We start from the raw sequence: 72,089 nt of genomic DNA on the forward strand, positions 1-72,089 counted from the left end.
AGTACATGATAAAAACCCATCTCACATCCCTAAGGAAAATACGGCTTTGCAAATAAGTGATGTTGGAACAACTGGAGAGTCATGTGGGAAAAGATAAAATGGTAACCCTTTTCGTGCCCTTCCCTTTGAGAGGCTGTGAGCTCACAATAGCAGGAATTGTGTATTAATCCTGGTGATCTCCGTAGTAAACACACAATAAATGCATGCTTATTGCACAGTGTTTAGGAGTCTAGCTTTTGAATCACTTTTTGGGGTTCAAATTCTGGTTTTACCACTGTGGCCCTTGGCAAGATATTGTACACCAGTAATCTTCAGATTTTCCATCAATAGTGAACAGGGGGAGAGAGCGAGAGAGAGAACTTGTCTTTTGGGGTTGTGTTAAAATAAAGCATGTAAAGCATGTAGCACGATTCCTGGAGTTCTGTATGTGCTCAACAAATGTTGGTTACTGTCATGAACACAGGGCCAGAAAAAAACAATGGCTTTGACATTTTAGTTTTATTTTCTTTATTGTTAGCATGATCATTATTAGTTATTGTTTCTGAAAAGAATGAAATGTTAAAAAGAACTTTCCAACTTTACCATGACCTTCAGCTTCTTTGAGCCTTGGTTTCCTCACTTACTGAATAGGAATGATAACATGCAGCTTACAGGTCTTGACAAGAGTTAGAAGAGGATGTGTATTTAAAAATCAACTCTCTACAATTTTAAAAAATCAGGGTTTGGAGCATAGAAGATATTTCATTGTTGGTACCCTTCTCCTTTCCCTCCCTCGACATTTCTCAATAGCAAACTTAGTGTCATGAACAAGCTCAAAAAAGCAATTGCCTGCTCTCTGCCGATCCAGGTTTGAGAGCCAGTCCTGCTCTGGGTCGGAGAAAATTCCAGGAATCCTCTACCTGTGCAGCAGCTGGGCATCTCATCAATGTGGGTCTAGTCCCTGTCTGACCACAGTCCACACCTCCAGGAGGTGATGGCTGTCTTTGCCTGTTTGTCTGGATTTCTGCCTCAAAACTCCCATTGCTCACATCTGTCCATACAGGAGTCCTGCTCAGTTCTGCCCAGTTCTCCTTGGGCTCTAAGTTCGCCTTCTAAACTTTATCGCTCATGCTCACCCCTGTGCCCTGCCTCTGTCCCACTGCAGCCCTGCAAAGCCTGACAGCCCAGCTGCACCCCTCCCAGCCTCTGGATTCCTGCCCCCAAGGCCTGGCTCTGCGAAGGGCCCAACTTCCATCCTTGCAGTTCCTTTGAAGACTGGTTTTCTCTAAAGGCTGGACAAGGAGATTTGAGAATCTCTGTTAAACAATCCAAGAAAAAATATTCCTATAGAAGAATGCTCTAGGAAGTTTGCACTGTGATTCCCAGACAGAGCATCTTGCTGTATAGCCAGGCTTAACATCGGAGCAGCAGAGATGAGCAAAGACTAAATAAAACAATAGGCTCAGGCCAAAAGGTCAGAGTCCTCAACCATTAGCACCCACATTACCAGCCCAGGGCAGAGATTGCTCCGCTGAAAGTCACTTAAAAATGCACTTCAAGTCACAGAGATGTTCTGCTTTTAGGAAAGCAGTTGAGTCCCCAGGTCCTCCAGGAGATCAAAGGACACTCTTTGTCCTTTAATGAATAAGCTGTTAAAGAATAAGAGGAACAATTGGATTCTGAAGTGAGAGAACAATTAGGCACCAGCATCATTTCCAGCAGGTTGCACACTGAACCATACTTAGAAACTGGAGAAAACCCAGCAGCACACATATGATTTAAGGAGACGGAGCACAGTTTGTTACTAAGAATGTAAAATACAGCTGGTTTTCCATTGCTCAGCCCAGAGTTCCCCTGGACTTGTTCCCTGATTGGAATCTTTAAAGGAGCGCTGGTACTGAAACCAAGCAGGACCCTTTGGGGCCCTCCTGGGTACAAATCCTTTCCACGTTCCCCATTTCTTGTTTGTAGGAAAAAGACTTCAGCCTCCTAGACCTTCCCTGAGTACCAAAGGGCAGGTTCAAACAGTTGCTAATCAGGGAAGTGAGGGAATCCAGAAAGAAAGGAAGAGCAATAAAGAAAGAGTGCAGCCATGGGGCAGGGTCCTGGTTCCTCCTCAAGGAATAGACATAAGCAATATCTTTGAGCTCTTCTGCAACAACTAAGATCCCCACCCAGGTGGAGGATGGAAAGTTCAGGCTGAGCACAAGATTCCTGGAGCACCGCCCTGTTACCTCACCACCAACCAATCAGAAGAAAGTCACACACCCTGCAGCCCTCACCCCAGATTTTGTCTACAAAAACTTATCCCTGAAAACCACTGGGGATTTCTTTTTTTTTTTTTAAGCACAAGCCACCCATTCTCCTTGCTTGGTTCTGCTGTAAACCTTTCTCGGCTCCAAACTCCAACATTTCAGTTTGTTTGGCCTCACTGTGCATCAGGCACATGCATTTAGTAACGGTGTGACTAGGAGACATTTTGCCCTCCCCAGAGTGTACCTCACCCCAACCATTACTGGATGTTCTTGAATGGCTTACACAGTTCTGCCACAAGATACTGGGTATTGGCATCAAATGGTCATCATCAGTCCAGGCCTAGTTCACCTAAACTTGAAGCAATTTTGAGTCTACTAGTGCAGTTGCAGGGAGAGGGAAGGATAGAACGTGAGGATTACAAGTAAAGCTGTTAGGGAACCCTTGGCCGAAACTGCCTGCCTTGACCAGGCAGGATGATAACCACTTGCGTGAGTTGCCTCAAAACAAGAGGTCCCAATAAGGAACACGGTGCTGCCACCAGAAACTAACCAGGAGAATTCGGGAGGGGCCTAAAGGAGGCAGGAGACGCTAGTCCATATGTCTTACCAACCTCCCGGAGTCCTTCGTGCTAGAATCCATCTTGGCTGAGAGATGCGTGCACCACCAGGAAGGACCCTAAGTCAGACCAAATGTGGGCCAAGCAAGATGGTTGGCCAGAGACAACCCAGAAACTAACCCCATCACCATAAACCCCTAGACTGTGAGCCATATGGCAGAACACTTCTGGGTTCCCTTACCCTGCTGCTCTTGCCTGGGCCCCCCTTCTCAATAAAGTCTCTTGCTTTGTCAGCATGTGTGTCTCCTCGGACAATTCATTTCCGAGGGTTAGACTAGAGCTCATTCTCAGGCCCTGGAAGGGGTCCCCCTTCCTGCAACAAAGCCAGAGGAGATAGAGGCTAGAAAGTAGGGAAGCTGTAGGTAAAGAGGGAAGAGAAGCCACCAGGATTAAAGGAGATAGTTCATACGTGGTTGCTGAAAGCTCGGGGTGACTCCTACAATTGAGATAATTGCTAAGAATGTTACGTCCAGCTTCACAGTTTACACTTTAATTCCTGCCACACCTCTGGGTGAGAGGTTCTGCCCATTCACACGTGGTCTGAGGTTTTCCAGATCTCTTTGTCTTTGGCTGTGATGAAACTGGACACAGGTCCTCAGGAGAATCTACTGACCTAAGTCCTCCAAGGTGGAAGGAAAGGATAGAATTACAAGCCTGGGAAAGAAGCCTTGGAAGTCCATCTTTCTGAAGTCCTCAGCAAAGCATTTTGTGTAAAGAGATGCCAAATAGATGCTGGTCCTGGAATTTTTGGAGGTGGGTGGGAATTTTCTGGATCACCAGCTACAACAGCACTAATGATTACTTACTGTATACTCGCAGGGAGGCTGGCACATCACCCGGTACCAGGTGCCTGCACCCTACACCCTTCCTTGCCCCTGAGCTGAGCAGAAAACAGGGGTTATCTTCAAACTAGAGGCAGAAACTAATAAAAGCTTCACGTAACATGTTCACCTTTATACCATTAAAGAGAGAAAGACGGGAAGGAAGAAGAAAGGAGAGGGAAGGGAAGAGGAGAAAGGTATCCCAATAAATACCCTAAGCCTACAACAGACCATTTCGAGCAGAGGTCCCCAACACCTGGGCCACTGACTGGTACCAGTCCGCAGCCTGTTAGGAATGGGGCTGCATAGCAGGAGGGGAGTGGCAGGTGAGCCAGTGAGGCTTCATCTGCCGCTTCCCATCCCTCCCCGTCGCTCGCATTACCCCTTGAACCATGACCCCCCATCTGTGGAAAAATTGTGTTCCAGCCCCTGGTGCCAAAAAGGTTGTGGAGCTTCCCAAACTCCCGCCTCCATCTCTCGATCATTTTCACTGCCCTTACCTTCAAGATCTGTTACTCTCCCAGATAAGGACTTTACTTTTCAGAAACTGAACATAACAAAAATAGATTAATTAGGCTGCAGTTATTCCCATAACAAAAGGATCCCTGGCTTCATAAAAGATTTGACTATGGGGTTCATTTAAATAGAGCAATTTCCTTCTATTTTTCAAATATGATTAGATTTACAGGCAAACTCTCTCAGGCAAAATGAAATCCAACTATAATGGGATTTTTCCAATATCTCTGTTGAATTACAAGTTGCCAGAATTTATAAACTTCAGTGCTTCAGGGTTCAAATCACAGTGGCCCAGCGTTCATACATAACGTGAAAAGATGGAGAGAGAACTGGACAGAGAGGCCCGGTGGCAGTCCTGGCAGCAACTCACGTGGCCTTGGGCCCATCACATCTCTACTGTATGCAGCAGTTTCCTTACGTGTTATATGACAAGGTAGGGCTAGATTTCTTCTCTGAATTTTTCAAGGTCCAGGAATCAGTGAATTATTATTCAAGTTCCTGTTTGTGATTCCCCCTCCCTTGGATTAATTCAGAAGAACTGGATGCACTTAAGGATGCATTTCCACTCAACAGAATTTACCTGCCAGGCTCTGAGTGCAAGTGAGACAGACATAAATGCAGTACGGAGACCACTTCCTGAAAGCTGACAGAGCATAAAGGAATATGGAAGGCAGGCTATAGGCAAAAGCAGAGAAAAGGTATCTCTACCTGGGTCATAGCAGAGTGCACCAGAAAACATCTAAGCTAATTCTTGAATCGAGGCAGACAAGGCAGAGCATGGTGGAAGGTTTCTAATGGAAACCTTAAACACAGTGTTAGCTCTGCCCAAGCGTTAATTAGTGATCCATCCTAGCTTAACTCTTCAGCTTCCCAAACACACCAGCAAATCTTCTGATGAATCTTAAGGGAAAAATTTTCCCCATAGGTTTCTACCATCCCGGGGAGAGAGGTTGGAGAAATTTTCCCATTCCAATAGCAATTATGATAAACTTTCTCTTAAACTGTGTGAATTTCTAATCAAGGTCTAGGAAGCTGGATTCATTCATTTTAATGGATTGCTGGAACAGTCTGAACAAGAGATCTTGCTAATAAGGCCTTACCTGAGTAAGATGCCATGCATCCTTCTGAGCGGGGGGGGGAAAAAATCCTTGGGAAACAAACAAAAAAATGCTTGGCATGTTAAGGCCAAATTCAGAGGAAAAATCACTCTGGAATCTCTGGTTTTCTCAAGTCACAATTTACAATCTACATTTCAAGGTCAATTGAACCACTTGATGGCCAATTTGGGGACAAGGAAAGAGATACATGAGGAACTATAAATGGGCATAAGGGTTCCTGACACCAACCAGATTCGCACAGCCACACTCGACCGAGTCTGTAATGATCTCAGGTCATTCCAAAAAGTGCAGGTCAAAGGGGCTCTCTGAGCACAGGGACTGTTGATTTAACACCAGCCTGGTGACATCCGTTCTGCTCACTCTGTGGGTGGACTTTCCACGTGGGGACATGGCTCTAATAAGCTGTGAGGGGGGAATCGGGATTTAAAACATTTGTGGAAACCTGACCCTTCTCTGACAGCCTGGGGATCCATTTTCCATTCTGAAACATCCATCCTGTTTTAGAGACAACACCCTAGGTATTCAGATGGATCATGATTGGTGGAGGCATGAAAGGGACCATCATCCATGGAGATGGGGGAGTCATTCACGGAATCATCTGCGGGAAAGGATTAGGGGAAGGTGCCTGAGGAACCAGAGGAGAGAATTGGTCTCTGTCCATGTTCAAACGTAATGCTTATCACTGTGAATGGTTAAGGGAAGCCACAACTTTTTTGAATGTAGGGAGAAAAAATCTATCTCCAAGTTTACACTAAGCGCCTCCATAGGTATTCAAATATGAATTTATTTGGCTAAATTCATTTGGGTGCCATCACTTGAAGAGGGGTAGCCAAAATGTGTGAAAGGAGTCAAAAAGTACAAACTTCCAGTTATAAATAAACAAGTCATGGGGATGTAATATACAGCATGGGGACTAGAGTTAATACTGTATTGTGTATTTTGAAAGTTGCTAAGAGAGTAGATCTTAAAAGTTTTCATCACATGCACAAAAAAGTTCTGTAACAATGTATGGTGATGGGTGTCAACCAGACTTATTGTTTTGATCATTTCATAAAATATACAAATATTGAACAGTTATGTTGTACACCTGAACTAATATATTACTGTGTCAGTTATACCTTAATAAAAATAAAATAAAATCAGTCCATAAAAGACAAACAAGTAAATAATATTACAGTACAAAAAGGGAAAACAAGGACTTCCCTGGTGGCGCAGTGGTTAAGAATCTGCCTGCCAATGCAGGGGACACGGGTTTGAGCCCTGGTCCGGGAAGATCCCACATGCTGCGGAGTGACAAAGCCTGTGCGCCACAACTACTGAGCCTGTGCACCACAACTACTGAAGCCCGTGTGCCTAGAGCCTGTGCTCCACAACAAAGAGAAGCCACCACAATGAGAAGCCCGCATACAGCAACGAAGAGTAGCCCATGCTCGCCACAAATAGAGAAAGCCCACGTGCAGCAATGAAGACCAAAAATAAATTTTAAAATTTAAATAAATAAATAGAATCTATTTTTAAAAAGGGGGAAACAAAGTACCGTATTAATACTTCTTAATTACACTAACCCGTTTTTACAAAATGGGAAGACTTACATCTATTTATTGGTCTGACACAGTGATGAATAATAACATTATGGTTTAATAATGAATAAGAATAACAACTTTAAAAAATTAGATTTTAATTTTAAAGATTATTCCCACTTAATAAAATATTTCATCACTGAACTAAAATTTGAATTTAGCAAATAAAAATATTACACTTTGCAAAAAAAAAATTAAGAGTAGAGATAAGGAAAAGATTAAGTATTTTTCTTTAACTTGTCTACTCTCTGGGAAATTCAGGCATAGCAGAAGAGAAAGCTGGATTTCTAGAACTTGAAAAAAAAAAGTTACTAAGACTTATCTTTGTAGAATTTGTCTTAAGATTATGAAGTGTTATAGCAATTGTCCCCAAATATTTGAAGACTGGAGTAGATGTGGCTGCATCAGAATCACCAGGGACATTTATTAGAAATGCAGATCCTTAAACCCCATTTCCCAAGATTTGAGTTTAGTGAGTCACTGGTAGCTCAATCTTCTCACTGCTCATTTGAGGAAAGTGAGCTGTGGAAACTATATTTGTCTTTCTTGATCAATCTCATTAAGTTGTTGTTGAGAAAGGCAGAGTGTAAGTGCATGTGAAATGATGCAGCTGGTTCAAGACTGAGCCATGATCCATCCAATGTTCTTTCCTGTGCTCTTTTTTTTTTTTTTTTTTTGTCCATCTGGAGGACTTCCTTCCTCTTAAGTCTCCTGCTTGTCTAGCTGAAACACCCAGTTACTTGAACGTCATATAGTCTGCCCCTGAACCCAAAGCAGAACCTGTGTTCTTGCATTAAACCCTACAGCTCAATGCTGCACTTCATCAAAGCCCATGCTCGGCCACTACGCTCGCACGTGCCCCTAATAGTCTGTGACACCCTGTTACTACAGTGCCTTTACGAGCTTCAAGGAAAATTACATTTTAAATTATAGCATACAGGCATAATGGAAAATCGAATTGTAGCAATGGCAGTTTATTTATCAATCATTTATTATTTTGATTTATAGGGTGCCCAACTTGATTTAAAGGTAGCTAATGTTTAAGAATCTCAAGGCACCCATACAACCACATACACATTGAAAGCAACAAAGTGAATAACTCCTGCTTTTCTGCAGCTCATCTTTCCCACACCGAAGGCTGAAGCTAGAAGCACAACGAGGTCGATCCCGGGGACCTGCAGGCAGCATCTCAGAACGTCTTAATATCAAGTCTCATTGATTATAGAACTTAGCAGATGTAAACTGCCAATGTTAACATAGAGCCAGGGTCTGTCATATTAATATTTCTGTGTCCCAAGTTCACAGAGCTTGAGAATTTAGAGGTAGAAGGGACTTCCAGAGGTGACCTGATCCCCACACCCCATCCTCCTCCTTCCTTCTAAGGAGGTGCCTTTAAGATTCTCAGAAAGGGGCGTATAGGTGCAGGTCAGTAGCCCTTCAAATGCAACCCACTCCATGGTATAATTTCCCATGGCCTTGCTTCAAACCTTTCCTCTCTGCCAATCCTCCCTGGCTTTTGCTCCAGGCTCTGAGTACCTCTCTGACTCTCAAATTCATCCTTACTTGAGTCTGGTATGTCCTGCCAAGCCAGGCTCTGGTCCTGGCCCACCCCTTCCTGGGCTTAACTTTCACATCCCAGGGACATATTCTACCTGACACGAGACTTCACTTTGCCCTGACTTGCCACTTTACTGTCCCCATACTGGCTCTGGAAGCTCTGAATGACCTCACCATGGAGCAAGACCCCAGTTAAAAGTCTTGGGAATACAGCCACTGTGGAGAACAGTATGGAGGTTCCTTTAAAAACTGCAAATAGAAGTATCATATGACCCAGCAATCCCACTTAGGCATATACCCTGAGAAAACCATAATTCAAAAAGAGACATGTACCAAAATGTTCATTGCAGCTCTATTCACAATAGCCCAGAGATGGAAACAACCTAAGTGTCCATCATCAGATGAATGGATAAAGAAGATGTGGCACATATATACAATGGAATATTACTCAGCCATAAAAAGAAATGAAATTGAGCTATTTGTAATGAGGTGGGTAGACCTAGAGTTTGTCATACAGAGTGAAGTAAGTCAGAAAGAGAAAGACAAATACCGTATGCTAACACATATATATGGAATTTAAGAAAAAAAATGTCATGAAGAACCTGGGGTAAAATAGGAATAAAGACACAGACCTACTAGAGAATGGACTTGAGGATATGGGGAGGGGGAAGGGTAAGCTGTGACAAAGCGAGAGAGAGGCATGGACCTATATACACTACCAAACGTAAGGTAGATAGATAGTGGGAAGCAGCCGCATAGCACAGGGAGATCAGCTCGGTGCTTTGTGACCGCCTGGAGGGGTGGGATAGGGAGGGTGGGAGGGAGGGAGACGCAAGAGGGAAGGGATATGGGAACAGATGTATATGTATAACTGATTCACTTTGTTATAAAGCAGAAACTAATAAAAAATAAAAAATAAATTTAAAAAAAGAGATACATAGTCAAAAAAAAAAAAATAAAGTCTTGGGAAGTCTGAAGTCCCAGACTTGCGGTAGCAACTAAATCAAAATCAGAGTCTTCAAGATGGAGCTGTGCCTACGGGCCAACTTCAGGGGTCATAATAGGATTTTCCAGAGTTTTCAGTTCAAGTCAGCACATACACACATGCCAGGCACCAAGCTTACCCGGGCCCTGCCATGAAGGGATTTTCCCAGACCAAAACTTGTTCAAATCCCTGGTCTTCCACCTTCAAAGGCAATATTCTTCCCATTACACCCTACTATTCTCCAGTTCAACATATCCCACTTTATTTGCTTTGTTCAACCACCTTGTTGGGAAAAGGGCTTAGGTTCTCTAAGCTGTCACTGTGAGAACAGAACTCTCATTTCATTCTTCAGGGCTTTGATATTTATCTACTAAAGAGGGATATGATCTGCTTCCAAATATTAGAACACTTGGTTGTCAATAGAAGTCTAGTTTCCAAGTGCCTTGATCACTTATTAATCATCACTTCTTGAATGATGCTAAAATGGTCTGTAAGGACTCATCCTCTTCCCGCAGTGAGAGAGACTGATCTCTGAAAATAACTGGTGGCTGAATCATCTGCCTTCTTAAGCAGCATGTGGACCCCTCGTGATTCACAGTGGAACTCCCCTCAGTATATATTTCTTGCAATAAAAATGTAAAGGTTTGTTAAGAATATGGGAAAATTGGAGCTCTTTGTACTCTGTCATTGGGCATGTAAACTGGTCCACTCCTCTGTGCACAACGGTTCGGCAGCTCCTCAAAAAGTTAAACATAGAATTACCATATGACTCAGCAGTTCCACTCCTGGGTAAACAGCCATTTTAAAAACGGGCACCCACATTGCTTTTTGTTTTTCAGTGGATGATCAGGAAATACTGAGAAATACAAATACTGCCCCCCTAAAAAAGGGAAAGACACGCTTTCCATTTATTTTCAACCAGAGGTAACTTAGATTAACAATTGAGAGTATATTATTTGTCACATATATATGTATATAAAATTAAATTTATTCTACTAAAATTAAAAAAGAAACCAAAACAGGTATTCAAACAAGTACATGTACACGCATATTCACACCGGCCAAAAGGTAGAAACAGCCCAAACATCCATGAGCAGGTGAATATATAAACAAATGGTGGCGTATCCATACCATGGAATATTAGGCAGCCAGAAAAAGGAATGAAGTACTGACACATGCAACAACATAGATGAGCCTTTAAACATTATGCCACGTGATAGATGCCAGACACAAAAGGTCACATATGGTACAATTCCACGTACACAGACAATCAAGAATAAATAAATCCATAGAAGCAGAAGTCAGGTGGGTAGTTGCCAGGGGATAGTGCAGGGAGGCGCAGGATAAAATTGCTTAACTGGGACAGGTTTCATTTTGGAGTGATAGAAATGTTTTGGAGCTAGGTAGAAGTGGGAGTTACATAACCTTGTGAATGTACTAAATGCCATTAAATTGTTCACTTTAAAATGATTAATTTTATGTTTGGTGAATTTCAACTCATTATTTTTTTAATTAAGCAATAGATGAATTCACTCACCTTATGATAATGAGTTCCACTGCTAGTGTACATCGTAGAGATTCTTTTGCTAGTCTTATTTTTGTCTTTTCGTCTGAAATAAAGGGAGTCTCTAACAGGTTTTTAAAAGGCATTAAAACCTGCCCAAAGAGTCAAAGCCAGTGTCTTTCTCAGGCCTTGTACAAATGCAGCTGCTTTGAGCCTAAGTCTTAGAACCTGCCAGCAGGATGCAGACCTAGCCCAGTCAAGTTTGATCAGCCTGCCCTCAGGCTCAGGACTGGGTAGGTCATCGTTGGCCTAGAGGGATGTGCAGGGTATAAAGGGGAGGTGCTGCGTCAAAGGCTAGTAGTTGTGCTATTCACAGAAAAACTGTAATTATGAAAAAGCGGCTGGTGGGCTGAGTCCAATTCTCGGAGCTCCCGGATCTTAGATTCTAGTCTGGGACACAGACACTAAACCCAATAACAACTCAGTGAATACGGAAGTTAGGTAAGTGTTCTTGACTAGAGGAGCTTGCTTTCTAGACAAGAAACCAGAATAGTGTGCTCAACGGTGGGAGGGGAGTGGGGTGGCGGGTGGCATGAGTTAGGTAGGGGAAACCCTCTCTGAGGAGGTGACCAAGATTTGGGCTCAGACCCAAACACTGGGGAAGAGAATTCCAGGTGGTGGAACAGAAAGTGCAGAGGCTTGAATGCAGGAGTCCCTTGGGGGCAGGTTATTTCCCTCTCATGGCTGCTAAAAGCAAACGTGTCTGCTCTACTCACGTGGACAACTGCTCCAACACAGAGAGGGAACGAAGCCGTGTGGATCTTGGGCACAATCCACCACGGTCTTCACAACAACAGGTAACTTGTGGCACCTTCTTCCTGTGATTATCAAGGCCAGCATGAGATGCTTTCATGGCATAGAAGCCTCCCGGGGGGTGAAGCAGGAAGAGTCCGTTCAGCAGCTGCTGTATCCGGCGGGGGATGGACGCACACCCTCCAGCTGTACAATTAAACCAAATCCCTAGCAGGGGAGTCTAGGCCTTCACAGCAGCTACAGAGCCAGGTGGGCCCCGTGCACAGGGACCACAGTGATGCAGAGACACGGCCATCAGGTGCACGGGGGTGTGAGCAAAGCCGGAAGGGGCCCGTGGGCCTTCCTTGGCACGGCAGGCCTGGCGGTCTGAGCCAGACGAGATATCCTCCCCCTGCAGGCTGCATGTAGCCTGCCCCCAACATCAGTGAGAGAAAGGGATGCCAAGTGATCTGGGAAAGGCCTCTAAACACAGCTCTTTCTTCCATGTTCCATGCTTTTCATTTTCACAGCAGCAGGTGAACAAACCCTAGGCCCGCGGCAGCAGCAGCAAACCCTACTTTCCCAGATTTCCATGTCATGTTCTTATTTTAACCAAATCAGGCCACCTAGTTGGAAACAGCCTCTGGGTCACATCTGATCCCTGCTGGAGCGTTTCCACTGTCCCTGGGAGTGAGGCAACACCCCCTAGCTGGTGATCAGGAAGGGGGTGTGGGGGGGTGGAGCAGGAAGGCCTGGCATTTCAGAACCAGCCTCAGGCCACCTGTGTGCACACGCAGCTGCTCTGATTTGCACCAGCTCAGGCACGCAAAGCCTCCTGTCTTTCAAAACGACTTCTCCATTGGAAAACCCAAGGGGAACTTGACCACCAAATGCCTTCCCAGGAACCCCATCCTCTACTCTAGTCTGTGTTTCTATTCATTTTTTTGGAAATCATCTCTTCCAGGAATTCTGCCTGGACGACCCTCTTCAAACCGCCTGCTCTCTCATAGCAGCCCCCTCCAGAGCAAGACCATGATGAATCGATTTATGTCCTCCTTTTTCACTGTCATTTTAAAAAATGGGTAATGGAGGAAAAGCGTTCTTTTTTTAATTTTATTTTTTTATTTTTTGCGGTACGCGGGCCTCTCACTGTTGTGGCCCCTCCCGTTGCGGAGCACAGGCTCCAGACGCGCAGGCTCAGCGGCCATGGCTCACGGGCCCAGCCGCTCCCGGACCAGGGCATGAAATCGTATCCCCTGCATCGGCAGGCGGACTCTCAACCACTGCGCCACCAGGGAAGCCCCTGGAAAAGGGTTCTTAATTAGACTGTTTCTCAAACTTAGAAATAAGAAACTTCTCAAAAGCAAGCAACTTATTAACTAGTATTCTCAAGCCCTTTATTCAATATTAGATGTATTCATTTATTTGCCTTATTTAACCTCCACAACAAGCCTGCAAAGCAGATGTTTTCACTGACTTTTAAGATAACGGAATTGGTCCAAAGTCACGCAGCTGGAAATGTGCCATCAGGGATCCTGATGCCCAGGCCAGCACGCTTTCCATATACCTGGCCTCCTCTTCCCTGATGTCCCCTTCTGTCCTGCTCATGTAGGTGTTAAGTAAACATTGATGAACGGTAGCAGAGAAATGTGGGCCAGGCTAGTCGACACCGGTTTTTAGAGTTCAGGAAAGAGAAACTACCATTCAACTGCTAACGGCAACTCTGTCCTACTAGCTCATCCCACCTCCCCAAGGTTACAGGTCATCTGGATTTGTACTCAGTTGATTCTGAAATGCTTAAATTAGTAAAAATAGCTCTTCGCCCTTCACATGACCTGAGACACAGTGAGTTCTTGGTCTCCTGCTGAGTCCAGAAATGAGGAGAGGGCGTCAGCCCTGTCCCCCCGCAATCCCAATCAGGATCCTTGAATATCCCCTCAGCCACCTGGGACAGATGGGTCTTGAAGCCCTGGTACATCTTCCAGGAGGGCTCTTTACCTCCCAGGCCTGGACCCCGAGGGGAGGAGGATTCCAGACAAAGCTCTGATCAGAAACCCATCGTAGGGTTTGGTCACTGATAACTAAGGTCTAGGAGCTCTTGGAGGCCAATTTCCAAGATGGCACCAGAGGAAAAGCGGCTGAGATGGAAACTGGGTCCAATTAGTGGCAATTCTTAGTGTCACCACGTTGCCTTGCACCCTGCTTAATGTAGTGTCGACTCATTGTACTACACCAGCCAACCGCTGGGGGCAGTCAAGCTGTCAGCCACAGTTTTCAAAGGAAGATCAGATTCAGGAACAAAAGGTGGTGACAAGAATTCAAGGCAGAAGCTGTGACTCCAGATGTATTTCCGAGGACAGCGTCCAGCTCTGAAAGGGACCCTGGGAAGACCCAGCAGCCCCGCGTCTCAGCATCGGCCTCCACCCGTCCTCTGGCCCTAGTATCTGACCCTTGGCGCCCCCGGGTTTCTCTGAGGCACTTGGTGGAGAGGCAGGGGCTGAATAATGGGAGAAATGGGCAAACAGCACTGCCGCTTTTAACTGTGATCGTGAACTTGTCATTTAGCTTCTCAAAACCTCCATTTTCGCCGTCCGTAAAATGGGACGAGCCATGACCCCTCCACGAGCTGGCTGTGAGATCTAAAGAGATCAACGCGTGTCAACGAGCCAGCCCAGGGTCCAGCAAATGGGACGTGCTTGATAAATGTCATCTGCCTTCTCTCCAATTCCACCATCCTCATTGGGCAAGTCAGAGACCAGCTAGGTTTGCCGAGAATCGGAGGAGGACTCCTCTTCAGGGGAGGTGGAGGGAACTGCAGAGGAGACCTGGACAGGTAAGCAGTGCAGAGGAGGCGGGCGTCATTAGGAGATAATTGACTGGAGAGAAGCCACACAGCCCAAGGTGAGCCACAGGGCACTTTACACATCAGTAAGGTCGATTGTCAGGGGATGCTGGCTTCCTCGGTGGTGCTATTAACCTATATTGCTCTTATTAACCTTTCAGATGAAGAATCTTTCAAAAATAATTATATTAAAGCACAATTCTCTGTGAGTTTAAAATATGTGAATGTTCCATTTCCGTACTCTTGTGTCATCAGATAATGAACACCTGATTGCCCGCTTCCGCGACGAGGTTTTTAATCAGAATACTTTCCTTTCTCTGCTGCAGGCTCAGGCCAGTCCTGGGAGCTGGGGAAGTGCATCTGAAGGGCAGGACTGGTAAAGGGGAAACAGATTTTGAGGAGAAGCAAAGGACCACCCACTTGGGGTGTGTTCTCAGGTCCTGAGAGGGACCTGGGGTGGGGACCCTCCTCAATGCTGCTTCCACAACGTGTCCCTGAGCCTGGATTTTTTTTTTTAACAGAGGACACACTTTGGTTTCACAATGAGAGACTGGAGGTCAAGAGCAATCCCAGTAGAGACAGAGAACTGACCGGCTATTCACACGTATTAATTCTGAGACGCAAGTGGCAGAAGCTGATTCTGTGCTGAGCATACGTAAGTGCAGGTCAGGGATACCGAGGTGTCAGAAACCTAAGGGGGGGTGTTGGGGGACCAGGAAAGAGTGGAGACAGGACCAGAAAGAAGGGAAGGGTGGTGGGAGGCCGTCTTTGGACATAATTGGTTGACCTTGCCCATTCCTGTATCTGCCTAAGAGCGAGACAGGACACAGACACCCCTCCCAGGAGTCAGGCAGCCCCAGAGCTGTCACCCACCTGTCCTTTCACACGTGCAGCCTCCACTTGGCTGCGTGCTTGACCAGCGTCACAGCTGCAGTGTCAGCAGCCTCCACAGTCCAAGGCACCACTTCAGGGGCTGTTTCATTTTGGATAGTTGAGATGCTGGCTTGCTTTCTCCTCCGCAGCGCCTGCTGCCACAGGAGATTAACCTGTGCTCCTGAGAGTTTAGAGTTTCCAGAACAAAGCCTGGTACATAGCGAGTCCTCAGTTTCACCTTATCCACAGAGAACAGTGAAAGTGAAAATGTGTGAGGCGGACACGAGAAACAGCTGAGGGTTTTCCCTTTAAACACAAACTCAAAGTAGGTGCTGGAGACTTTCCATCCTAATTTTGCCAACATCAGATTTACTCCACAATCTCTCAGGGTTTCCCCCCACCAAGAAGCAACTTTCCAACTTGGTCATGCAAAGCCTTGGAAATGGGATTTCCCTCATATTCCATGCATCCACTCATACTCACTTAAATCACAATCTTAACAGACAAAATGGACAGAAAATATTGCCCCTAAACACAGGCCAGAGAGATAGACGTGGGGGCCATCAAAAACGTGGACAACTCTAGACCTAGGTCATAACAAGCATGCATGATGGTTACTAATATCAACCCATTTCACAGATGAGGAAACTGAGTCACCAAGAGGTTAAAGAACTTTCCCAAGGTCACACAGCCAGTAGTGGCAGAACTAGGATTCATATCCAAGCATCTGGTTCTTAGAATCTGTTTGTTTGTTTGTTTGTTTTTGCCATGATTCTCTACTGTGTAAAGACGGCAGGTTGATAATTTAGTCCACAAGTATGGGCAAGACAGGAGCAAACCAAGGCAAGGACTCTCAGATGAAAGAGAGGTTCAGGTGAATGGGTGTGACCTCAGTACAAGCCCTGTGGTCATAAGAAGTCAAATGTCAGGAAATGCTGGTAACCCAGAGAGCTAAACAGCAGGGTTGAGAAAGGACTAGGATCTTGGTAAGCAGGGGCCTCAATTCAGGTAAGAATTGTGTGGCAGATACAAAGCCAAGGTTATCTCATGAACCAGCCTTTATCTCAAGATAGATGCCCAGAAAATGAGCAACCAATTCTTCATGAACCATATTGGAGATATAAAGGTGACAGGGTACCTGAAGTTTCTTATAGTTGAAAGATCTAGAAGGCGAACAGAAGGCAAATACCAGGAGTTCCAAGGACAAACCTGGTAAAGCTACATACTGTCTCCAGGCCAAACTGGAGAGCCTGCCCATCAGAGAGGCAGTCCTGCACAGTGGTTAAGAACACATTCTCTAAGACTGAACTGCCTGCCTGGCTTTCTGGCTCCTCCACTTACTAGCTGTGCAGCCTCAGGCAAATTGCTGAAGCTTTCTGAGCTTCATTTTCCTCACTGGGCAAACAGGGCTGTTGTGAAGATTACATAAGTTAGCATAGGCAAGGCTTAGTTCAGTTAATGCCCACTACATAGTCAGCACTAAATCATCCTGGGCAGAACAGGCAAAGAAACCAATACTCAAAGGAAGAGAGAGAAGGGGAAAAAACAAACCAAACTCACACCAGCGCTATCTCAAATGCAGAAGTAACAACATGGTTCCAAACACTTGCCACCATGGGTATAAAAGTCCCAGGCATGTTAGGAACTCAGTGATCAAAAGTGAAAATATCAATAATACCTAACCGGGGGTGTTGTAAGATTACAGATAATGTAAACTGGGGGTAACAGACCCAGATGCCTTCAGGGGTTTGAAGAGGCAACAGTATAGGAGGACAGCAAGTCTCCAGTTTGGATGTGCAAATAACATCTGGAGGGCTGGTTAAAACAAGGGTTGCTGAGCTCCACCCCCAGAGATTCTGAGTCAGTGTGTGTTGAGGGGGGTTGCCTAGAAACAGCACCTCTAACAATTCCCAGGTAATGCCCCAATGCTGGGTCCCGTCCACACTGTGAGATCCACTGGCCTAGAACAATAAGGAATGGTGAAACTGTGGAGCACTGAATATTGCCGTGAAGAAATGTGGCCTCAAGTTACCAAATCTTCAGATGTTTGAAGGAAAAGTCTTAAATCTGGAATTCTTTGTGCTAGAACCCGGTGCCTAGAATGCTCTGCAGCCTAAACAAAACATGGCGGCCCTTGTGTGACTCGAAGTAGAACATTCAGGAAGGGTGACAACATGGGAAGAAGTGGCCTGGGTCCGTGCAGATGGTGACAATGACAGGAGGAAAATCAGCCAAAAAGAAGGACAAGTGGGAGGCTGATCAGATTTAGGACTTAGATGCTCTGCTGCTGTTATAATGTCAAGGAAGTGGAGCAGCTGGTGTTTTTGTCTGAATTTAGAAGCGAGTCTTCTTGAAGACAGTATGTAAATGTGATAAGAGAAGAAAAAAAAAACAAAACCCTGAAAGCTGTAGATAACATTCTAATAAAAAGAAAGAGGTGGCGGGGCGGGGAGAGAGAGAGAGATTGGGGAAGGGGGGTTAGCATCCTAACCAAAGCACACCTGTCTTTTTTTTTTTTTTTTTTTTTTTTTGCGGTACGTGGGCCTCTCACTGTTGTGGCCTCTCCTGCTACGGAGCACAGGCTCCGGACGCGCAGGCTCAGCAGCCATGGCTCACGGGCCCAGCTGCTCCGCGGCATGTGGGATCCTCCCGGACCGGGGCACGAACCCATGTCCCCTGCATCGGCAGGCGGACTCTCAACCACTGTGCCACCAGGGAAGCCCACACCTGTCATCTTTTAATGAGAATTTCTGGGATGCCACGTTAGGGATCTGAGAGAGCCAAGCTCCATTAAAAAAATTTTTTTTAATTCTAGTTTCCTTTTTTTTTTTCCCAAGAAGGCTTTCTGAACACCAAGAAATGCAAGAGTCTCAAAAATACCCCCAGAGATCCAGAAACTTGTTTTCATTTATGCAGGTTTCCCTAAATAGCACTTGCTAATGCAGTTCTCTAATTGTTTAAAATATTAATTAACTGGAAGTACACATTTGATTTCTACCAGAATCTTTCCATCGAACCAATATCATCAGGCTTTTTTAATGATGATCTAATTTCCCATTGTTTTTATGAGAAATATTACCCTTATGACAATCAAGGTCTTTGTGTTTTTAATACAAGACATAAAAATAAAATTTTTTTCTCTAAAATGAAAGTTCAGAAGGGAGAATTTGTTCACATTTTGCTAATCAATTCACTCAGATACACAGAAATCTCTATTTTGTGGCTTTCTTTTAAAATTTGCATCATTTAGACCAGTTAGAACTAAAATCCAATGATTTCTACTTACCATTTTAATTGAACATTTTGATTAAAATCAGTTCTACACCAGCTAAATTCAAAGTCCAAACTACATATTTAAAAATGGGGGTTGGTGGGCTTCCCTGGTGGCGCAGTGGTTGAGAGTTCGCCTGCCAATGCAGGGGACGCGGGTTCGTGCCCCGGTCCGGGAAGATCCCACATGCCATGGAGCGGCTGGGCCCATGAGCCATGGCCGCTGAGCCTGTGCGTCCGGAGCCTGTGCTCCGCAACGGGAGAGGCCACAACAGTGAGAGGCCCGCGTACTGAAAAAAATAAATAAATAAAAATAAATAAATAAAAAAAATAAAAATGGGGGTTGGTGAATGTTTCATGGTAAGGATTTTGTTTTGTTTGCCTTACATTCTTTATTAACAGTTCGGTTTGAAGGTAAAGATGTAGACCTTAGGAGTTTCCTTCCAGAAGTGGGACTGAAGGCAGGCACAAAAGACGATGCCCCAAACCCCAGTCGGGGAGCTATTTGTAAGTCAAACCAAAGGGTCTGAGAATCTGGTACCACTAGTTTTAGGAGATGGCAAATGATCAGTCCTCCAGTTATCAGAGGAAACTTTAAGGTGTGAAAAATCGATTATACTCAATATTCCTCAGCGGATAATGGGGGTTTGGTTAAATTCAACCAGTGCCCTCATTATGAGCACACTTGGGTTGTGTAAGAGACCCAAGGGCAGGGTCTAAGAATCACTGACTCTCAAAGTGGCCTTAAAAGTCATCTCATCCACACAGTTGTCTGTCTCTTTTTGATTGTGACTTATGCCGTGACTACATTCTAATTCTGAGCCCCTTCCTACTCATTAAGTTGACACATGTGGGGCTGTATTGTAATCTCTGATTCACTTAATTACCTATGCTGTGCTCAAGACCCTAGGCCATATACATAAATCGACTCTTTTTTAGATTTTTTTCCCATATACCTAACACTAACACAACATTGGAAATCAACTATACTCCAATAAAATTTTTTTTTTAAATCCAACGCCACGGGCTTCCCTGGTGGCGCAGTGGTTGAGAGTCCGCCTGCCGATGCAGGGCACATGGGTTCGTGCCCCAGTCCGGGAAGATCCCACATGCTGCGGAGCAGCTGGGCCCATGAGCCATGGCTGCTGAGCCTGCGCGTCCGGAGCCCGTGATCCGCAATGGAAGAGGCCACAACAGTGAGAGGCCCGTGTACCACAAAAAAAAAAAAAAAAAAAAACCCAAGGCCACAATGACTGTTTCCACAGGAATAAGATTTCCGGCAGCTTTCCTATCCCCCTCAACATTCATTTTCATGCTGCCTTCATCAGCTCTCCTGGACACTCCCATCTTCATGGAATGTTCTCCACGCCAAGCCAAGAGGCCTTCAGAATGGGCCATAAACCCAAATCATAGCCATGGGTGTCTCCTATCTAGGCGGTATCCATATCCTCCTTTTCTCTGGGGCTCAGGTGTCAGTAGAAAGAATCCTTGAAAACACCACCTCCTGGTCCTCAGTCTCCTACCTAGGAAAGATGTCATGGTCCCCAGTAATGCTTCTCCCCTCTTCCTGCATAGATTTAAAATGACAAAGCTCATAGTACAAGATGGTAAATGTCACCTTGTGGCAAAGACAGTCAAGCTCTAGGAATTCAGTGCATCTTCCTCTTTGATTCTGTCTAACTCCATCATTTAATGAAAGCTTAGAGGTGGAGAAGTGACTGGCCCTGGGGCTCAAATGGGGAGTAGAATTCTGTGGAACATGAGGATGGGAAATGATCAGGTTCCTTATTTATGCGGTGAAGAGACTGAAGTCTAAAGTGGTGCAAAACAGACATGGTTCCCATCCTTGTTGTACCAGTTACAAGCAGGGCTACCTTGGAAGGACGACTGTAGCCTCTAACTTTATTTACTACTCAGCAAAATGGGGAAAATGATCATCGCCACACAGGGTCATCGTGCAGAAGAAACAAGAGTGTCCTTGTGATGGACCCCAAGCACTCTGCGCATGCAGGAGACGCTTACAAAGGCAACTCCTTTTTCATCCACTTATCTTTTAAGTTGGGGCACCAAGCAGTAAAAAGACCATCTCTTGGAAGCCAGATTTTGGAGCTAAATTATGCTACTAATACCTGTGCTATTTCACCTTTCTGAGCTGTGACTTTCTTGCCTGCAAATGGGAGATGCGAGGTTCACCTCTCTTACTTGACACATAGCACCAGCACAGAGTGGGCACTTGATCAATGTTTATTCTTTTCTCCTTTGAGTTCTTATCCCGGCTGTGGTATGCATCTCTATGTAACCTTGGGAGAGTTATTTAACCTTTCTGGATATGAATTTTCCTACTCATAAAACTAGGGGATTTGACAAGATTCTCTTTGAATTTCTTTCCAACTCTTACATTCTATGATTCTGTGACTTTGAGCCACCCAAGGGATATGGTAATGGGTTCTGTTACACAAAAGGCTCTGTAATATGATGAGCTGTAACACTGGCTTCCAGCAAACTCTCCCGCTCTCCCCAGCAGAATTCCCTATTGTTCTGCGTGTAATGAATAATCCAACACAACACATGCTCTGTCTGAGCCCTGCCCATGTCCACACTCGGGGCCAGCCAGAGGCAACACTGTAAGGCTGAAGAAGGCTGCTGTCAACATCTCCTCTTCCCCTGGCAATGCCCCTGCCCAGGTGAATGTATTCACTTACTTGACATCACCCACCAAGGACAATATCTCATGCTCTGACTACTTCCTGCTCCCACAGCAGCCTCAAAATCCCCCATCCTTTTGTTCCATTACTTTGGGACCCAGTGTGCTTCCTGTTCATGTGATGAAATGATTGATCTAAGTACATATCACTTGCTTTAAAAGATACAAAGGTGAACAGGACAGAGTGCCTCTCCTCAGCAGCCTTCAATCTTAAAGTGAGGGGGTCCTAATGCACAATTATCAATTGGAAAACATCAAGTACAAAAATGAAAATAAAAACGTTCTTTTAGGAAAGGAAGAGAACATTATTCCCTGAAGTGAGAAGGGAGGGCTTCTGAAAGGTGGCATTTGAGCTGAACCGCAGGTACAGGTAGAATCTGGTAAACGATGATGGAGAATAAGAGCATTGTGGGCAGAGAAAAATTATAAACAAAAATATTAAGTCAGAAAGTATACAGTGAGTTTCGGAAACCGAGAATAATCTGATTTGGCTGGGTTGCATGAAAAGAAGCAATGAATCAGGTTGCAAGGCTACTTGGAAGCCTATCATGAAGTGCCTGGGAAGCCTAATTAAGGATTTTTTCCATAGACAATGGAGAGCTATTGAAAGTCATGGCGCAAGGGTGTGGCTGGGGAGCAAGGGTGGAGGGGCAGGTCAGAGATTTCCGTAAGAAGCTTAATCCTGGAGCTATGTTTGGGCAGACCGAAGCAGAAACATGGGAAGTAGGAGGCAGGCTGGAAGATGTGTAAGGGATCAGGGGAGAGAGGATGAGATATGAGATTCAAGGAGCAGCCAGGGAAATGGAGACGGAAGTGTAAGCGGGAGAGTCAACGAGCCTGGGCTGTGATGACACAATGAGGCAAAACGTGTGAGAAAAAGAGACAAAGGATCAAAACCTTGATGCCCAAAACATAGAAAAGGAAAGTCAGACAGAAGACTGGGTTTGGGTGGGAAGACCGTGAATTGGGTTTGCTAGACATTGAGTGTCGAGGCCCCTGGGGTGACTGGGAGAGGTGTCTGGGGCCGAATTCAAAAGAGGAGCAGGGCTGAAAGCCCAGATTGGAAAGTCAGCTGAGCACAGTGAAACGGCTGCAGAAGCCAGGAGATTGATTAAGTTTGTAACGCACGCATTGTGAGAGAAGGGATGGGCGCCAAGCACCAAGCCTTGGGGAGAGCTACACGGATGAGGCTGAGAGGGGGAAAGGAGTCCGAGAAAGGGTGTGGGCACGCAGCCAGAGTCAGCACCGTGGAAGAGCAGGAAGCAACGGAATTCCAGGATTGGTCAGGGTTGGTGTGTCTGCTTCCAGGTATGTCTTCACTTTAATCCAGAAATAGTGCCTTATCCTGCAGCTCCTGGGCTCCTCTGCTGGGGCAATTATTCAGGACAGGCAGCCCTACCGCCCCTCTCCTGAGAGACTCAGCCTTGCTCTGGCTCAGGTGGGAGTCCCAGCCTTTGCCGGCATCTTTGTCAGCCCCCATAGAACAACTCTGTGGGTGTTCCCATAGAACAGCTTTAGTGGGTACAAAGAGATAGTTTCCTTTCAACAGAATCCCTCCTAGAAGAGCATAGCTTTGTCTGTAGGAAGACCTTAGTGCCCACAAGGAGTAGGTGAGGTGCTGCAGAGAAGATTCACGAGCAGATGGGAAGACATCAGAGGGTGAACGGAAGCTGTTCTGCATAACAGAGGGGGGAAAAATGAGAAACTCTTGAGGGCAAGCTGGAACGGAGAGGCTGAGGTCCTGAGATGGGAGTGGAAATGAGGAAAAGGAATCTACAAGCTACAATAAGGCTGGGCCCGGAGGTGGAGGTGGGCTGGTGGGCAAAGGACATTTTAAGAATTGATATTATGCAGAGAAACCTTAAATGCATATCACTAAGTGAAAGACGCCAATGTGAAAAGGCTATCCACTGCATGATTCCAATCATATGACATCCTGGAAAAGGCTAAACTACGGAGACAGTAAAAAGGCTAGTGGTTGCCAGGGGTTGGGTCGGGCAGGGGATACATAGGCAGAGCACAGAAGTTTTTTAGGGCAGCAAAACTGTTCTTTACAATACTACAGTGGTGGATACGTGTCATTATCCATTTGTCCAAACCTATAAATGTACAACATCAAGAGTGAACGCTGGGCTTCCCTGGTGGTGCAGTGGTTGAGAGTCCGCCTGCCGATGCAGGGGACATGGGTTTGTGCCCCGGTCCGGGAGGATCCCGCATGCCGTGGAGCGGCTGGGCCCGTGAGCCATGGCCGCTGAGCCTGCGCGTCCGGAGCCTGTGCTCCGCAACTGGAGAGGCCAGAGGCCCGCATACCGCAAAAAAAAGAGTGAACGCTAATGTAAACTATGGACCTTGGGTGATAATGACATGTCAATGTAGGTTCACCAGGTGCAATAAAGGTGCCACTCAGGGGCTGGGTGTTCATGGTCGGGGGAGCTCGATGGGGAGAGGGATGCATGGGAACTCTGACTCTCTGCTCCACTTTGCCAGGAACCTAAAACTGCTCTAAAAAATATAACCTAGTTAAAAGGAAAAAATTGATATTGCTTCCTTGTAATACTTGTTTACACTGCTGCTGTGTAAACCTCTCTTCAATCAATTCTTTCTTCCCTGTCTCCCAACCCTCCCCCACCAAGACTTTATCAGAGTATTCTGAAGCCAAAACGTCCTTGGCATACATGGATTTCTTTTTCTTCTTCTTTACTACATGAGAAACTAGTGAAAAGGCTAAGTTTCAGGCACAGAGATAATCCTTGCAAGCTCGGAATCCAGAGGACAGAGGGGACTAGGAGAGACCAAGCCTTAGAGAAGTTACAGAAGTTGGGGGAAAGTCTGTATTTTCCCCAATGCTGGAATTGGAAGGGTCAGGCACCCTTATTCAGACCTCAAGCCCAGGGAGTCCCCACTGACAGCCTGGTTCCATCTGGAAGGCTCCAGGCTGGCACAGTTCATCAGTGTTGCATCTTACAATTGCTGTGATTCTGGAGAACAGTCTGGAGTAGAGGAAAGGGCACCACGTGAACTGGGGACGGGCAGACAAGTCCCTTATCTGAGCTCTGCCGTGACCACCAGCTTTGACCTTGACCAAGTGCTTAGCTTTCATGGTCCTCTCTGCTCTAAAAGTCTCCACTTCTAAATCAGGACTTACACCTTTCTTTGACACTTCCAAGAGAAAACCATGGTTGGTAAGCAAGTGAAGCAGGATGCAGTCAGCAGGCTTCCCCACCACCGGTGTTATTGAATCCCAGCTGTACAGCATTTCCCGCCAGAAACACAGGGCTTCCTTCGCTGAAGTGGCAAACACGGGTCCCGCCTGCCCACTCCGGAGGGCTGATGGTGCTCCCCGTTCACCCTGGACCGCTGCAGCAAGTAATCACATGCGGGCCCCTGCAGCTGCCCGGCAGGCTGGCCAGGGAAGAGCCCAACAGCCCTCTGTGAGGCCCAGAGCAGCAGCGGCCCCATAAGCATTGTGCATGGCGAAATGATCTTCCCCGACTTTCATTAATCTTTCCGGGGCCCCCTGAGGTCAGAGATGTTTAAACAGCAGTGGAGGTCGAACCTGCTCACCAAGCCAGCTCACTCATCTAACTCCCCCAGGGCTGCAGCCTTCCTCAGTCACGGCCAAACCACCAGGTGAATGCTAGGTGAACAGCAAGGTGTGCAAATATTTGGCTTTATCCTTGATCAAATAAATCATTTTTCCTTGCCCTGAGCTCTAGGAAAACCCAGCAAAGCTCCTGGACCTGCCCAGGAGCAGAGATTTATGCACATAAAACATACCCTGCTTAAAGGAAACTCAAGGCTGTAGAGGAAGTCCACTTTTACACACACACAAATTACAACTAGGATCTCACAACTCTGCTTTTCCAGACACACATCTTCGCAAAGCATGTCAGCCTGTGCAGAGCAATAGGGGATGTGATGCAGGGAAATAAAATATCTTTATGTGATGAGTTAACAGGAGGTTTAGTCTTCAAAACGGCTTTGCCATAGTTATTTGGGGCCATGTCTACAATGCGGAAGCTGCTCAACGATTTCACGTTTTCCAGAAAGTCCTGAGTCCTGGCAGTTGGTACAGTACGGCTTTGTCCCCTCCCTGAAGGAAAACCAAGGCCAGCGTTCCTGGGACACCCTGGCAACCAGAGGAAGCCCTGCTGTGCTTCTCACATAGTGTTCTATATCCTGGCGCCTGTTTTGATTCCTTCCAAATGACACTAGATGAGCTAGGGAACAAGGGGAAGACGTTTAGTCAAATTGCTTTGTGGGCTTCATCTTTACCAATTGTGTGAGATGACTTACTCCAAGAAAATTCCACTGTTGTTTATTTTGTGCCACCACCTTTGACTGAGTGGGCTCATGTATTTTGGTGCAGTCTCCTACTCCTGTTTCAGAGTGTACAGGGTAGACACTACGTGGGAATTCGTGTGCTTTGTATGATTTTGTAAATCCCAGCTCTTCCTGTTTTCCCAAATGGATAGTGTCAGCCTGCTGCCTCGACTTCCTCCTCCCTCTTCTGGACTCTTCTATAGAAGGAAACGGCAATGATCCACTGCCAAGCAGACACCAACACGTACGGGTCCAGCCTAAATGTGGGTAGCCCGTCACTGGCACCAACATAATGAAACCACCCACCAAAGCAAGGACTCCCCACACTTGACACAGGTCTGGTCCATGATCACTGCACCAGGGGCAAGTAGGATCTTCTCTTAGGTTGTGGTTTTAGAATATAGCATGCATCTTACTTGGAACTACATACAGCCATCCTCCACCATGAATCTCCAGCATCCTCGAACACAAAGAGCTGCTTGGGATGCTCAGATCACTTTACTACGAGGAGATTAGAAGCAGGACACTGGGCCAGAGCCTTCCTTCTCATGCAGGTTTAATCACTGGTGTCATAGGACTGGCACTCTCCAAGAGAGACGAGCCCTCTCTCTCCAGACCACAGACATTCACCCAGGTTCTCACACTTAAAATTACATTGCCCCGTCTCTTTCTCAGGCCCCATCCTTGTGATAAATCCGTCAGAGCTGAGTCTCTAGATCCTTCTCTGACTGGATTCATGCTCCTCCACCAATTCTCTTCACCTCTTGCTTTCTCTACATCCTTACTCTGGTTTCCTCCAAACCTTTTCTCAGACACCTCATGTCTGCCTTGGGGCCAGTGGGGCTACCTGGCTTCTTCCCTTTCAGCTTCCTTCTAAGTCATTACAAAGTGCCCATGCCCCAAACCCACACTGGCTGCAGCATACTTAAACCATGTCTAGCTACTCCAAAAAAGAGAGGACGGTGATACACCTACAACACATTGGGGAAAGTACACTGATAATCCAGGACAAGTATGGTCCTGGTGGAGAAAGGAGGATAAGACCTGTAATTATTGAGCATCTACTATGTGCCAGATACTTGTTTAAAACCCTATTCTTCCTAGACCTGGCAACAAGCGAGTTAAGCCATGTTATCTCTATGCTACAGCTGAGGATTCTGAGTCTCAGTGAAGCTTAGGGAGCTGCAGAAGACCATGCACTAGCCTGACCCAGGTCTCTCGGACTTCTTGTGAGAAATTTCAGCTCACAGATGGGGCGTTGGGCCCTCCTCCTCCACTTGACTCCCTACAGTTTTTCCTCCTGCCCCTGTCAAGTCATGCCTTTCATTCAGGTCAGAAATGTAAATTTAACATCCCACAAAATCTCTCACTGGTGGAGGTGGACACAAGGAGCAAACATGAGAAAGCTCACTCTTGAACTTTATATTTTGAAATAATTATAGATGCACAGGCAGTTTAAAGATAGCACAGGGCTTCCCTGGTGGCGCAGTGGTTGAGAGTCTGCCTGCCAATGCAGGGGACACGGGTTCGTGCCCCGGTCTGGGAGGATCCCGCATGCCACGGAGTGGCTGGGCCCGTGAGCCATGGCCGCTGAGCCTGCGCGTCTGGAGCCTGTGCTCCGCAACGCGAGAGGCCACAACAGTGAGAGGCCCGCGTACCGCAAAAAAAAAAAAAAAAAAGCACAGAAAGTTTCCATATACCCTCCACCCAGTTTTCCCCCATTTGAACCCCTAAGGTTTTATATGCAGTAATTGTGCTATTGGTCAATTCTAAATATATCCTAATTTCCATTAAGATTTCTTCTTTGTCCCATGAAATATTTAAAAGCACAATTTTAAATTGCAGACATATGGAATTTCTTAAACTTATTATTTTTTTTTACTGATGTCTAATTGTATTGTAGACAGAAAATGTGGTTTTATGCTATTTTTTTGATATTTTCTGAAATTTGCTTTATGGCTTAGTACATGGTGAATTTTTGCAAATGTCCGAGTATACTAGAAATAAACATATAATCGCTAATTATTAGGTACAGAGTATGCCCTTTGTATCTTAGAGAGCTTCAGAAGATATTTAAATAACCTATGCCCTTATAAATTTTTGTCTGCTTGATCTAATACCACTAGTGATATAAAATCCCCTAAAATCATTATGGATTTGTCCAGTCATCTTGTAACTCGGTCAGTCTTTGCTTTTATATATTTTTGAGACTCTATTATTATTTCCATTTAAAAATTTTTATATACTTCTGAAGAAGTGTTACTTTTTGTTTGTTTGTTTGTTTGTTTGTTTTTTGCAGTATGCAGGCCTCTCACTGTTGTGGCCTCTCCCGTTGCGGAGCACAGGCTCCGGACGCGCAGGCCCAGCAGCTATGGCTCACGGGCCCAGCCTCTCCGCGGCATGTGGGATCTTCCCGGACCGGGGCATGAACCCGTGTCCCCTGCATCAGCAGACGGACTCTGAACCACTGCGCCACCAGGGAAGCCCAAGAAGTGTTACTTTTAACATCCCATAGGTGCCATCATTATTCTCTTTGCCTTAGAAAGCATTTGTCCAACGTTAACACAATTGCTTTCTCTTGGTTAGAAGATGTCTTTTTCATCCTAATATTTTCAATCTCTCTGTGCCTTTGGGTTTTAAGTTTGTCACTTGTACACTGTGAGGGACTTTTCTTTTTTTATTCTATCTCTCAACGTCTGCCTTTCAATATATGAGTTGAGTCCATTTACAGTGAGTACACAAACTGATTTTTCTATATTCATTTTTACTATTCTATAATATTTTGTGCTTTCTCACCATGGTTTTTATGCTTCTTAATGTTTCCTTTCCTATGTTTTTATACTAATCAATTTTCCTTTATACTTTTATTTCCCTCAGCTACTTAGAAGCTACATATCCAGTTTCTATCTGTTCATCCTCAAGAATTTAACATGTCTACTGGGCTAAACAAGATCTAAAGTTAATCAGTATCTCTACCTTCCTCCTAAACAATTAGATGGACTTAGAACTCTTCATTCCGATCAACCCCTTCGTCACCTCGAGGTGGTAGACCAGTATTTTAATTCCTTCCTCCAGGTGTGAGGCACAGGAACTGTGGTCGCCATGTCTCCTGATGTGTGAAGCTGATCGAAAAGAATAAAATCAACATGCAGAGAGAAACTGAGATGAGAGACAGGAAAATTCTGACAGAATTTGAAATCCTGGCTGCAGTTGTTGCCAAACTTGAGCTGCAACCTTGCCCATCCTGTGGTTTACTTAATCCAACTGGGAAGAGAGCTTTCTCCATCAATCTTAGACCAAATGTCCTGGGCTTCCATCTGATTGGACAACTCCAGTCACATGTCTTTTCCTTAACCAATCCTCTGCTCATAGGGGCGAAGTTTTACTGGGTTAATCGAGGAAGTGGAGAGTGGTAGCATTTTCTCCTGGATGACATGGGCCACATGGGGGAATGATGAATCACACACACACACACACACACACACACACACATAAATGAAATCCTAAACCAATCAGTCAGGAGGCACCTGATCAGGACTAGTTAGGTAAGAGGCCTGAAAGATTCCTGCCATCCCCTAAAGGAAAGTGACCTTGCAATAGCCAACCCGCTCTTTTGCCTAGCATAACTTCCTTGTTCCTGCTGCCTGTGAAAGTTTTCCATTACGTCCAGCTCCTCCAAGTTCCTTTTTGTTAGATGGCATGCTGCCTCATTTGAATCAATTTTTGCTCAAGTGCTTAACATTTTTAATATGCTTCAGTTTATCTTTTAATAGGTAGAAGTCGGGCTCTGAGTCTGCTGGGGCAGAGGGGTGAGCCCCTGATGGATCATGGAGCTGGCAGCAGCCCTCGAGTGCCCACCTCAAGAACTCGTCAACAGGAGACAGAAGGACGCTCCTTCCTTGCTTAGTCATTGGAGTTTGGGTTTTTCTTTTCTATGCAGACAAATCAAATCCCTCTAATACAGATGTCATCAGCCTATAAATCATGGAAACTCGAGAGTAAGGAGTGGAAGAAAGTGCCAAGGGAGAGGAGATGGGAGAGGACAAAGGGCCTGAAACACCTATATTTAATGGACAAACAGAGGAAGAGATGCCTGCAAAAGAGACTGAAAAAGAGCCAAGATGAGATTGTTGAGAATCAAGAGGGTAGATGTCCAAAGAGGCCCAGAGCAGGGTGTAGGTAGATGAAGCCCTGCCTCTGTTGTGGGTTCCTGTTCAAAGGGATGAGTGAAGAAAGGGCCTCAACAGACCCCAGGGATGAAGAGCTCAGAGCCCCCACAAGCCAAACACTTCAATGTCAGGAAGCCTTAATGGGTAGAAATCTTGTCCTTATATGAAGCTGAAATCTGCCTTCCTGTGATTTCCACCCATAGCCTCCTGAAGACATACTGAATAAAATCCCACCCTTGACTTCGAGACAGTCCTTCTAAACTTTGAAGATGACATTCTTATGCTTCTCTCCTCCCAGATGAAGACTCATTAATTAACTCTCAAATATTCATCACATTACTGGAATCCCAGGTCTTCTGCAATGCCGGTTCCCCTCTTCTAAATGGACTTTACCTTGTTAATATCCCTGAGTAGGCACAAACTAAGACAGGCTGATGAGTCCTGCAGACCATCACCTCCCTGGACTGGCACTGTGCTCCTATTAATATGGTCACCATGGCATGGGTTTCTTCTGGAGCTGATCAGCTGGTAGCCTACATTGAGCTTGAGGCTTCTGTTAAGTCAGCTCATCCATCAAAGACAAATATGTTGACATCTTTTTAAATGACATCCAACCTCTGCAGAAGTAGGCAGAGAGATTAGATCCCAAAAGGCAGTTCAGAGATGTCCCCTGACAGCACTGGGTTAGAATTCAATTTTTTAGAAATAAATTTATTTATTTAGTTAGTTATTTTTGGCTGTGTTGGGTCTTTGTTGCTGTGCACGAGCTTTCCCTAGTTGAGGTGAGTGGGGGCTACTCTTCGTTGCGATGCATGGGCCTCTCACTGCAGTGGCTTCTCTTGTTGTGGAGCACAGGGTCTAGGCGCATGGGCTTCAGTAGTTGTGGCACATGGGTTCAGTAGTTGTGGCTCACGGGCTCTAGAGCACAGGCTCAGCAGTTGTGGCACACGGGCTTAGTTGCTCTGCAGCATGTGGGATCCTCCCAGATCAGGGCTCAAACTCGTGTCCCCTGCATTGGCAGGTGGATTCTTAACCACTGTGTCACCAGGGAAGTCTCTAGAAATCAATTTTAAGCTCTCATCTATAGTTTCGGGGTGAAGAAGCCCTTAGATGACTCCAGCCGCATTAGCAAAGCAAATGACACATGTCCCACAACCATCCAAGCATCTGAGTTGCCTACTTCCCTTTAGTGACAAAGACAATTGGCATTAAAGAGTTTCAAGGAATGGTGATGGGGCAATAGAACACGAGATGCTCTAAAAATGTCTCCTTCAAAACCATATTCACAGAAACTGGAAGAAACTCTAGAGGTTTATCTAGAGAGGTTTACAGAGGAATGAAAAGACCATAGATTTCATAATCAAAAGATGTGGATTGGCTTCCTGGCCTTACTACAAGGGAAGCTGTGTCATGGGCACACTTAATCCCTCTCTTGGCCTCAAATCCTTTATCTACAAATAGAGATCATAATATCTGCTTCGTAGGGCCTTGTGAGAGCTAGGAATGATGAAAGCACCTGATCCAATGATAACCACTCAGCAGATAGTAACCATTAGCATTATCTAAGCCAGCCTTCAACCTGGGCGAGAAGTCACCTCTATGATATCCATACTTCATGAAGAAAACCTTTCAGAGTTTCTAGTTATTAACTCATACCCGTCATTTCTTAAGTTTTCTGGAAATCTGTTTTCCTGAACCGGCCATAGAACTCTGGCAGGGGCCGTTGTGCCTTCAAATTACAAACGACAAGGCAGCCTGGCCACCTCCCCCCAGGTTCCCGTCACCTCCGCATCCTCAGATGACGCCCATTCATCTTTGTGAAGTCCAAAGCAGCAGCTCCCCCCACTCACTTCCCCCGCCCGCTGAGCTACGAAACTGCCAACAAGGCAAATCAAGAATTCATGACAAAGAGCTCGGCTTCTGGGAGTTTCCAGACTATAAAAACAGTTTAGCTCGCATTATTCATATGATCCATGAAGCCCAAGATAAAATCAGCAAGGCAACCGACAATTCTCTTTGACTGTGGATTTGATTTGTCCATGAAAGAGCCACAGATGAAGAAGTTTCATTCGGAGAGTGATTCCAATTAAGGATTTGATGGGAAAGTGATGCTCAGATTCTAATCAAAGCAGGCAAAGGTGCAGTAGCCCCCTCTGTGGTGTGCTTCTGGCAGGTCTCACCATCCAAACAAATCAACCCAAAGCAAAAGGCTTCTGCAAGCCTGAAAGTGCATGAGATCCACTCTTTCAACCTAAATGCTAATCTTCATTAAATGCTAATATGTTTTAGGACCTGACACATTTTGCTTAACAAGCATTTCCGCCTCTAGATAAAGTATGTAAATAAATCCAGAAGTCGCTCTTCACTTCTCACTTTTCCTCATCTCCTACATGCAGTCCGCCAGCAAGCACTATGCTACTGACTCCCAAATAACGTCCTGCGGCTGCCACTTCTCACCACCTCACCTCCACGGTCTGAGAGCATCTCCCCAGCTGCGTGCAGTCACCTCCTGGCTGCCTCGGCTCTTGGTTCATTTCACACCCAACTCAGAGTATGTTGTCAACAAAACCAGCCTTGTTCTTCAAACCTTCAGGGTTTCCCATCACCCTGAGAACAGAATCCAGTTCTGCCGGGGTCCTCGGTGCCCCAGTGGCCACCTCTCCCCACTTCCCGTCTCACCTCCTGCCACCCGCTTCCCCTGAAGCCCATGCTACCTTGCCCACCTCTCTGCCCCCCAAACACGGGGAATCTTTTCCCCTTTGGGACCTCCGCCTTTGCGTCCCTTCACCTTAGCGCCTTCTTCCCCCAGGTCTCATCAAGCCCTGCCTCAAATGTCACCTCCTCAGAGAAGCCTTCCTGGACCAGCTAACCAGGCCCTTCCCAACTCTATCAATCCCTGTCTTCTTTGATACGCTGTTTTATTTTCTTGTATGTCTCCATTTCCTTGCCATGATCTGAAATTAGCTTATCTGTCTGTGTTTATTGCTGATGGTCTGTGACCCTCCTCAACTCTGGAAATGAAAGATGCAGTAGAGCAGGAACATTTTCTGTCTTGGCCTCATGGCTTCCCTGGGCCTTGGGGTGGTACCATGCAGCGGTGGAGAGATGAGCACTAGGGTTGAAACTCTGTGAGTTCGGATTCTAGACCCATCATTTAGTGGCTCTGATACCCCTCTGCTTTTAGGTCCCATGAGGGCTTCAGCCACAACCCCAACCCTTTGCATGGATGTCTCCATCCAATCCTTACTGGGGCCTCATGAAATAAGCAGGAACATGTTATTAGCCCATTTCATATGAAACAACCTGGGTCTCAGAGAGACAAAGTCCCAGTTCACAAAGCTATTCATCAGACAGAAAAGGGAAGAACCAAAGCCCAGGAGATGTGGGCTCGTGGTTCCATGCCTGGTCGTTCTTAGGATATTCACATTTCCAAGCCCCAGAACATCCATTGAGATGGGTGCTGAGGACACAGAGATGAATTAGACATCAGTCTGTCTTTGAGGAGTTGACAGATCTGGAAACAGATCTGTCACTGGGCGGGCTTCAGGGAGCCAGGCACAGGGGCTGGGGGGAGGGCACCTCACCGGGAATGTGTGGTGTTAGGAGAGGCTTCCCATTCCAGCTGAAAACAGTTGGATTTGGCAAAAGAGATCAGGGGAGAGAATGCTGCCCCAAAGAAAACAGCCTGTGGCCTAGGCTAAGACTGGGGACCAGGGCAAATACATCACAGTCTGCTTGCCGAGTTAATCGGCTCAGAAGATATATAATTATGCGCTAAATGGCCATCCTCCTCTCGATGCAGCAAGTGCTAGAAGGGCAGGAACTGAGTCCTTATTCACGTCTGAATCCCCAGGACCCAGCAAATACCTGCTACTGAACGACAGCAACAATAGCAATAATAGCTAACATTGATGGAACGCTGACTATGGTGTGCTTAACAAATGTTCCTACTAGCAAGGGCTCAATAATTTTTTTTTTTTTTTTTTTTTTTTTGCGGTATGCGGGCCTCTCACTGTTGTGACCTCTCCCGTTGTGAAGCACAGGCTCCGGACGCACAGGCTCAGTGGCCATGGCTCACAGGCCCAGCCGCTCCGCGGCATGTGGGATCTTCCCGGACCGGGGCACGAACCCATGTCCCCTGCATCGGTAGGCGGACTCTCAACCACTGCGCCACCAGGGAAGCCCAATAAATATTTATTATATGAGTGAGTGAATGGATGAGTAGCGAGAGTGGTGAGACAATGTTGGACAGTGAGACAATGCTGGACCCTCACAAGGTCATGGGTCAGGGAAGGGGGCTAGTTCTATCCAGAAGGCAGTGGGTGGGGAGCACTGCCAAGGGGCTCGAAGCAGAGAGTGACATGGTTTGGGGTTCACTTTTAGAAGTTCACTCTGGCTGCTACGTAGAGAATGGAGTGGAGCAGAGTGAGAGAGGAGATGGGGGCGCCAACTGTATACCTTGCAGGATGAAGAATGGGTGATACTAGAAGCATGGAAATAGGCAAGTACTCTCAGAGCTGAGTTTTTAAGAGGAAGAAGATGGTGGATGCCATAAACCATAGATCAAAATACGAACAGTCCCACTGAATAAAAACATCTGGAATTTCTTGAGAGCTTGCTCTGTGCCACGCACTATTCTCAGCGCTTTACACCAATTAGCTAATGTAATCCTCGAAACAACTCTATCAGACAGATACAGTTATTATAGCCAGGTCACCCCGTCAACACCCAAGTTCTAACTAATAAGCTACCTTCCCGGACTGGCCTCTAGTTATGACTTCTGCCTCTCGGGATGAAAGCAACCCTTTATTTCATGAATCTGTCGTCCTGCGTGAACGAGGTTCAAAGACAAGGGAAAGAGAAATTGGACCTGGAGGATGAACAGAACTGGAACCAGTGAACAGGATCAGCTTCAGGGATACGAACTCAGGTGGTCCCGGAACTCAGAAGGGCCCCTAATTCAGAACAGCCCTGAACGTGGTTACTTAGTCGCACGCACAGCTGTCACTGTCTTAAGATTCTAAATAACTTTTGAACAAGGGGCTCCCTATTTTCATTTTGCACTAGGCCCCACCCACGATGTAGCCAGTCCTGCTGCTGGTGGATATAAGATGCACGCAGCAGATTCCAGATCCACACGGAGAAAGGTTTCTTTTTTCGTGCAGAGTGACTGAACTGCATCCAATTGCGACCTACATCTTTGGTGCATATATTCACGCCAATGCGGCTACACAACTACACAGCAGAGATGTTGTAGAAATAATTCACTCTTCAAGTAGAGGGTTAGACTAGGTCATCTCCCCAGAACGATCCACATCATTCAGAGTAATGACAGCACTCAGATTACAGCAACTTGCCTCCTGTGACCAGTCCTTTGCGGCCGAGGATTTTAACCAGGGGTGTGGACCAGAATCACTTGGCTGAGACGTTTTTCAAGATAAATGTGCCCAGGCTTTACTCAAAACATTGACTCCAAATCTTTTTTTATTATTATTTATTTATTTATTTTTGGCTGCGTTGGGTCTTCGTTGCTGCACGCAGGCTTTCTTTATTTGCTGTGAGCGGGGCCTACATTTCATTGTGGTGCGTGGGCTTCTCATTGTGGCGGCTTCTCTTGTTGCGGAGCGCGGGCTCTAGGCGTGCGGGCTTCAGTAGTTGTAGCACACGGGCTCAGTAATTGTGGCTCACGGGCTCTAGAGCACAGGCTCAGTAGTTGTGGCGCACAGGCTTAGTTGCTCCGCAGCATGTGTGATCTTCCCGGACCGGGGCTCGAACCCATGTCCCCTGCACTGGCAGGCGGATTCTTAACCACTGCGCCACCAGGGAAGTCTCTTGACTCCAAATCAAGGGACTTGAGTGTGACTGGGATGCCGATCTTTGGAAATGCTCTCCTGGTGATTTTTAAAGGCACCCCTAATTAAGGACCACTCCTAACACAGAGGCTGTCTACGGCTCCTGTCCATCTGGACCCCACTTAAAAGGCACACAGCACTTTGTTCAATGGGAAGGGAGTACTGGGCACAGATACCAAGTTGAAGCTCATCAGTTCTTAGATCTTGCATCCTGCAGTGAAATTACAACTACACTGAACCTGCCCTACCTCTAACATCTCAACTATCCAAACCCCCGAACGACTCAACAAAATAGGAAATGACCCCAAAACTTAAAAGGAAGATAGACCCAAAGAAAGAGCATATTTGATCAGTACCCTCTTCACCACCTCTTTGCCACAAAAAAGCCAGAAAACCCTCTGCCTTATTATCCTATAGACCTTTCCTTCTTCTCAAGTTTCTTCATTATAATAACATTCTCCTGCAATGGATTAACAGAGTCATGTTGCACGGGTTAACAGAATCCTGCAGGGTCTCCAGAAATAGCCTAGAACTATAGAGAACTGAATAGAGCAGTCGGAGGTAAAAGTTAGCCAGCTTAGTTACCCCTAACCTACATCATCTCAGCAAACTCAGGTGTCTACCCACTGCCTTATATGAGCAGCCACCATGTTAAAGTTTTGTCTCCTTCCAGAAAAATGCAAACAATGTTTTAACGCTAACGGCCACCTGCTGTGTTTTTCTTTAATGTGATTTGAAACAGTACCGCTCCAAACTACATGAATCATCTCTAAATTTAGAAATCGGCTCCTAATACTCATTGCCTGTTCTGAATGGTAAATAACGTTTTCCAGTTTTCATGTGAAAATCATTGCCAGGAACCTTTTAACTTGATGCCTTGTGATCCTTGAGAGGTGAGCGTGAAACTACTTGCTACACATCGCAGACACATAGACACCCTGTCTGCGTGCTGTAAAACAACAAATGGTTTAGTCAATTCTATGCAAAAATAAAAAGTCCCCCTGGACGATGTGAAACAGTGGTGTGCAACTTGGAAGGTGTTATGGACTGGATGTCTGTGTCCCCCTAGAATGTACATGTTGAAGCCCTAAGCTTCAGTGTGATGGTATTTGGAGGTGGGGGTTTGGGGAGGTAATTAGATGAGGTCATGAGGGTGGGGTCCCCATGATGGGATTAACACCCTTGTAAGGAGAGACACAGAGAGCTTGCTCTCTCTCCACCATGTGAGAACACAGTGAGGAGGCAGCCATCTGCAAGCAAGGAGGAGGGCTCTCACCAGGAACCAGACTGGCCGGCACCCTGATCGTGGACTTCCCAGCCTCTAGAACTGTGAGAACTAAATGCCTGCTGTTTAAGTGAGGTTATGGCTAGTGCAGGCAGTGAGTTACCTGGAGCTAAAGCTTAAAATGGGAGCTTCTTGCAGAAAATTGCAGAGGAGAGTTTAAAAGAAGTCAGAGAAATGAGCAGAAATAAGCAAGAGTCCTAGTAAAGGAAGCCAGAAAGGGATGCTAAAAGGGACCCCCAAAACTCATGAGGCCAGAATCTGGAGCCATGGAGATAATAGCAAGGGCCACACGTTGACAGTGAAGTACAGAACATTTCCTGTCATGGCTGGCCTTCTAAAGGGCCAAAGACAAAACAATAGTCTCTTTGAGTCTGACCCATCCACTGAAGTTGGTGAGATTGCCCTACCCTAGCATGTTATGATTCTCTGCTTCCTTCCACATTCTAACACATTCACACACACACATGCACACACATATGTACACGCATGCACATATACACACACAGTGTCCCCACTACGTTTGACAGAGCTATGAAGTGCCTTGGTTTCACACACTGCACGTCTGCACTCTTCATCAAGACAGACCTTCAGAGAAATCTCTCCATTCTTCTCCTGACGACCCGACAGTTATTTCCCCAGTCCTGGCACTCATCACCACGCAGTACCAGGGTGGCCACTCAGGGCTGTTTGACATATTGCTCTCGGGGCCATGTCCACATACATCACTGAGGTAATCAGCACCTTTTCTGCAGTCCTGTTCCCTGATGCCTGTCCTTCGGTCATTAACCTTAACAATGTCAGCAGTGCTTACAACTCCAAGCCTCAATTAACTCACAAGGCAGGCTGCCCTCAGAGACGGGAGCAGTCAGGCCATAACTCAGCCTGGGCACCCACATTCTGAACTGGATTGTCCCCACCAGTAGGGAGAGCTTGGAGAAAAGCAGAGAGACAAAAGGGATTGGCCTTCCATGCAGCTGTTGTATCAACCTGGTGCCAATTTAGCCAGATGGACAGTAAAATACTTCCCTAAGTAATGTGGTCATTTGGGGCCACATGTCATAAAAATATAACTAAAACAGTAGAATCAAGGAATAATGATATCAAAGGTCACCTGCTGTCTTAGAAAACTGAGGAACAATTGGAATAGCCTCTGGGTGAATGTCACCCATCCTAATGCACTGGGCTGGACCCCTCATCATTGATCTCTGACCCTCTGAAGAAGCACACAAGTAATTTTAGTATTCTGATTTTACACATAAGAAAACTAGGTTCAGAGACTAGTTTGGTCAGCACCCTGATCGTGGACTTTGCAGCCTCCTGAACTGTGAGAAATAAATGCCTGTTGTTTAAATGAGGTTATGGCTAGGGCAAGCAGTGAGTTACCTGGAACTAAAGCTAAAAATGGGAGCTTCTTACAGAAAATTGCACCCCAACGTTCATTGCAGCACTAGTCTCAAAAGCCAGGACATGGAAGCAACCTAAATGTCCATCAACAGAGGAATGGATAAAGAAAATGTGGTACGTATATACAGTGGAATATTACTCAGCTATAAAAAAGAACAAATACTGCCAATTGCAGCAACGTGGATGGACCTTGAGATTCTCATACTGAGTGAAGTAAGTCAGACAAAGACAAATATTATATGATATCGCTTATATGTGGAATCTAATGAACTGACCTACAAAACTGAAATAGAGTTACAGATGTAGAAAATAAACTTATAGTTACTGGGGGGTAAGCAGAGAGGAGGGATAAATTGGAAGACTGGGACTGACACATACACACTACTATATATAAGATACATGACTAATAAGGACCTACTGTATAGTACAGGGAACTCTACTCAGTACTCTGTAGTGGCCTATGTGGGAAAAGAATCTAAAAAAGAGTGGATATATGCATTTATATAACGGATTCACTTTGCTGTACACCTGAAACTAGCACAACTTTGTAAATCAATTATACCCCAATAAAGTTTTTTAAAAAAAGAAAATTGTAGAGAAGGTTAAAAGAAGTCAGAGAAATGAAGAGAAATAAGCAACTTGCCCTGGATTGCACAGTCAATAAATGGCCAAACTGAGTTTTTGAACCCAAGACTATTGTGGTGGACAGAATAATGTCCCTCGAAGACATTCACATCCTAGTCCCTGAAACCTGTGAATATGTTCCCATAGCAAAAGGGAATTAAGGTTGCTAATCAGCTGACTTTAAAATAGGGAGATATCCTCAATTATCTGAGTGGGCTGTAAGTAACCACAAGAGTCCTTAGATGTGGAAGAGGGAGGCAAAGAATCAGGGTCAGAGTGATGTGATTTGATAACAACTCCACCAGCCATTGCTAGCCTTGAAGATGGAGGAAGGGCCCATGAGCCAAGGAGTGTAGGCAGCCTCTAGAATCTGGAAAAGGTAAGAACACAGATTCTCCCCTAGAGCTTCCAGAAGGAATACAGCCCCTCGGACACCTTGCTTTAACCCAGTGAGACCCAAGTCAGATATATATCTTACCAGAATGGTAAGATAATAAAGTCATGTTGTTTCAAGTTACTACGTTTGTGGTGATTTGTTACAGCAGCCATAGAAGACCAATACTAGCATCCAAGTCTAAAGTCTTCTTCTCTTCATTATGACCACAGTTAGTTTTCTATGACTGCACAACAAATGACCACAAACTTGATAGCCTAACAGCAGCATTATCTCCCAGTTTTGTAGGTCAGAAGTCTCGCAGCAAGGATGGGTTCTCTGGTCAGGATTCTTCAAGGTCAAACTCAAGGTGATGGCTAGCTGTGTTCCTTTCTGGAGGCTCTGGGGAAGAATCTATTATCCAGCTCATTCAGGTTGTTGGCCGAATTCAGCTCCCGGCAATTGTTGGACTGAGATTCTCAGTTCCTTACTGGCTCTCGGCTCCTAGAGGCCACCTGCATTCCTTACCACGTGGTCCCTTCCATAGTCAACACCAGCAGCAGAGAAGCTGCTTTGCATGGTGTCCCTCTCACTTCAGGAAGGGCTCAGACTCAGGCCCACCCAGATAATCTCCCTACTGATTAAAGTCAACTGATCAGGGGTGTGAATTACAGGCAGACCTCATTTTATTGTGCTTCACAGATACTGCATTTTGTACAAATTAAAAGTTTGTGGTGACCCTGCAAGTCTATCAGTGCCATTTTTTCCAACAACGTTTGCTCACTTCGTGTCTCTGGGTCACATTTTGGCAATTCTCTCAATATTTCAAGCTTTTTCATTAATATTGTATTTGTTATGTTGATCCGTGATCAGGGATCTTTGATATTACTGTGATTCACTGAAGGCTGATGGTTACATTTTTTTTAATCCATAAAGCATTTTTTTTTTTTTTTTTTTTTTTTTTTTGCGATACACAGGCCTCTCACTGTTGTGGCCTCTCCCGTTGTGGAGCACAGGCTCCGGACACGCAGGCTCAGCGGCCATGGCTCACGGGCCCAGCCGCTCTGCAGCATGTGGGATCTTCCCGGACCAGGACAACGAACCCGTGTCCCCTGCCTCGGCAGGCAGACTCAACCACTGCACCACCAGGGAACCCCTCCATAAAGCATTTTTAAATAAAGATATGTACATTGTTTTTTAGACATAATGCCATTGTACACTTAATAGACTACACTATAGTGTAAACATGACTTTTATATTCACCAGGAAACCAAAAAACTTCTATGACTCACTTTATTGTGATATTCACTTTATTGTGGTGGTCTGGAAACGAAAGCACGATATCTCCAAGGTCTGCCTGTACATATGCAAAATCCCTTTGTCATATAAAGCAGCAGAATTATGGGAATAATATCCCATCACACTCAGGTCCCACCCACACCCAAAAGGAGGGAATTATGCACCAGAGGGTGGAAATCTTGGGGGGCACCTTGGAATTCTGCCTACTACAAACATGTATTAGCATATATCAGCTGAGTTCACCATGCTTTACTCCATTGCCTTTCTAGGTGAACCACAAAAAACTTAAAAAAAAAAAACCACCCGAAGTCAACATTGCCTTGCCTACCAACCCCATTCCACACCCAAATCTCCCACTGTTTTCTCTCTGTGTTTATAGCACTATGCATGCACCGTGTTAGAAACTGAATAATGTTAAGAGCTAACTTTTACTGAGCCCCAGGTTCTGGTCTAAGAGACATGTATCCCCAAAAATCTGTGAGGTGACTATTAATACCACTCCAATTTTACAGGTGATAAAACTGAGGCACGGAGAGGTTAAGTAACACAATTGCTCTTAATTATGGGGCAGAGCCAGGATTAAAAAGCAGGTCATGTGATTCCAGAGCCAAGCTCTTCCCATGTTGCTAGTTTCTTAGCAGGAAGAGGAACCCTGGAGGACGCTTATATTTGTGGATCTGGGGTTGACCGCACTGACTCTGGGAATTTCTCCAGTGTGAATATTTTGTTCCTCCTTTCAGAAACAAACAAGTTCACAGCATGTTCTAAGAAGCCCAGGGAGTAAGGGGAAGATTTGACATAGCCATATCTCCAAATCCAATGAAGAGATACCTCCACCCCCCACCTCCTGCCCCCAGAGTTTCATGAAGGAAAAGTACAGGGACATCTGGTCACACACTTTTAGCAAAAGCCAGCTGTGTGTCACCCCACACCAACCCCACTGTGAGCGCAAAGGGGAGCACAGAAGAGGCAGCAGGGATTTTGCCAACAAATAACGTGTGTGCCTCCCTCCCACACAGAAGGTGGGACCATGTCAGGAAACAGTGTGACCATGTGCTTTCTCCAGAGCTATGGTTTCACCATCTTCCTTAGGACCCCTGGTATACTTAATCTATGGAGAACATATTTAGAAATTAATCTTTCGCTGTGCAGGGACAATCCTGGTGCTGTACTAGTAAGAGCCCACCTGTTTAGACCTGGGTTGGACTTTCAGTCTGAGGGCAGGTGCTATGCCCTGCTTTTCTCTCTTTTCTTTTCTTTTTTTTTTGCACGGTACGCGGGCCTCTCACTGCTGCAGCCTCTCCCGCTGCGGAGCACAGGCTCCGGACACGCAGGCCCAGCGGCCATGGCTCACAGGCCCAGCCGCTCTGCGGCACGTGGGATCCTCTCAGACCGGGGCACGAACCCATGCCCCCTGCATCGGCAGGCAGACCCCCAACCACTGTGCCACCAGGGAAGCCCCCTGCTTTTCTTTTTATCATCCTCTGTATCAGACTTAATAGGGGCTCAATAAAATTTGTCATTGGTAGGTTGACGTTGTTCTCAAGGGCCACAGACCCTCCATGCTGCACGTCCTGTTTTTGACAACTGTAATCATGTCTGTCTAGATGGAACCATCTGCTTCGCTCTGCAGGGTCCTAAAGCCATAAAGCCCAAGTCTCTCCTCCCCTTAGTGACTCCCTGTTCTTGGGCAGTGGCCGTGATGGCACCTCAGCCTTGTGAGAATTATTAAAATCTTAGTGTGCTTTTGATGCTACATCTGACGATGACTTTGTTCCACTTCAGCAGATCTTATGTGATGGGCAGGCACCCAAAGGAATCCATGAGACTCTTCCAGCAGCAAACTTTTTCAAACTATACACGCTCTCTACCCTCATTATTTCCAATACAACCCAATGTGGGAGATTGACATGGGGAGGGTCACCATTTGTAAAAATTTCTAACATGGTACTGAGTCATTCTCAGCAACCTCACCCCAGCCCCATGCACACATACAAAGATACACCACCAGGTTGATTATTCTAGAATCAGGCCAGTGATCATTATTAACAGAGAGTTGACACTTCATTCCCGCAAAGGTCAAAATGGAAATTCAATTTAGGAATCTGAGTTGTATCAATCTGCACAGAACAATCTGAAGGGAAACAGTTGAATCTTCTTGGTCTTAAATTACTTCTGAAAATGAGCTTAGTTGGTAGCCAGCATTCTGAATTCATTCAATTGCTATTTTAAAAAATAGTCTCTTTGTCACCTTAACTAAATTGAACTTTCCTTTTTTAAAAGAAAGCTTATTTTCCAGGAGCACCTAAGTTTTCAGAGTTCAGTTAAGATTCCATATAACTTTTCCACCTCCTCTGTGAGTCCCAGATATTTAATGTTTTTAAGATTTAATGGATGTAACTCGCTAATCAAATTGGGTATGTTTGGCTCCCTGTTTCTTCCTGTGGTAGAGGCTACTGGCTGCCGTCCAATATCTTTTCTCTCCTTCTTTCCTAAGAAGCTAAGTTCTCATTGCATTATCTGGAATGCAGGTGTGATACTGGAGCTCTAGCTACCATATTGGAACAAGAGGAAAAGGGTCACACACTAGAGATGGCAGATGGAGTCTGGAGCCTGATAACTTGGAGAAGCCACCACTCCAGCCCTGGACTACCATATCCAGACTACCTTAGCTTTAGAGAGAAAGAGTCTTCTACTTTTCTCAAGCCACTCTAATGTTGAATTTTTCTATTACCTGCAGGCAGCTCTAATAATAACTGATACAAATGATAACTTCAAATAGGACTTCCAGCTTAGATACTCTAGAATTCCAATGTGTTTTTTCTTATTTTATCCTTGGCTTATCATCACATATCAGGGAAAATTAAGCTCAGAGAGGTTAAGTGTCTGGCTAAGATGCCACAAGAACAGAACCTGGGTCTTTTTTGACAAGTAGGTCTTGTGTTTACCAATGCCTCTGGTGATAAAAAGCTTCAAATGTCAACCCACAAACACATTACCATTCATCTTGACATCAAATCCCCTAATGCTTTTGCATTTGGTTTCTTAGAAAAATACAGCTTGCTAAAAGCTAAATTATCAGAGCACACCATCAAGTAGAATAGCACTCAATGGTATTCCCATCCATCATTTCTTTTCCGTTAAACTGGTGTGCATCGATTGCCTAGTCTAGAGAATTATGACAATCAATAACTTTCTTCAGAGAAATAGTGGGTGAGACTAAAGAAATTAGCTTATTTTGTAGTGGATAGAAACAAGATGTCAATCAAACCCCTTAAACCTGACGTCAAGTAAGTACAGACGCCAATATGAGAAAAATCTAAGTCATAACTGCCAAAGTCACCCTGATGGGAGAAGACTAGTGCTCACATGCTGACTAGCCATGAAGAGGGCATGAGACACAGAATGCCTTGTCATAGTAAGACCTGCTGTCCTGTGGGACACCTCAGAGGACTCCATTCCACCCAGGAGCTCTCCCTCCCCACTGCCACACCTGATGTCATAATCCATGTTCTGATAACCACTACTGATGAACAAGTTACCCCAAAACTTAGTAGCTTAAAACAACCCTTTCTCACAATTTTGGTGATCAGGAATTTGGGAAATGCTCAACCGGAAAGTTCTAGCTTGGGATCTCTCATGTGGTTGCTTTCAGATGCTGGCTGGGGCTGCCGTCATATCAAGGCTTGATGGGGCTGGACATTCAAGATGGTGCGTGCACGTGGCTGACAGTTAATGCCAGCTGCTACCTGGGATCACCTAAACACCTACACATGGCCTCTCCAGCATGAGGGTCTCAGTGTAGTCAGACTTATGTGACAGATGTCTTTCCCCAGAGAACCATGAGGAAACTTAATGGCCTTTGGTAAGCCAGCCTCAGAAGCTGTAGGCCATCACTTCACTGCATTCTCTTGGTTGAGGTAGTGTCTTGGTTGCATCAGCCCATCCAGATTCAAGGTGAGGGGATTTAGACCCCATTTCTCAAAAGGAGGAGTATCAAAAACTTGCAGTCTTTTTTTGACATCTCTTTGCAGACCAAAGTTGGGGGGAGGGGGCATGAGTGGGTTCCAAAGTAGAGAAACAAGGGAATGGACTTTGAAAAAGTGTTCGCTTAAGCTGTATGGCTTTGTTTCTCACAGTGCTCTGGTGTTCTTCCAAGCTGACTTTTCCTTATTTCCTCCTCATAGCATATACTCTGCTCTGTTGTTTCTGTTAACTCCGGTCCCACTTGACCGTGCTTTAGTAACCTGTCATGGTTCCCCAGGCCCTCCAACCCACGTCACTCATCTTCCCTCTGTGTAGCACAGGCCCATTACTCAGCTCCAGGTGGGACATCTCTCTCCTTTAGACAGGCCACTGTCTTAGTAAAGCTTGCCTTCAATGTGTCTTCAAAGCAGAAAGTGAAGTAGACCCCGAATGCAAGGCAGAAAGAGTATTAGAAAGTCTTTGTCAGGCTGTCAGAGTCCCTACTGCTTTGCCAGGTAGAATGCATGTAGGAACCAGAGGAGCAGCAAAGAAATTCCATCCTCACTGAGATGTCAGTGCATAGAAGGGACAGACAACATGCAGGCAGAAGACAAGGACATCCTGTGATTGTCCCATGAGGCTAGAAGTTACAACCTCCGTGTGAATGACATCCCCTCCAGGGTTAGACTTTGGCTTCTGAGTCCCCACCTTGATCATCTCCTTGCCTCCATTTCCAGACTCAACTCCCACCACCTACCAAGTTCTCCATGCTCTACCAAACGGAAACAGAATGACTTGCCAAATCAGAACCGTGCACAAGGAAGGAAGGATCAGAGAAGCTGTGTTCCCAGAGAAGCTCAAAATTCCCCTGTGCTAAACAGAACCTTTGAAAAGCCCAAGGCTGGGTTCACACAGTACCAAAACACTTCAATGTGCTCATCCATTTGTCCCTCTAGTGCGTTGGGGGTGTGCGGGAGGAGGAGTGAGAACATCAGGGAAGGCTGGCAAGCTAAGTTAGCAGTTAGCCTTTCTTCAAACAAATACAATTGAACAAAATCCTTGATGCTCAATATTAAAGTTTATCACAAATAAAGAAGTATTGCTCAACAAATCATAGATGACACTGTCAGTGCTCTGCCCAGATCCCCTTGGATCCTTTTGCTTTCTCTTTGTGCCTCTACCCTGGCTTCTGGATTCCTCTGTTTCAAATAGCCAGCACTTGCAGCTCTTATCACAGGATGTCGGTGGGCTACCAGAGGTGCCCACCTGGAGAGAGAGTGGGTCTGCCTAGGAGCTTACACCCACCCCCACCCCAGGGGGCTCTCAGCCAAAAGCTGGAAAGTGTGGGAGAATGAAAGCCCAGTTTACCGCCTCAAGACAGGACAAACTCCGAGGTGTATCTCACACTCCAGAACTCCCCTGAGGAATCAGGCTGGGACTTTGCTTGAAATTGCACCCCTGTGTAGTTCCTTCCCCTTCCCTGCTTTGATTCTCCTATTTCCTTACTGATTTCCCCAGGGGCACATCCCCAATAAATCATGTGCACAACAGAAAGAATCCTAAAGATGCTACCAGAAAACTACTAGAGCTAATCAATGAATTTGGTAAAGTAGCAAGATACAAAAGTAATGCACAGAAATCTCTTGCATTCCTATACACTAATGATGAAAAATCTGAAAGTGAAATTAAGGAAACACTCCCATTTACCATTGCAACAAAAATAAAATACCTAGGAATAAACCTACCTAAGGAGACAAAAGACCTGTATGCAGAAAACTATAAGACACTGATGAAAGAAATTAAAGATTATACAGACAGATGGAGATACACCATGTTCTCAGATTGGAAGAATCAACATTGTGAAAAAGATTATACTACCCAAAGCAATCTACAGATTCAATGCAATCCCTATCAAGCTACCACTGGCATTTTTCACAGAACTAGAACAAAAAATTTCACAATTTGTATGGAAACACAAAAGACGCCGAATAGCCAAAGCAATCTTGAGAAAGAAAAACGGAGCTGGAGGAATCAGGCTCCCTGGCTTCAGACTATACTACAAAGCTACAGTAATCAAGACAGTATGGTACTGGCACAAAAACAGAAATATAGATCAATGGAACAGGATAGAAAGCCCAGAGATAAACTGACGTGCATACGATCACATTATCTTTGATAAAGGAGGCAAGAATATACAATGGAGAAAACACAGCCTCTTCAATAAGTGGTGCTGGGAAAACTGGACAGCTATATGTAAAAGAAGGAAATTAGAACACTCCCTAACACCATACACAAAAATAAACTCAAAATGGATTAAAGACCTAAATGTAAGGCCAGACACTATAAAACTCTTAGAGGAAAACATAGGCAGAACACTCTACGACATCAATCACAGCAAGATCCTTTTTGACCCAACTCCTAGAGAAATGGAAATAAAAACAAAAATAAACAAATGGGACCTAATGAAACTTAAAAGCTTTTGCACAGCAAAGGAAACCATAAACAAGACCAAAAGACAACCCTCAGAATGGGAGAAAATATTTGCAAATGAAGCAACTGACAAAGGATTAATCTCCAAATTTACAAGCAGCTCATGCAACTCAATATCAAAAAAACAAACAACCTAATCCAAAAATGGGCAGAAGACCTAAATAGACCTTTCTCCAAAGAAGATATAAAGATTGCCAGCAGACACATGAAAGAATGCTCAACATCATTAATCATTAGAGAAATGCAAATCAAAACTACAATGAGATATCATCTTACACCAGTCAGAATGGCCACCATTAAAAAATCTACAAACAATAAATGCTGGAGAGGGTGTGGAGAAAAGGAAACCCTCTTGCACTGTTGGTGGGAATGTAAATTGATACAGCCACTATGGAGAGCAGTATGGAGGCTCCTTAAAAAACTAAAAATAGAACTAGCATATGACACAGCAACTCCACTCCTGGGCATATACCCTGAGAAAACCATAATTCAAAAAGTCATGTACCACAATGTTCATTACAGCTCTATTTATAATAGTCAGGACATGGAAGCAATCTAAGTGTCCATCGACAGATGAATAGATAAAGAAGATGTGGCACATATATACAGTGGAATATTACTCAACCATAAAAAGAAACGAAATTGAGTTACTTGTAGTGAGGTGGATGGACCTAGAGTCTGTCATACAGAGTGAAGTAAGTCAGAAAGAGAAAAATAAATACCGTATGCTGACACATATATATGGAATCCTAAAGAAAATAATGGTCATGAAGAATCTAGGGGCAGGACGGGAATAAAGACGCAGACCTACTAGAGAATAGACTTGAGGACACGGGGAGGGAGAAGGGTAAGCTGGGAAAAAGTGAGAGAGTGGCATGGACACATATAGACTACCAAATGTAAAACTGATAGCTAGTGGGAAGCAGCCACATAGCACAGGGAGAGCAGCTCGGTGCTTTGTGACCACCTAGGGGGGTGGGATAGGGAGGGTGGGAGGGAGGGATATGCAAGAGGGAGGAGATATGGGGATGTATGTATATGTATAGCTGATTCACTTTGTTATAAAGCAGAAGCTAACACACCATTGTAGAGCAATTATACTCCAATAAAGATGTTTAAAAAAATTCATGTGCACATGATCCCTTGAGCAAGGGCTTCTTTGGGGGGGCTCTTGAGCTAAGAAACTCATTAAGATGTAAACTAAATGCTTCTTGCCCCACTCTGGCTAGGCACTGTGGACACTTCAAAGATGGACACGCACTGGTGTGGGAGGGTCTGGGCTCATCATGGGAGAGACAGGGAGTCACAATACAGAGCAGACTATTATGGGTACCACGAGTGGCTAACCAGAGTCATAGATCCTAGGTAGATGATGAATACAAAAATGGGCTCAGAAGATGGAGCTGCTGACAAGGAGAGTTTTTATGGAGAACATAAATCTAATGAGACCCTTGAATGAAGAAGAGGGTAGAAGGCATTCCAGTGGAATGAATTAAGGTGTATTAGTCAGGGTTCTCCAGAGAAATACGACTAACAGGAAATATATGTAAGGTGAAGTTTATTATGAGGAATTGACTCCCGTGATTATGGAGGCTGTGAAGTCCCATGATCTGCTATCTGCAAGCTGGAGACCCAGGAAAGCCAGAGGTGAAGTTCAAGGCCTGAGAGTCAGAGAGCCAATGGTAGGGATTCTAGTCTGAGTCTGAAGGGCTGAGAACCAGGAGTGCTGAGAGCAGAAGATCAGTGTCCTAGCTCAAGCAGTCAGGCAGAGAACAAATTCATCCTTCCTCCACCTTTTTGTTCTATTCATACCCTCAGTGGATTGCATGATGCCCACCTACATTGGGCAGGGCCACCCGCTTTACTCAGTCCACCGATTCAAATACTAATGTCTTCTGGAAACAGCTTCATAGACACACCCAGAAATAATGTCTAACCAGACAGTTGGCCATCCCCTGACCCAGTCATATTAACATATAAAATTAACCATCAAAGAAGGACATAAGCAAAGATATAACAATAGGAAAGAAAAGCAGGGATCAAGGTTCTAAGAGCCTTGCACATATTAAGCATTTCAGCCTCACCCCAACTCAGTGAGGCAGGGACTATGCTCATCCCCATCTTACAGAGGTGAAAAGGAGGCACAAAGTCATTAACAACTTGCCCAAGTCACACATCTGGTGGTAAAACCAGGGAGGTGAACCCACAGGTAGACCCAGCCAGGTTGATGCCACAGGCCAAGTCTTAGCCACCATACCCAGCTACCTCTCTGAGCAGGGCAGTCTGCCTGGGAAAGGAGCAGCAGAGGTAAACGTGGTTGGAAAGAGCTACTGAGACTGAATTGTGAGGTGTCTATGTGTCAAATACAGTTGGAATTTTTATACCTCATTCATTCAACAAATATTTACTGAATAACAACTATATGTTGGCTTGGTGGGGAAATGGTCATACACCAGAAAGACATGGTCCCTTTTCCCCTGGAGTTTACAATCTTATCCAACTAGGTACTTCCCCAAAGAGGGAACAGAACGAGCTGAAAAAGCATTTTGCTTCACAGACTGATGCAGCAAAACAAAATTAGAAGAAAAGTTAAAGTTATTTGGGGATCATTCTTAACGTGCCCTTTTTTAAGTTAACTAGGTGGGGGGAAAACATAATCTCCCACCTTCTTAAGGTACCTATAGACCTGGAGCAAATCACACTGTGGATGGGTTAGGGTACTGCTGGCTGTTGCAGCAAAAACAATTTTTTTTATGGTTTAGTAAAAATGAAGTTTATTTTTGACAGATGTTCCTGGTTGGCCAGCAGCTTTCCTCCATGCAGTGGTTCAGGGACCCAAGCTCCTTCTGCTTTGTGGCTCTTCCAACCCCTAAATTCTTCTCCTCATCCTTATCTGGCTGACAGTAAAGGAGAGAAAGCATTAAAGAAGGTACATGTGTTTCTTAAGTGATATCAATCAATTTTGTTCACGTTGTGTTGGTGAGCTAGACTCATCACATGGCCACACCCAGACACCCCAGTGGGCCATGTGGCTGCTTCTGGAAGTCACTTCCCAGCAGTAACTCCACACTATGGAAGAGGAAACACAAAGGTTGGTGGAAAGGCTAGTCACCTCTGCCCCACACTCTGTTCTTTCTTCTATCCTCACACTGTACTGAGACATCATGTTCAAATAGAACCAATTCCACGAACACTAACTTCAAGGCCACCTTGAACGTGGGAAAGAAGCCACATTAGGACCACATTCAGTAATGGAGCAGAGTGGCTGGAGGCAAATTGAAGGAATAGGAATTTATTAACCATAATGTCCAATTTTAAAAAAATAAATTTATTTGTTTGTTTATTATTTAGATTTGGCTGCATTGGGTCTTCGTTGCTGCACGTGGGCTTTCTCTAGTTGTGGTGAGCAGGGGCTACTCTTCATTGCGGTGCACAGGCTTCTCATTGCGGTGGCTTTTCTTGTTGGGAACACGGGCTCTAGGCATGTGGGCTCAGTCATTGTGGCTCGCAGGCTCTAGAGCTCAGGCTCAGTAGTTGTGGCGCATGGGCTTAGTTGCTCCGCGGCATGTGGGATCTTCCCGGAACAGGGCTCGAACCCATGTCCCCTGCATTGGCAGATGGATTCTTAACCACTGTGCCATTAGGGAAGTCCCTGTTCAATTGTTTTTATATGACCATCCCCTAAGCCTACAGTTGATAGAGCCATCTCCTTTACATGCTACCTGCCTGACATACTTCTCCAATGCCAGCAGCAGAGATAGACCTAAATTTTGAAGTCTGGGGAAAACTCCCCATTCACCCACACACAAATGCTATTTTCTAGTCTGCTTTTCAGACTCACCCTGTTTGAGAACATCTGAGTTCCAGCTGAATACTTGGAGAGCTAAGGTCTAAGAATCAAGACGGAGGAGCATTAGGGGAAGGTACAAGGAGGCCTTATTTTAATAAAGGAGGACCCTAGATTGAGACTGCCTGACGTCTCCCAGCACACCCTCTTTGGAGGAATTTAGATCCCCCTTCCTTCTTGCATAGGGGGCCTGCAGATTGCGTTAGACAATTCCAGAGGCAGAGAGGATCTTCAAGATTACCTATTCCAAAGCCTTTATCTGATAGATGAAAAAACTGAGGCTCAGAGGGGTTAAGTGACTTCCCTGAGATCACACAGCTTTGAGTGGCAGAACCCAAGCATGAGCAAACAGTGGGGTGTCACAGACATGGGGTTTGCACTCAGTAAATATAAGTGTCCATCTTCCCTCGGTTTGCCCAGCCTTCTCCCTGTCCTAGCTCATCTCTCCTGCTTCTTATCCAGGCTGATATGACCAACTCTGCAACATAAAACTGTCATTCTGCTACATTCTGCAGAATCTGCTAACAGAATTATAAAGGTTTATCTCAACGCACACATCACCTTCCTGTCAATTTCTCTGGCAAGGGAGCCAACAATGGATCTTGTCACTGCCAACTCTATCCCATACCAGGGTTATTTGGAAGGGTTAAATTCAGACAAATAATCAGCTAGGTTGAGTCTCCTTTTACTAAAAAAGCTCCAAATCATTTCGTTTGTGCATACCTAGTCCCATTTCACATTCAAGCTGATTTGGGAAGACATGACCATGATGGTTATTGCCCAGAAGACACTCAGGTGTCCTGATCATATTCCAAGTAAACCAAAAAAACTGGAGAACCACATATCAGGCGCCTGTTGAAATAATAAGTCACCCAGTGGAACCTCCACCCTAGTTTCATTATGACTGCATCTGCAACTCCGAAAGTAAGGCTGGTGGGGAGGAAAACCCACAGCTGTTTTTCAAGAAATTAATTTCTATCCCTGCAGTGATCAGTCCTGGGTAAGTGAGAGAATCAAATTATCTAAGTTACTTCTGCTGGGAAGGTTGACTGCTCTGAATCCTGATGAAAAATAACACAATGGTGCTATTTAATTTAAAACCTCCGTCTGCTTCACTTATAATTCATAATGATTATACTTCGCGTTTATGTACTATCCAAGGATCACAGAGAACTTTGATGGCATAAATGATTCATCCTTGGGACCCTACAGAGAAGCAATGCTGGCCTTTCTTTCTCTACCGGACAGTGAAAAGGGAGGACAGAGCCGGGTGACCTGGATTCACAATTGACTTTTCAACACAAATCAACACTCCTGCTCTAGTTATTTAGAAGTTGGCATCAATTCTGGCCAGACTAATAAATCACATAAATGGACATAATGATATCAGGAGTGTAACAGAGATAAGAAGTTATGGCTTGCAAATGTAAATCAATAAAGACCATGGGCTTTCAGCCATTTCTTTCTGAGAAAAATGCTTCTATTGCTTCCAGCAGCCTGGCCAACATATGAGAGCCTTCTACAAGAAAGTCTTAAATGTTGATCTAATGGGTTCATGCATTCCAGAGACAGAATGAACCGTGTAAAAATAACAATAAACACGTGGTCCGCACTTTACAGTTTACAAAGCACTTTTGTATCTCTTCCCTCATTTGCATACTCCTCTCTTGCATTACCTTATGTGCTTTGCACTCCTGGCTAAACCTGAAGTGATTATTCACACTCCCTCCAGGCAAGACGCACTGCCCAGCTGCCCTCACTGTACTACACGTGCATTCACACGGCCGCAGGGCCCCTGCAGAGAGGGTTGGCTTTAAGTCACCAAGGGCCACACCATTAGCCACCTTGGCCCTTCCATCAAAGGTCACATATCTCTCCTCTGTTCTGAACCAAGAAAAGAATTAATAATAATAGTGTCCGTGCTTTGTCAAATGACTACTCCACAACAGGCAGTTTGTCAGGGCTTCATACACATTAACTATTGATACAGTCCTTACCCCAGACTCGCCAAATGTAACACAAAGGCAGTAACTGAGGCATCGACTTGCCCAAGTTCAGAGTTTGGTAAAGGGTAGAGCCATTCAGATCTTCCCCAATGCATAGCCCGTATACCTCCCCGGGGAAAATCAGGACAAGGTGGACTACATATTCGAGAGAAAAGCAGCTAGCAGATACAGGCAGACACCAGTCCTGCCAGCCGTGCTCTTGCTTGAGTGCTCTTGGAAACGATGTTCTCCCTTCCTTGCGGGGGCTGCTGCTCTTGAGACCCTGTGTAGTTCGTGATGGACTTCACAACTGCTGGTATGGCTGCATTAATAGGAGAATGATATCCAGAATAAAGGAGGACAATTACACTACAGGCCCCATTCTTCTGAACAGACGTAAAACATCCTACCTAACTAAGAATGGTAATTTCCCGGAACACATTCGGAAGAAACGGACTAACCTAACTACATTTAAACAATTTGACACAAGGGGGAAAGACCAAAACAAGCTGTAAAAGGAAATTAGGCAGGGTTGTGATGTCTGTCTTCAACTATTTGATGGGATGCCTTAGGGAGAGAAAGCAGACTCATTCTGTATGTGCCACAGGAGAGAACTAAGTTGGAAATTAACAGGCAAGCTGGTTCAAACCCCTGCAAGAAATGTGACCTCTTGGACCTCCTGCTATTGATGGAGTAACATTAGCCTCTACTTCCTAGCATTGCTATGACGACTGAATGTGATAATGTATCTAAAGGCTTAGCCCCGTGTCTGAACGCTGTAATCTATTGGTCATTACAAGACAGGATCCTTTGCCTGAGTGAGAGAGAGAGAGAGAGAGAGAGAGAGAGAGAGAGAAATGTCGGAAAATGAGATTTCTTCTCAGGACTAATTTCAGGCCAGATATTTTGAAAAACAAACACAAAAACAGCTAGCCTAGCTGTGGGACAAGGCATTTGGTTATCTTCCTTTCTGCTCCTTCACTGCGTTGAGAAAACAGCCACTCATCTTTTCAGTCAACATCTCCCCTCCTTATCTCTCCCTGCTCCAGCCTAGGCTCCTGTTACCACAGAAGAATTTCTGAGTCTCTAGCCCTTTAAATAATTGCACATTCCCGAGAACAGGGAATCATTTGTTCTGAAAATCTTCCCACATTGCCTCGTAGCTGAAAGCTTTCTGCTCTACCTTCTGCCTAAAATAGACCATTTGGGATGATGGGAACAGCCCATTGAGTAACAGACTCTCCAAACCTCAGGACCCCAACAGCCAACTCAGGTTTCCAAGGCACGCTGACCAGAATCTAGCTGACTTTCTTGGTCTCACTTTCTGGGTCACAGGAACGCTGTTTTTTTGTCCTGAAAGGGGGGATGGAGCGGTGGAGAAAAGCAGCCAACAGATGCTCAATGCCCATGAAAAGCTGTTTCCACTGCCCACAGCTGTGTAGCTCCGTAGGAAAGACATTGCCATGATTGTGTGGGGTGACGGGCACTTGGGCACCACCGCTTAGTGCCTCCTGTGTGTGGGAAGGACCCAGGCAGCCTCCAGAATCTCGGCCCATGCAGGGGAATGTGCCCCTGGCCCGAGAGGGCCTCCCACCCCTTGAGAAGGCCGGCCGAGGCAGGCAGCACAGATAGATGTCAGGACAAACTGGGGCACGGACTGAAGGAGAGATGCTGGCTGATGGTCAACCTGAGAAAAAGGCATTTGTGCCCCCATCCCCCAGCCAAAACAAACGTCTGGCTTGTTCCCCAAATACATTGGCCCTTGCGTTCCTTGGGCGTGGAACGCCTTGATTCCTCCCACTCTGTCTGCTCGAAAAGCTGCTACGCTTCCTGTTAAGCTCATAGATTTTCTCTTTCGTGTGACTGTCTTGGATATCCAAGCAGAAATAATCATTTCCTCATCTGCGAGTCCATGACACTTTATCCACATTTTACCTGATGGCCCTAAGAATGTTTGTCTTAGAGATAATTATCTATGCGTCTGTTTCTTCCATCAGACTTAGATCTCTTTGAGGTCAAAGTACAGTTTAATTGTCTATGTATCTTCAAGTTTAAATGTGATAAACTAATTATTTTTGTTTTCCTTTCCCCACCCCCACCCCCCAGACTATAAGGTCTACATGGAAGCAGGAGCCATGCCTGGTTACCTGCTTATCCCCAGAATCCAGCTTAGCACGTGGCATTTATTTTCTGAAAGACTGGACAGATAGACAGAGGGAGAGATGGGTGGATGGGTGGATGTTTGGATGGATGGATGGATAAAGGAGGCATTATAAGAATGGAACCAACAAAAGTCAGAGAAGAAAACCTGGCCACTGACACTTGGGATGAAGGGTAGTGTGTCCAGAAAGCCTCACAGAAGAGGGGTTGTCGGTGGTAAGCCTTTAATAAAAAGTAGAATTTTAGCAGCTAGAGTAAGAGAAGGAGGGCTATTCAAGCATGAGACACAGATGAGGGAAGATGCCACGGGAGGAACGTGTAGAGCAGCAAGGACTCCTAGCAGCTGGAATGTCTAAGAGACCACAGAGGGGCTAAGCTGGGAATGGAGGATTCACGTGTGTGTCACGCGGCGTCCCGAGTGTCCTGGTATAGAAATTGGACTGTATCACACAAGAAGCAATAGGAGATGCCCAAGTTTTATTTCTGTTTTGTTTTAGCAGAAGTACACATACAAGGCATTGTGTTTGGGGGCTAAGGCGTTAAGTCGTCTCTTAAGACACACGATTGAAGCACTATAGCTGTGGACAGTCCATTACAAGCTGCTGGGACCACGATTTCCCAAACCTGCTAAGCCACCAGGTAGGCGAGAAAACAAAGCCGATAAGCTCTGAAGGCCAAGGTGAGAAGATGAAGCCTGGATCAAGATTTGCTGCCAGCCCATTTGGGGAGAGGCCAGTGATTAAAGAGGACGGCAAGAAGGGAAGGGAAGAGGTGGCCTCGCAAGAGCTGCATCTGGATGGCAGCTTGTCAACCTGGGACACCAGCTTTTCCAAACCATAACCAAGAGAGATAACGTGCAGGACCCAACCTGGGTCCTGCCATTTGGATGCAGGCAATCAAGGCCACGTGGCTCATCCCAGTAGGTGTGTAATCTCCTTCCCTCTGGGAGGTGTCGGCATCTGAAATCTCACTCTTCAGCACCCGCAGACACACACATGCATCCAGCTGCCCATTCTCATTGCAATGTCACTTCGACTCTGGGTCTACTTCTGGGGACTCGTGCTCCTATTCTGGGTAAGGAGGGGCGACCAAAGAAAGGAGCCTTTCCAGAATGGAGACACCCAAGGCCCCACCTACACATCCCCTCCCACCTATGGGACCCCTGCTACGCAGTACTTGACTCTGTGGCCCTCTGCTCTTGGAGACCACACGACTCCACCAAGGGAAGAGGATTAGGGCTGTTCATCGTTCTGTTTTGATGACAGATGAAGTAGCAAAGTGGAGAGCAAGGCAGAGCCCCCTGCAGGCTGCGCAGTTTTCTCCTGCTTTGATTCTCTTCTTGCCTTTCCTCCCATCCTGCCTCCAGCCTCTCTCTCACCCGTCCTCGTCCTCGCAGAAGCTGAGTGCTACCCTCTCCACGCATCAGCGGGATAAGAGCTGCAAACAGACAGTTCTATCTGCTGCTTCTCACAGCCCAGTCGGTAACATCGTTACCTCCATGGTGCCCACAAAAGAAAATGAGGAGGTAGCACGATTGCAGCGATTTTAATTACCTTATGCTAATTGGGCCGCCTTCAGGCTTGCAGGGCGGTGCCGTTTCCCTGAGATGAAATGACAGAAGCCCCTGCACTTGCCTCGCTCTACTTATTCTCCTGTTGCTTACAGAACATTCTGTACCAGGCAGCAGCATGCACAGATACCCCAGGCAGGGAGGAACCACAAAGATGTCTGCCACTGGATGAACAGGTCCACGTTCCGTGGGACCAAGGCAGGTGCTCTAACCCGAGTCCCTGTATATTGGGGCTTTAAGGATCCCTGAACGCGCCTCAGCCCCCAGGGTATGCAAATTTCCTTATATGTACATATATGCATTTATCTGGAGGATTCAAAGCTTTCTTTGGCTTTTCAAAAAGCCCAGTATCTTTTTTTTTTAATGTGAAATTGATTGGCCTATAGGGAAAAGTGTCTAATCTATCAAGATTTTCATTTATTCTCTGCATACTCTTGTGAGAAGCAATCCCTTACATCCCCACCTCCACCATCCCCCACCAAAAAAACAAAAAAGAAAGAAAAAGAAAAGAAAGGGAGCATGTAGATTGAGACTGAAGTTAGAACAGAGTCAACAATCAAGGGATCAGGGCATTACAAGCAAGAAGCCCATGTCCTCTCTGCACGGCCAGAGCAGAAATGATTTGCAGCTACATTACAAAAATTAATTTAGTTTAACCCATTTATCTCTTGCCAGGCTTGTGACCTTTTGGTTCAAATTCTAACCAATTTTTTAACATCTTTATTGGAGTATAATTACTTTACAATGGTGTGTTAGTTTCTGCTTTATAACAAAGTGAATCAGCTATATGTGTACATATATCCCCATATTCCTTCCCTCTTGTGTCTCCCTCCCACCATCCCTATCCCACCCCTCTAGGTGGTCAAAAAGCACTGAGCTGATCTCCCTGTGCTATGCAGCTGCTTCCCAATAGCTATCTATTTTACGTTCAAATTCTAACCAATTTTTTTTTAAACATAAGCTATACCTTTAATTTCTTGCCTGGGCTACTGCAATACCCTCCTAATTGGTCCACCTGTATCCACGCTTTTTATTTATTTATTTAACTTCCCAACATAGACAAGAGTTGAAAGAACTGGGCAATGAAAAAACATGTACCCACCCACCACCTAGATTTGACAATGAACTTCATACTACACCTGTTCTCTCACATCTCTATCCATCTACCCAGCCTCTTCCTATCCATCACACCTACTTATTCTTTGTTGGTGCTGTTGGTTTGGGTACCTGTCTCTCTCCTGCCTCCTTCCATTTTATTCCCCACACAGTAGTCAGTGATCTTTTTGTGGTATATATATTCAATGGGATACTACTCAGCCATAGAAAAGAACGAGATTTTGCCATTTGCAGCAACATGGATGGACTTGGAGGGGATTATGCTTAGTGAAATCAGAAAGACCAATATTGTATGATATCACTTATATATGGAATCTAAAAAATACAACAAACTACAGTAAGTCCCCTACATATGAACAGGTTCCATTCCAAGAGCGCATTCGTAAGTCTAATTTGTTCATAAGTCCAACAAAGTTAGCCTAGGTACCCAACTAACACAATCAGCTACATAATACTGTACTGTAATATGGTTATAATATTTTTCACACAAATAGTACATAAAAAAACAAACACAAAAATAAAGAAACCATTTTTAATCTTACAGTAGAGTACCTTGAAAAGTACAGTAGTACAGTACAACAGCTGGCATACAGGGGCTGGCATCGAGTGAACAGGCAAGAAGAGTTACTGACTGGAGGAGGGAGAGGAGGTGGGAGATGGTAGAGCTGAAGGACTGTCAGCAACAGAAGACGGAGGGCAAGCTGCAATTTCTCTCACGCCTGACATTGATGGAACACACGTTCACATCTTTGAAACTTCACAACTTGAAGGTTCGGAGGTAGGGGACTTACTGTAGTGAATATAACAAAAAAGCAGACTCACAGATACAGAGAACAAACTAGTAGTTACCAGTGGGGATGGGGAAGGGGGGAGGGACAATATAGGGGTACAGGATTAAGAGGTACAAACCATTAAGTATGAAATAAGCTACAAATATATATTGAACAACACAGGGAATGGAGCCGATATATTATAATAACTATAAATGAAGTATAACCTTTAAAATTTGTGAATCACTATATTGTATACCTGTAACTTATATAATATTGTATGGCAACTATACTTCAATAAAAAAATGTTTAAATTAAAAATAAAGAAGTCAATGACCTTGTGGAAACAAATCTGATCATATCCCCCAATCTGCACCCCTCCTGTGGCCCAAAAAGGCTTCACTGGCTCAATCTGCGACAATGCAATGATATAGGTGATTGAATTCAATTGTGTGTACAACTTATAGAGAAGAGTGCCAAGTATATTGGCTATGCCACATTAAATTGAAGTGCGTAAAACTGGTTAAGAAAAATGGTTAAATACACAACACATACTAATAGCACATAAGCCACAGATAAAGAGTCTTTTCAATTAAACCTTCCACTGATTATAAGTTAATGTTTTGGCTTTTTTTTTAAATTAATTAATTAATTTTTATTTTTTTGCTGTGTTGGGTCTTCACTGCTGCACGCAGGCTTTCTCTAGTTGTGGCGAGCGGGGGCTTCTCATTGTGGTGGCTTCTCTTGTTTCGGAGCACGGGCTCTAGGCGCGTGGACTTCAGTAGTTGTGGCACGTGGGCTCAGTAGTTGTGGCTCGCAGGCTTAGCTGCTCCACGGCATGTGGGGTCTTCCCAGACCAGGGCTCGAACCTGTGTCCCCTGCATTGGCAGGCGGATTCTCAACCACTGCGCCACCAGGGAAGCCCAATGTTTTGGCTTTAATCAGAGTTCCCATGTTGCATTACAGACTAAATATGAATATCCTTCCATGGCAGCTAGAATTCCAGATGTTTCAGATTTGATGAGAAAAAAAAAATAACCTCTGTCTTGCCATTGTTTTTAATATGAATTCAGTTCATTCATCCTGCCAAAGCAGTGCTGCATTAGGACAAAACAAAACATGCGTGTGACTTAAATGCCATTATCACCTTTAGACCAGGATAGGCATCTGCCCCGGAGGTTTCAATATGAGGGTCAGGGATTCACGCCTTACAGACGATGCTTTGTCAGGCCTCTGCAGACATTCAGAACGTGATGTGATACAAGTCTTGATTGGAGATATATTAATAGATAAGAGTATGTCACAGGACTTTGTTGGCATATCATTTTATTATTGTTATTATTGAGAGAACATGGAAAAAAAGCTTCCTCCGACAGACTGCTCTATGCACCGCTGCAAAGTGAGTCCTGCCTCTGTTCCTGAATTTCTCTGTTGACAGCAAGTCTGGCCAGTCCTATGGGGCTTCCATCCATACCCCAGGTGGACACAGAGGAGAGGTAGATTGCGCCCAACAGCCATGGAGAAGGTGGATGGCACATGAATTTGACTTGAATGGCCAGGCGTTAATTCTACCAATGGCTCTGTGGGGTCAGTTATAGGCCTGGACTCACTCTGGGGGTCAGACTCTGGGGCACCCACCAGTCCACAGTCGACACAGGTGCTGTGTGATGAACATATTCCTGCTGCCAGGTGCTCTGGACAAAACGAAAGCCTTGGAAAGCCCTGGCCAGTTGTCTCCCTATAGGCATGCACTCTTCTTTCTTTTTGCTAGAACTCCAACTTTAAATGAGGTGGCATGTCACCTCCAGGGGTCGAATTATGATTGGGTTAGGCCAATAAAGCCTAGCTTATTCTTTTTTGCCAGGTACATGATTTCCTAGAGTCCCTTGTGCTGGGAGTGGCCTTGAGATCTTGTAGGGGCCAATGAACCCTAAGAGAAGTGTGATAGGGGAGGATCCCAGGAAAGACTATCTTCCATGATAAAAGGAGGCCCTTTGCTTTTCTATCTGTCCCTTTGCCCTGTACTGAGCACAGTGAGTGGTGGCCTGATGCTTGGAGCTCTAGCATCCGTCTTCAGGTCATAAGGGACTACCCTGAGAATAAAAAGTGATCATGCTGAGAGTAATAGAGCAAAAAGATGGAAAGGGTCACATTCCTTGATGGCATGGGTAGAGGAGCTGCAGCCACCCCGCAACTGTGCACCTTCTTGTTCTCTGAAAAAATTAAATACCTTTACAACTTAATCCACTTCTGACCAGGTTTTCTGTTACTTGCAGCCCAAAGCATTTCTAACTGTTGAAGAGAATTGAGCTTAAATACATGATGGTGCAAATGCTGTGTTAGAGTTTTCTAAGTGCTCATCTATGCAGTTCTCCTTTCTTCCGGGTACGCGGAAGGATGATGCTTCCCTGCTGCCTTGAAGTTAAGCAGTATCATGTGACAATACTGACCAATGTGTGCGTGTATGGAAGGGACATATGTCACTTCTAAGCCCAAGTATTTAATTACATACATGAGATCACCCAGTTTTCTTTATTTCTGCAATGGCAAACAATGAGGCCCAGTATTCCAGCATCAGCCTATATCCCCAAGGGACCGTGGAGCAGAAATCCTTGCCCATTGATGAATGCAGCATGAATTAGAAAGCAAACTGTTGCTGTATGAAGCCACTGAGATTCCGGGGGTTGTTAGTTACCTTGGCATAACCTAGCTATGCTGAATAATGCAGATAGTTGTCAATTTTACTTCTAAAGAGTCGGTCTGATGTGATGTACATAGCATTTTGCTATAAATTGATCAGGTCATGGCAGATCCATTGATATGTTTATTAAGCTACTCAACAGTCATCATCCCTTTCTTCATTGCAGATAGAACAGAGATTTTCTTCAGGGTAGCAACATTTCCAGACCCAGGGGATGTCCAACCTCAGAGGTATCCAGGCCCACAGTATGGCTACCTCATTCCCTTTTGATAGACACTCATTTCCCCAGATTCCTTTGTAAATCTTTTGGTTAATGAAACATAATGGAAAACCTGCATATAAAGGGTGAATATTAGTTTTCTGGGGCTGCTGTAATACAGACTGGATGGCTAAAACAACAGAAGTTTGTTGTCTCACAGTTTTGGAGGCTAGAAGTCCAAAATCAAGGTATCAGCAGGGTTGATTTCTTCTGAAAGCTATGAGGGAAGGATCTGTTCCAGAACACTCTTCTTGGCTTGTAGATGGTTGTCTTCTCCTGTGTCTCTTCAAATTACCTTCCCTTTGTGCCTGTCTGTCTCTGTCTCCAAATTTCCCCTTTTTATAAGGAAACCAGTCATACTGGATTAGGGTTTACCCTAATTACCTCACTTTACTGTGATCACCTCCATAATGACCCTGTCTCCAAGTAAGGTCACAGTCTGAATTACTGGAGGTTAAGAGTCCAACTTTTTTTTTTGGCAGGGACACAATTCAACCGATAACAGGTTTTTTGTTTGTTTGTTTGTAATGCAGGAGCATTACTCATCCACTTCCTTTAGGTTTGGAATGCTGGTGTGAAATGTTATATAGAGAGCTAAGGCAGCCATCTTGTGATCATGAAGGAGGAGACCAAAAATCACAAAGAGGCCCAGAGAGTAACTTATAATAATTTTTCTTATAGTTTAAGCTTCTTTTAATTACAGCCACATACGAACTCATAGAGACCAGAAGTCCTTAAATAGACTATCAGCTCTGCCTCCAACCTTATAGATAATAACAGATAAGTCATTAAACACTACAGGACACAGTTTTCAACATCTGGTAAAGAAAACTGATACTACTGGCCCTTAATGGACTTACAATACAGATAGAGAATCAAATGAAATAATGTTCAGTCTCTTTGAAAAATTGAAAACCCAACAAAAGTTATTTTATATTTATTAATTAAACAGTTAAATATTGAGTATCTCCCATTTGTCAGCACTACGCTAGGTTTAGAAATTATGTTCAAAAACAGGTGTGATCCCTATCCTTTTAGAACTTCTAGTCCAGTAGGAGAGTTAGTCAAATAAGCACACAAATAGCCACCAAACTGAAAGTGGAAAAATAAATTTGATCCAATTACTTAAACACATAAGGAGCTGATGAAGTGGACTCAATATTGTCTGTGGGTTTTCCACTGAATTCCATCAATGTGATTGTAAAGCATGAGTCTCAGGGCTTCTTTTTTTTAAAGAAGAAAAAGTATTCTCATTGTAATTAAGCATTCATATAATTTATCAGCAAAATGAGACATATCTGAAAGTTAAAGAGGGCACTATTAATAATTATTCCAGGAAAAGGAAGTAAAGCTGAAATGCTCCAAGAAACCAGGACATTTGGACAGCCAGGTTATGATGGTGATTTGTTTGGCCTAAAAACTAGGATATTAGGACCATGAAGATACAAATTAACAAGTCAAAAATTTAACAAAACAGAACATCTCATTTTGCTGGGATGAGAGAAAATGGGAAGCGATTTATGTTTGATGTGGAGGAGATTGAGAATTACACACTGAAAAATAATTTATTTCTTCATTTTCCCACAACTTCAGTATGTAAACAAAAACCTACATTTCTGGTATGCTAGAATATTTGTTGCAAGAAAAAGTAATAAGTGACATGGCTGCAGTTTGATGTGTAATAATAGGTTACCATGAGACAGATTGATTTGTGCTGCGCTAAGCTGGTAGAGAACATCCATCCCTGCTGTGGCTTGTAAAAGAAATTTAAAGGCTACCCCTGTATATTAAATGAGGCTAAAATTTTTGATCAATAACTTTTCTTCACAAAAAACAAAAAAGGATAAAATAATCCAAGATTGATTCTAAATACTTAATGCCCACTACCAGCTGAAAGAAATACTTTGCAAGCAATATTTTGAAAGTTGCCAGTAAATTGGCCCAAATTGTGAAAGGGATTTTTTTCAAATGTGTTTCATCATATTTTTCACTCGTTTCTAAAACTGAGACCAGCCGGGGATGTCAGAGAAGATGGTGTGCATAGAAACATAGCTTACCAGCTCTGTTTCACAAATGGGTTTGAGACATTTTGATAAAATAGCAAAGTTTAAAAAAAAGAATCTTTGAAAGATACACTGTATTGAGTTTACATGTCCTTTATTTACCTAAACATTCCTTTACATTGAATCAGCATCCATATTTGTGATTTAGAGTCTATGGATGCTACCCCCCATCTCACACCTAAAAATCTCTCTTCCTTTTCTTCCTCCATCAAAACAGCTGCAGATCCTGAAAAGAGCATAATATTCTCTACTGTGGGTTAAAGCCTGAGTTCATTCTGGGACTGCTTCTTACCATGCAAATAATCTAATCAAGTTCTTTAATTTCTACATGTAAAATGGCAGTGATAACAGCTATCTTGATTAAATGACAAAATGGCAGGGAATAGACTAAACACAGTCCAGACACTCAATGTTCTCAATAAAGATGACAACTTTATCCTTAGTCCCCTGCCTCCCTTTTTGCTCTCAAAAATTCAATTGACATCCAGGAGGGGTAAAAACCAGAGTTCATTTTTTATTTAATAAATGTTTTATTGACATATAAGTACACAGATCACTACTTTAAATGATGAACATTTAGAAAGAAAACGCACCCCATGTAACCATAAAGAAATTAATATCCCTAGACCCTCTCAAAAAACTCCCATCTACTCTTTTTTTATCTGGCTGCTTCCATTCAATATCAGGTGTATGAGATTAATCAATTTTCTTGATGTGGCAATAGTTCACTTTCATTGTTGGGAGTATTTTACTATATCAGCATATCATGACAGATTTGTCCATTCTTCTCTTGATGAAGATTTAGGCTGTTTCCAATTTTGGCTATTTTACAGAATGGTATTAGGGACATTTTTGTCTTTGGGGTCACAGAGTCTACATTTCTGTTGAGTATGTACTTAGAACAGGGATTGCTGGATCATACAGTTACTGTATTTAGCTCTAACAGTTTTTGTCAGGGTTTTCCAAAGAACTTAACTATTACACTTTCAGTAGCGATGTACCAGAGTTCTAATTCCTTTACTTTCCACATTACCAATACTTGGGGTTGTTGGGTTTGCTGGGTTTGGGGTTTTTTATGTATTTTAGGGTATATGGTAGCATATTATTTGTTTCCACTTGCATTTTTCTGATGAGCACATTTTATATGTTTATTGGCCATTTGCACTCCATTGTAAAGTGCCTGTTTGAGTTTTCTGCCCATTTTCGTGGGTCTTAATCGTTTTTGTTGATTTGTAGGAGTTCTTTATATATTCTGGATATGAGTCTTTTGTCAGTTAGGGGAACTCCCACTCTGTCACTCCCTTTAATTCACTCAATGACACCTTTTGATGAAAAGAAGTTCGTAATTTTATACAGTTCATTGTATCGTTTTCCCCATTACAGTCAGTAGATCTTTTGGCTTAAAAACATCTTTGCCTACCTCTATCATGAAGGTATTCTCCTGTTTTCTTCGAAAAATGTTTTTGTTTCCCTTTATTATTTGACTGATCCATTTGGAAGTTTTTTGATATGGTATAAAGTGGTGTCAAGATTACTATTCTTTTCCATATGGATAACAATTGACCCACCCCCAGATAATAAAAGACCTTCCTTTCTCTAGGTCATTTTCCTTTTTTCATATATCAGATGACCACTATGACTAGGCCTCTACTCTCTTTTTCCTTGTTCTATTTTGCCTTGAACCAGAACCACATTGTGTTAATTATAGGGGCTTTGTAATAGGTCTTAGTACCTGGAAGTGTAAGTCTTCATACTTTGTTCTTCTTCAAGGTCATCTTGGCTATTCTTGGCTCTTTGCATTTTCTTATGACTTTTACAAAAAAGCTTTCTAAATTCCACATAATAAGCCTTTTGAGTTTTTGACTGGGATTCTGTTGAAACTTAGATCAATTTTAGGAGAATTGATGCCTTTACTGTTATAATGCATTAACATGTTATACCCCTCGATTTATTTAAATTTTCTTCAGTGATATTAGGAGTTTTTTAACATAGTGGTAATGAACTTCTTTTTGTCAGATTTTTGTCTAGGCATTTTATATTTATTACCAAAATTAGTATTTTTAAAATTTTATTTTCTAGTGACCTTATTAAGTTTACTTAATTTTAATAATTTATCTGAATAGATTTTTTTTGGATTTAAAACCAACTACGTTATCTGTGGATAATACCATTTTTATTATTTTTTTAGTCCTTACTTATGTCTTTAAATGTGATTTTTTTTTCTTGCCATATTGCAAGGGTTAGGAACCACAGTACAGTGTTGAATAAAAGTGGTGATTATGAACATCCTTGTGTCAATCCTGACCACAAAGAAAATTTTTCATAGTTTGACATCAAATATTATATTCATTAAAGATTTTTTTTGGTCATACTTCTATTTCTTACATGTTAAGAAATTCTAACTTCTATTTCTTCTTTGTTAAGAATTTTTTCCTTTTTATAGCATGTGTGAAATTTTATCAGATATTGAATTTTATTAAATACTTTTTCTATGTCTAGTAAAATAATTATATTAGTCCCCTCTTTACTCTGTTAATGTGGTGAATTGCATTGATTTATTTTCCAATGTTAAGCTAACCTTGCATTCCTAGAATAAACCTAACTTCACATGGTATACTATCCTTTTTATATATTGCTGTATTTGATTTGCTAAAATTAAAAAAAATTTTAATTTTATGCTCACAAAAGTGATTACACATTTTTTCTTCTTTCAGTATGAAAATGGTTGAATACGAATTTTCCTTTCTTTTGGTAGCAAGATTATGCTGGCCTCATAATAAATTACAAAGTGTTCCCACTTTTCCTATTTCCTGGAAAAATTAGTGTAACAGTGGTATTGCTTCTTTCTCAAATGTTTGCAAGACTTCACCAGTGAAGGCATCTAAGTTTGGAGTTTTCTTTATGAAAATATTTTTAATTAAAAATATTGCTTCTTTATTAGATCTAGGTAGCTTTAATTTTATATTTCCTCTAGTTTCAGTTTCTGTAAATTGTGTTTCAAAAAATTGTCCCTTTCTTCTAAATTGTCAACTTTATTTGCAAGCTGTTCACTTTATCCTCTTACTAATATTTAATGTCTAAGGGATTTTTTTTATTCTTAATATTGCTCATGTGTTATCATTCTTTGATTCAAACAGCTTTTTGGACTTTTGTTTGGTTGTTTGTTTTTTGGTTTTTTACCCATCTGTTATAGTTACTCTTGGCAGGAAGAGTGGTCTGAGGCAAGCTACTCTACCACAGCAGAACATGAAAGTTCGGCTGGGCCACATTTTAGCACTCAATGTTCCAAAAAGATGAACTAGCAGAAAGCAGCTCCCAAAGGAAAAGAAATGTGTCACCCAGGATGTAATCCCAAGGTCTTCTTGAAATAAAAGATTCCTCATAGTTCTCTCTAAATCCCTAGGAACTAGCATCTTGTGAGCTCTCAATAAGTGTTTGCTAAATTTATGAATAAAAGAAAGAATAGCAGCAGCCTGACATGTCACCCCAAGGGGCCATGTATGTCCACCAGCAAGTTTTTCCAACATGGAGAACGCCAGCAGTCAACCATAGGCTAACATTTGAGCAAAAAGCACATGCCATCAGGAATGACAGATTTCATGAGAGCCATTCAACATGGGATCAGAACATGGCCTAATCAGACTGGCTTCAACATATGAGTTCTTTCAATGTATCTCACCAGAATCAAACGACTTCTTTCCAACAAAGTGTTGCTACTGTGAGTCTACAATTTACTTCTGGAGGAAAGGAGCCATGTATTGTTCTTTGATTCTGTAACAAAGTGTGGAACACTAGAAACAACCTAAATATCCTTCAGCAGAACTGGCCCGACAATTAATACAGCCTTGCAATAAATTTCTATTCACTTACTTTAAATGACAATGAGGTCGAATACTTAATGACATGAAAAAGCATCCATGATCTACTATTAGGTGGAATAAGCCAGCCACAGATAAGTATAGTATGGCTGCATTTTTGTTTAAAAAAGAAGAAAGGCTGTATATGCATAGATAAGTGTTCTGAATAGATTTCAAAATATTAATATGGTTATCTTCAGATCATGAGACTATAGCAAATAAAAGTTTTCTTCTTTGCCTTGTCTACAACGTATAAATGTTTTATAAAAGTATTTCTACTTATGAACAGTAATTTTCAAAAGTTCTTCCTTAAAAAGTGCTGCTCTGTGCTTGTTCCACTGGAAGGAAGGGAGAGGCCCATTTTTGCAGATTTCGAGGATGAATTCTTCTGCCTGTCATTTTATTCATTTATTTAAAATTTCAGTTGCTTCTTTTTAAAATTTTCATTGTAGTATAGTTGACTTACAATGCTGTGTTAGTTTCAGGTGTACAGCAAAGTGAATCAGTTTCATATACACACACACACACACACACACACACATATATCCACTCTTTTTGTTTTTAGATTCTTTTCCCATATAGGCCATTACAGAGTATTGCATAGAATCTGTGCTATACAGCAGGTTCTTACTAGTTATCTATTTATATACAGTAGTGTGTATATATCAGTCCCAATCTCCCAATTTATCCCTCCCCCCTTATCCCCTGGTAACCATAAGTTTGTTTTCTATGTCCATGACTCTACTTCTGTTCTGTAAATAAGTTCATTTGTACTCTTTTTTTTTAGATTCCACATCTAAGCGATATCGTATGATATCTGTCTTTCTCTTGGACTGGCCTAGGGATGAGGGTTTTATGAGGGCTGCTGCCAGCCTGGCTGACGGTGGGTGACGCTGCCCTTCACTGGCCGCAGTTCACTGTAATGGGCAGAAAGTGCAAGATATGAGGAGCAGCACAGCAGCCAGAGCAGCCCGCCCTGCTGAGCCCAGCCCGGGAGGAAGGAACGAGATGCTCTGTTGCCAGAGGACAGGAAGAGACAGCCCCTCTGCTGTGACTCAGGCTGCTAATTACCCGCAGATACCATCAGCGATTACCTGACCCACATGCAGGGCAGGAAGCAGGGCCCAGCTTGTGGACAGCTGCAGTTTGCTCCCTGTCACAACTGCCTAATGGGCCACCCTGCCAAAATGGTTTTCCCCGGCTTCTCTGTAGACACGGTGTGTTATTATGGTAACCACAGGAGCACATGGCCTGCATCAGTCATTTCACTCTGCACAAGCTCTCTTCGGAGGGCGTCTGCTCTGCAGCAACTGAGGAGCAGCCCGTCTGAGAGATCGTGGGGCAGTTTCTGAAGCGCTCCACTGCAGGGCCCAGAGTGCCCCAGGTCTTGCTGTCACCTTCTCCAGCCGGGCCCCCACTAAAGATCTTCCCTCAACAACTCCCCATCCCTTGAGCAGTCAGCCTTTAGGGCCCTATGGGCTGGGCTGAATGCTGATTCTGCTCCTTACCAGCTGTATGATCTTGGGGAAGGCAACTAACTTCTCTGAGCTTCACCATTGCCATCCCGAAGATATTAACAGTAATAGCTAACATGAACATGTATTCATTTGCTTAATCTTCAACCCAACCCCTTGAAGTAGCTGACATATAGTTTGTTCCACACTTCAGTGATGAGGAAGTGGAAGCAGAAGCAGAGATGATTATGGAATTTCCCCAACTCATACCTATTCATTGACAGACCATGTGGTCAGAACTGGACAGTCTTATGCCAAAGCCTGTTCTCTTAATGCTATGCTAAATTGCTTTTCCTAATAAAGATAACACTTACCCTGTACTGTTGTTGTGAAGATTAAATGATACTTTTTGAAGAAGTATCCAACAGGGCTTTTGCAGAAAATAACCAATGCTTGTGAATGCATTTGTTAGTAAATTCAAATGTAGTCTCAAAAAGGACAAAAAGATTCCAGAGCCATCCAGACACCAACTTTTCAACAAGTTGTCAAAACCAGGCATCACTACATAGCAGCATCTTTGGAACAGCCCTCTTCCCAGAGACTCCTTGGGAGCACTGCCTACTTAGACTGGAGATTCTCAACCTGCCATCTGAAGCCTTGCCGAGCAATAATTTTTGGTTGTGGTTGGGAAAGAAACAAAATAAAGCAAACTTTTAAAATTACTTTTGGTGCTCACAAATAAGGGACCAGGACAGCTCAAATCTCCCAAGGATACGTCTCCTTGTCGGTGTTTGTCTTTGCTGGCGACTCCAGGATGCCCTCCAAGTGAGCTATATGGTGGAGCTACCGCTATGCCTCCTTCCCAATCATCCCCACTCACGGGGCTTTGGAGCAGCAAACATGGGGAAGGCCAAAAATGCAACGAGAGGTCGGTCCTTGGCAGGTAAAGCCGGCAGGAAGAAGCACACCTAGAATTGTTACGGGTGGAATGAATTGGAGAAACGCTCATTGTTTGAGGTTGGTGCTCACTGCCAATAGGTCACAGAAGGATGATCTAGGCAGAAGGATCAACAGAAATAAGCACATCATATTTAAGTAGACATGGGACTGAGGGAGCTACTCCTTTGTAATTGTGACAAAACCCTATGTTCCAATTAAATACTTCATCCCAGTGGTGCCCGCATCCAGGCACACCCCCAGTGGTTAAGAGCTGCTGCCTTCAGCTCTGCTTGTGGACAGTGGCTCATCAAGGTGACCAAAGTCAGAGCCATTTGTGCTTCCATCCAGTGGACCCTATAAAGGCTCCCTCTGAACAAGTACCTGGCCTTCCACACTCATATTCTGTCCTTTGTCCTCCATTCAGTGAAGGCTCTTAGGGAAGGAGGTCTGTTATTCCTCTTACATCTCTCTCCTCTCCCACAGTGATGACTCATAAACAGCAGTGACAAACTGAAAGCCCAGCTCCTCCTGTAAGAGCGAGGGTAACTCCAAAAGTACCCACTATTCAGAATAACTTCCCATCTGGTTTAGGGGACTAAGTTGCATCAGGCTGGCTGATTATCGAAGCAACTAGAAGCACTACCAAGACAAGAACAGGGGCAGAAACATATCCAAACCCCATCAGTAAACATTCAGCAAACAGGCTAATTATAAAACCTATCCCTTATTTAATACTTTCATTGTGACCCATTCCTTATAAAGTACTGAATTTATAACATCTCATCAATAATCTCTACAAGATAGTTATTACCACCCCATTATACAGATGAGTAAAGTGAGACCCATAGAGTTGAAGTAACTTGAGCAATCTCACAGAGCAAAAAGTGCAGTGTTGAAATTGGAACTTCTCCAAACACAGTACCTAGTGTGTTAGTGGGCTGAGGCCAGGGTCAGACCGTCAGTCATAAGTGGTGTGGACCTGTTCCAAGCAAGTGCTGTTTTTGGCACTGAGCACAGGTTGAGGGTGAACAGGCAGAAGCACAGATGCAGCTCAGGAAGGATCCCTCTGTCGGGTGACAATTATATTCCAATTGTCTCTATCTTACCCTACCAGTTGTCTCCTACTGAATTCAGGGAGAGCACAGAGAAGGGTATTGTCTAATAAATTTAAATGGTAGCGATGAATTGGAAGCCAACACAAAGCCGATACTTGCAGATGGTTGCATCAGTTGTAATATGTGGTTGTATTATTCAAGATCCTTTACGTGACAACTAACAAGTAACCAAATAAATCCCAGGGCCCATTTCTGCATGCAGTCCTGTTCCAAGAGAAACAGTTCAGAAGCCAAGGGCATTAATCAGATCCTAACCTCTATGTGCTTCTCTTAAGGAACCTGAAGAGTTGCTAAGGTATGACTCACTGTAAGACTAAAAAAAAAGGAAACATTTATTCTCATCTCCAGCTCCCTCATACTTTTCAACTGCTCAGGAGCTTCACTCTAATTGTAAATCAACTATACTCCAATAAAAACTTAAAAAAAATCATTTGTACACCTTAAAACTTAAAAAAAAAAAGAACTTCACCCTGGAAAACCACTGTGGAATAAACAAAATGAAAACAAACAAGCTTTTCAAAAGCCCAGAGAGAGTGACATTTGTCCCTGCCTCTCATCCCTCATCTGTTATCTGCTCTGATCACCTTCCTTATTCTCGGCCCCCCTGACACGTTCTCAGTACCAGGAGTCCGGGGTTGGGGGGGGGGACTCCCACATAGCACCCTCTCCAGGCTTGGATCTAGTGAACACAAGGAGACAACAGAGAAGAGGAATGTCTCCAGGATCTGGAGTCCAAGGACACCCCTTCACTCTCCACCCAAAGAGGTGTGCACAGCCTGTGCACAGGTGTGTGTGTGTGTGTGTGTGTGTGTGTGTGTGAAACAACTCTCATGGAAAATTTCCAGTGAGTAAAATTCTCCATCTTTGTTACTAATGGAAGCCAATTCAAACCAGCTTAATCTTAAAGGAAAGATTGTTTTGATTGATTAACCAGAACTACACATAGGCCAGGGTGATGCTGGCCTATAGTGGGCCAGGTCCAAGGCCAAAGAGCATCAGAAATCCATCTCTCTTCTCTCTCTCTCTGTCTCCCCTTTCCCTACACTCTCTCTTTC

The sequence above is a fragment of the Mesoplodon bidens genome, assembly GCF_964165515.1.
Source record: "Mesoplodon bidens genome assembly, chromosome: 15".
Lineage (NCBI taxonomy): Eukaryota > Metazoa > Chordata > Mammalia > Artiodactyla > Ziphiidae > Mesoplodon > Mesoplodon bidens.